Genomic DNA, 52,939 nt, shown 5'->3' on the forward strand with positions numbered 1-52,939 from the left:
ACTGCATTTACCTCATCAGCCAACATCATGGATGGCAATGCTATCTCACAGCACCAGGGTCCTGGGTTCGATTTCCCCCCTGTCTGCTTGGAGTTTGCACATTCTCACTGTGTCTGCTTGGGTTTCCTCTCACAATCCAAAGCTGTGCAGACCAGATGAATTGACCACGCTAAATTCCCCACAGTGTTCTGTGCCCTAGTCAGGGGTAAGAAAGGGTAGAGAGATGGGTTTCTCTTCGGAGGGGCGGTCTGGACTTGTTGGGCCAAAGGGCCTGCTTCCACATTGTAGAGAATCTAATCATCAGAATCCACACCCACTGTCAGGTAACTGATGATGTCTGAAGTGACATTAGCAAGTGACACAGTGGGTAATTAGGGAGAGGGTCCCATTGATGACTGAAAATGCAACATCTAAGTTTCATGATAGATTAAAAGAAAATATAAGCGCGACTAAACCTCACAACAACAATATCGATTAAATGAAATTGTTGTGGTAGTTCTTGATTTCACTTCAACTATTTTATATGGCTATTCTAAAACGCACGTTGAGCTATGTTGCATTGTTGAAAATTTTACCAATCTAAAGGGACAACAATATAAATCAATGTTCAAAGTGTATCCAATTGGACAGAAATGTTTCATTGCATGAACTTCCAGAATTCAAATATTCAGCTAAATTAAAATGTTGAATTATGTTTATCTTCCAGATATAAATAATATCTGTTGCAATTCATAGTCATGAAATTTGCCTTCACTTCCGCAAACTGTCAACGTTCTTCAAATAAAATTGGTTTGATTTGAAACTTATCATTTGAAACTTCGTTCATCTGGCTTTACTGTCATCAACTCTGCTTTGAAACCAGTGAAGTGTTTATGTAAATAAACACAGAAATAGAACTCTCAGAATAGATGACAGAACAACAAAACCCCAGGTTATATTTCCCCACAAGCACAGTACACAAATAATGGCAAATATGCAAATAAAACAACGGATTTTTAAATCTTATTTTTCATTTGTGGGACCTGGGCATCTCTTGGCTGGCTCGCATTGATCCCTATTTGCCCTCGAGAAGGTGATGGTCAGCTGTCTTCTTCAATCGCTGTTGTGGGTTGATCCATTATTCCGGTAAGGAGGGAATTTCCATAATAATTGTAGTTCGTCCCTTTAAATATAAAAGTTGTCTGATTCTAAAATCACAGTGATATCAATTTCCATGCTTAGTCCAAAAAAAACTTCAATTTTGAGATTGATTGGCACAGCTAACGTTTCTTTCTCTGTCTCTCTTTCGCTTTTCCACTCCAGCCTTCCCCCATTTTTTATATCTGATGCCGTGTTTTGCATTTCCACAATCAGACAATGTTTTCATAAATAACATAAAGTCAACGCCTCACCAACATATTGGCTCATAGTGTCATAGCGAAGTCCAGCGTGGAAACAGACCCTTTGGTCAGACATGTCCATGCAGAACAAATATCCCAACCCAATCTTATCCCACCTGCCAGCACCCGGCCCATATCCCTCCAAACCCTTCCTATTCATAAATCTCATTAGATGTCTTTTAAATGTTGCAATTGTACCAGCTTCCACACTTCCTGTGGCAACTCATTCCATACACGTACCACACATTAAGTGAAAAAATTGCCCCTTAGATCCCTTTTGCATCTTTCCCCTCTCACCCTAAACCTACGCCATCTAGTTCTGGACTCACCCATCCAGGGAAAAGACTTTTCCTATTTATCCTATCCATGCCCCTCATGATTTTATAAACTTTGATGAGGTCACCCCTCAGCCTCTGAAGCTCCAGGGAGAACAACCATAACCTATTCAATCTCTCCCTATAGCTCAAATCCTCCAAACCTGGCAACATCCTTATAAATCCTTTTTGAACCTTTTTTTAAGTTTCACAATATCCTTCCAAAAGGAAGGAGACCAGAATTGCATTAAATATTCCAACAGTGACCCTAATCAATGTCCTGTACAGCTGCAACTTGACCTTCCAACTCCTCTACTCAATACCCTAACCAATAAAGGAAAGTATACCAATCGCCTTCTTCACAATCCTGTCGACTTGCGGCTCTACTTTCAAGGCGCTATGAAACTACACTCAAAGGTCTCTTTGCTCAGCAGCGCTATCTAAGACCTTACCATCTTATGATCTGCTAAGATTTGCTTTCCCACAATGCAGCACCTCACATATATCTGAATTAAAATCCAACTGTCACTCCTCAGCCCACTGTCCCATCTGATCAAGATCCCATGGAAACCTGAGATAACATAGAACATAGAACATAGAAGGATACAGCGCAGTACAGGCCCTTCGGCCCTCGATGTTGCGCCGACCGAATCCTACCTAACCTATACTAGCCCAATAACTTCCAAATGCCTATCCAATGCCCGCTTAAATGACCATAAAGAAGGAGAGTTCACCACTGATACGGGCAGGGCATTCCATGAACTCACAACCCGCTGTGTGAAGAATCTACCCCTAACATCTGTCCTATACCTACCACCCCTTAATTTAAAGCTATGTCCCCTAGTAACACCTGACTCCATTAGCGGTAAAAGGTTCTTAGTATCTACCCTATCTAAACCCCTAATCATCTTATACACTTCTATCAGATCTCCCCTAAACCTTCTCTTCTCCAATGAGAACAGCCCCAAGTGCCTCAGCCTTTCCTCATAAGATTTTCCTACCATTCCAGGCAACATCCTGGTAAACCTCCTCTGCACTCGTTCTAAAGCTTCCACATCCTTCCTATAGTATGGCGACCAGAACTGCACACAATACTCCAGATGAGGCCGCACCAGAGTCTTATACAACTGCAACATGACCTCAGGACTCCGGAACTCAATTCCTCTGCCAATAAAGCCCAGTACACCATATGCCTTCCTCACAGCACTATTTACCTGGGTGGCAACTTTCAGAGATCTGTGTACATGGACACCAAGATCCCTCTGCTCATCCACACTACCAAGTAGCCTACCATTAGCCCAGTAATCCATCATCTTGTTATTCCTACCAAAGTGAACGACTTCGCACTTAGCTACATTGAATTCCATTTGCCACATTTCCGCCCAGCTCTGCAACTTATCTATATCCCGCTGTAACCTACCACTTCCTTCCTCACTATCCACAACTCCACCGACTTTTGTGTCATCCGCAAACTTGCTTACCCAGCTTTCAAGTCCTTCCTCTAGATCATTTATAAAGATAACAAAAAGCAATGGTCCCAAAACAGATCCTTGTGGTACACCGCTAGTAACTGCGCTCCAAGATGAACATAATCCATCAACTACTACCCTCTGTCTCCTTCCAGCCAGCCAATTCCTAATCCAAACCTCTAATGTATCCTCAATGCCATACCTCCGAAGTTTTAGCATTAGCCTACCATGGGGAACCTTATCGAACGCCTTACTAAAATCCATATACACAACATCTACTGCTTTACCCTCATCCACTTCCTTGGTCACCTTCTCAAAGAACTCAATAAGGTTTGTGAGGCACGACCTGCCCTTCACAAAACCATGCTGGCTATCCCTGATCACGTTATTCCTACCCAGATGTTCATAAATCTTATCCCTTACCATTCTCTCCAAGACTTTGCCCACCACTGAAGTCAGACTCACTGGCCTATAGTTGCTAGGGCTATCCCTACTCCCTTTCTTGAACAATGGGACCACATTGGCTATCCTCCAGTCCTCTGGTACTATTCCTGTTGACAACGATGACATAAAAATCCAGGCCAATGGCTCTGCTATCTCCTCCCTAGCTTCCCATAGGATCCTGGGGTAAATGCCATCAGGCCCAGGAGACTTATCTATATTCATCCTTTCCAATATTCCCAAAACCTCTTCCCTGCATATTTCCAGGGCATCCATTCTAATTATTTGTGATTCCATATTCACATCAGCAACAGTGTCCTGTTCCTGAGTGAATACTGATGAAAAGTACTGATTTAATGTCTCTCCAATCTCCTCCGCCTCCACACACAACTTCCCACTACTATCCTTGACTGGACCGATACCTACCCTAGTCATCCTTTTATTCTTGACATACCTATAGAAAGCCTTTGGGTTTTCCCTAATCCTACCAGCTAAAGACTTTTCATGTCCCCTTCTCGCTTTTCTTAACTCCCTCTTTAGCTCCTTCCTGGCTACCTTATAACTCTCAATCGCCCCTACTGAACCTTCACGCCTCATCTTTACATATGCCGCCTTCTTCCCTTTCACAAGGGACTCCAATTCCTTACTAAACCACGGCTGCCTCACAAGGCCCTTTACACCATGCCTGACTGGTACATACCTATCGAGGACACGCAGTAGCTGCTCCTTGAACACTCCCCACATCTCATTAGTGTTCTTCTCTTGAAGCCTGTTTTTCCAATCCACACATCCTAAGTCATGCCTCACTGCATCATAATTTCCCTGCCCCCAGCTATAGCTCTTGCCCTGCGGCACACGATTATCCCTCTCCATCACTAAAGTAAAAGTCACCGAGTTGTGGTCACTGTCCCCGAAGTGCTCACCTACCTCCAAGTCCAACACCTGGCCTGGTTCATTACCTAGAACCAAATCCAATATAGCCTCCCCTCTTGTTGGCCTGTCGACATATTGTGTCAGGAAACCCTCCTGCACACATTGTACAAACACCGACCCATCTAATGAACTCGAGCTATAGCTCTCCCAGTCAATATCTGGGAAGTTAAAGTCCCCCATAACAACCACCCTGCTACCTTCACTCTTTTCCTGAATCATCCTCGCAATATTATCCTCTACTTCTCTAGGACTATTAGGAGGCCTGTAGAAAACACCTAACAGGGTGACCTCACCTTTCCTATTTCTAACCTCAGCCCAAACTACCTCAGATGGCAAGTCCTCTTCCATCGTCCATTCCACTGCTGTGATACTGTCTTTGACAAGTAATGCCACGCCTCCCCCTTTTTTACCCCCATGTCTGATCCTACTAAAACATTTGAACCCTGGAACGTGCAACAGCCATTCTTGTCCCTGTTCTACCCACGTCTCTGTAATGGCCACAACATCGAAGTCCCAGGTACCAACCCACGCTGCAAGTTCACCTACCTTATTCCTTATACTTCTGGCATTGAAGTATACACACTTCAATCCACCTTTCTGGTTACAGTCACCCTCCTTAGAGATCGCTGCATTATTCCTAACCTCCCTACACTCAAGGTCCTGTACCCTAAAGCTACAGTCCTGGTTCCCATGCCCCCGCGGAGTTAGTTTAAACCCTCCCAAAGAGCACTAGCAAACCTCCCCCCAAGGATACTGGTGCCCCTCAGGTTCAAGTGTAGACCATCCTTTTTATAGAGGTCCCACCTTCCCCAGAAAGGACCCCAGTTATCCAGAAACCGGAATCCCTCCCTCCTGCACCATCCCTGTAGCCACGCATTTAACTGCTCTCTCTCCCTGTTCCTCGACTCTCTATCACGTGGCACGGGTAACAAACCAGAGACTACAACTCTGTTTGTTCTAACTCTGAGCTTCCAACCTAGCTCCCTGAAAGCCTGCCTTACATCCTCACCCTTCTTCCTACCTATATCGTTGGTGCCAACGTGGACCACGATCTGGGGCTGCTCCCCCTCCCCCTTAAGGACCCGGAAAACACGATCAGCGACATCACGTACCCTTGCACCTGGGAGGCAACATACCAAACGTGAGTCCCTGTCGCCCCCACAAAACCGTCTGTCTGTACCCCTCACTATCGAGTCCCCAAGAACAATCGCTCTACCTTTCTCCACCCTTCCCTTCTGAGCAACGGGGCCAGGCTCCGTGCCAGAGGCCTGAACCTCGTTGCTTGCCCCTGGTAAGTCATCCCCCCCACAAGTATCCAAAACGGTATACTTGTTCTTGAGGGGAATGACCGCAGGGGGTCCCTGCACTGGCTTCCTCCTCCCACTCCCCCTCACTGTCACCCATCTATCTTGAACTTTCGGAGTAACTACTTGCCTATAGCTCCGATCTATGACCTCCTCTGCCTCCCGAATGATCCGCAGTTCATCCAACTCCAGCTCCAGTTCCCTAACACGGGTTTGGAGGAGCTGGAGATGGGTGCACTTCTTGCAAGTGTACTCAGCAGGGACGCTGATGGCTTCCCTCACCTCATACATGTTGCAAGAGGAACATTGCCCTCTCTGCACTGCCATCCCTCTAAAAGTAAGCTTTCCTTAAAAAAAACAAAAACCAACTAAACCTAAAGAAACAAACAAGGAAAATGCAGCACTTACCCGCTAGTCACAATTGGTCTTATTATTAGGTTAGAGGAGGTGGAAGGGTGGGAGGCACTACTCGTGTAGTGCCTCGGGTGACTCGCCTACGCGTTTAAATAAGGGGAGAGAGAAAAAAAACCTTACCCAGGTAACCTAGCGCGCCTTCCGGGTCTGCTACCGCTTTTTTGAAGGAAAACTTTAAACTTTTAACTATTAAATAAACGACCAAACTTACCCACCAGCCGTCGCGAAGTCTTCCGAGAGACTGAGGCCTACAACTCGGAGCCCGCGTTTAAATAAGGGGAGAGAGAAAAAAAACCTTACCCAGGTAACCTAGCGCGCCTTCCGGGTCTGCTACCGCTTTTTTGAAGGAAAACTTTAAACTTTTAACTATTAAATAAACGACCAAACTTACCCACCAGCCGTCGCGAAGTCTTCCGAGAGACTGAGGCCTACAACTCGGAGCCCGCGTTTAAATAAGGGGAGAGAGAAAAAAAACCTTACCCAGGTAACCTAGCGCGCCTTCCGGGTCTGCTACCGCTTTTTTGAAGGAAAACTTTAAACTTTTAACTATTAAATAAACGACCAAACTTACCCACCAGCCGTCGCGAAGTCTTCCGAGAGACTGAGGCCTACAACTCGGAGCCCGCGTTTAAATAAGGGGAGAGAGAAAAAAAACCTTACCCAGGTAACCTAGCGCGCCTTCCGGGTCTGCTACCGCTTTTTTGAAGGAAAACTTTAAACTTTTAACTATTAAATAAACGACCAAACTTACCCACCAGCCGTCGCGAAGTCTTCCGAGAGACTGAGGCCTACAACTCGGAGCCCGCGTTTAAATAAGGGGAGAGAGAAAAAAAACCTTACCCAGGTAACCTAGCGCGCCTTCCGGGTCTGCTACCGCTTTTTTGAAGGAAAACTTTAAACTTTTAACTATTAAATAAACGACCAAACTTACCCACCAGCCGTCGCGAAGTCTTCCGAGAGACTGAGGCCTACAACTCGGAGCCCGCGTTTAAATAAGGGGAGAGAGAAAAAAAACCTTACCCAGGTAACCTAGCGCGCCTTCCGGGTCTGCTACCGCTTTTTTGAAGGAAAACTTTAAACTTTTAACTATTAAATAAACGACCAAACTTACCCACCAGCCGTCGCGAAGTCTTCCGAGAGACTGAGGCCTACAACTCGGAGCCCGCGTTTAAATAAGGGGAGAGAGAAAAAAAACCTTACCCAGGTAACCTAGCGCGCCTTCCGGGTCTGCTACCGCTTTTTTGAAGGAAAACTTTAAACTTTTAACTATTAAATAAACGACCAAACTTACCCACCAGCCGTCGCGAAGTCTTCCGAGAGACTGAGGCCTACAACTCGGAGCCCGCGTTTAAATAAGGGGAGAGAGAAAAAAAACCTTACCCAGGTAACCTAGCGCGCCTTCCGGGTCTGCTACCGCTTTTTTGAAGGAAAACTTTAAACTTTTAACTATTAAATAAACGACCAAACTTACCCACCAGCCGTCGCGAAGTCTTCCGAGAGACTGAGGCCTACAACTCGGAGCCCGCGTTTAAATAAGGGGAGAGAGAAAAAAAACCTTACCCAGGTAACCTAGCGCGCCTTCCGGGTCTGCTACCGCTTTTTTGAAGGAAAACTTTAAACTTTTAACTATTAAATAAACGACCAAACTTACCCACCAGCCGTCGCGAAGTCTTCCGAGAGACTGAGGCCTACAACTCGGAGCCCGCGTTTAAATAAGGGGAGAGAGAAAAAAAACCTTACCCAGGTAACCTAGCGCGCCTTCCGGGTCTGCTACCGCTTTTTTGAAGGAAAACTTTAAACTTTTAACTATTAAATAAACGACCAAACTTACCCACCAGCCGTCGCGAAGTCTTCCGAGAGACTGAGGCCTACAACTCGGAGCCCGCGTTTAAATAAGGGGAGAGAGAAAAAAAACCTTACCCAGGTAACCTAGCGCGCCTTCCGGGTCTGCTACCGCTTTTTTGAAGGAAAACTTTAAACTTTTAACTATTAAATAAACGACCAAACTTACCCACCAGCCGTCGCGAAGTCTTCCGAGAGACTGAGGCCTACAACTCGGAGCCCGCGTTTAAATAAGGGGAGAGAGAAAAAAAACCTTACCCAGGTAACCTAGCGCGCCTTCCGGGTCTGCTACCGCTTTTTTGAAGGAAAACTTTAAACTTTTAACTATTAAATAAACGACCAAACTTACCCACCAGCCGTCGCGAAGTCTTCCGAGAGACTGAGGCCTACAACTCGGAGCCCGCGTTTAAATAAGGGGAGAGAGAAAAAAAACCTTACCCAGGTAACCTAGCGCGCCTTCCGGGTCTGCTACCGCTTTTTTGAAGGAAAACTTTAAACTTTTAACTATTAAATAAACGACCAAACTTACCCACCAGCCGTCGCGAAGTCTTCCGAGAGACTGAGGCCTACAACTCGGAGCCCGCGTTTAAATAAGGGGAGAGAGAAAAAAAACCTTACCCAGGTAACCTAGCGCGCCTTCCGGGTCTGCTACCGCTTTTTTGAAGGAAAACTTTAAACTTTTAACTATTAAATAAACGACCAAACTTACCCACCAGCCGTCGCGAAGTCTTCCGAGAGACTGAGGCCTACAACTCGGAGCCCGCGTTTAAATAAGGGGAGAGAGAAAAAAAACCTTACCCAGGTAACCTAGCGCGCCTTCCGGGTCTGCTACCGCTTTTTTGAAGGAAAACTTTAAACTTTTAACTATTAAATAAACGACCAAACTTACCCACCAGCCGTCGCGAAGTCTTCCGAGAGACTGAGGCCTACAACTCGGAGCCCGCGTTTAAATAAGGGGAGAGAGAAAAAAAACCTTACCCAGGTAACCTAGCGCGCCTTCCGGGTCTGCTACCGCTTTTTTGAAGGAAAACTTTAAACTTTTAACTATTAAATAAACGACCAAACTTACCCACCAGCCGTCGCGAAGTCTTCCGAGAGACTGAGGCCTACAACTCGGAGCCCGCGTTTAAATAAGGGGAGAGAGAAAAAAAACCTTACCCAGGTAACCTAGCGCGCCTTCCGGGTCTGCTACCGCTTTTTTGAAGGAAAACTTTAAACTTTTAACTATTAAATAAACGACCAAACTTACCCACCAGCCGTCGCGAAGTCTTCCGAGAGACTGAGGCCTACAACTCGGAGCCCGCGTTTAAATAAGGGGAGAGAGAAAAAAAACCTTACCCAGGTAACCTAGCGCGCCTTCCGGGTCTGCTACCGCTTTTTTGAAGGAAAACTTTAAACTTTTAACTATTAAATAAACGACCAAACTTACCCACCAGCCGTCGCGAAGTCTTCCGAGAGACTGAGGCCTACAACTCGGAGCCCGCGTTTAAATAAGGGGAGAGAGAAAAAAAACCTTACCCAGGTAACCTAGCGCGCCTTCCGGGTCTGCTACCGCTTTTTTGAAGGAAAACTTTAAACTTTTAACTATTAAATAAACGACCAAACTTACCCACCAGCCGTCGCGAAGTCTTCCGAGAGACTGAGGCCTACAACTCGGAGCCCGCGTTTAAATAAGGGGAGAGAGAAAAAAAACCTTACCCAGGTAACCTAGCGCGCCTTCCGGGTCTGCTACCGCTTTTTTGAAGGAAAACTTTAAACTTTTAACTATTAAATAAACGACCAAACTTACCCACCAGCCGTCGCGAAGTCTTCCGAGAGACTGAGGCCTACAACTCGGAGCCCGCGTTTAAATAAGGGGAGAGAGAAAAAAACCTTACCCAGGTAACCTAGCGCGCCTTCCGGGTCTGCTACCGCTTTTTTGAAGGAAAACTTTAAACTTTTAACTATTAAATAAACGACCAAACTTACCCACCAGCCGTCGCGAAGTCTTCCGAGAGACTGAGGCCTACAACTCGGAGCCCGCGTTTAAATAAGGGGAGAGAGAAAAAAAACCTTACCCAGGTAACCTAGCGCGCCTTCCGGGTCTGCTACCGCTTTTTTGAAGGAAAACTTTAAACTTTTAACTATTAAATAAACGACCAAACTTACCCACCAGCCGTCGCGAAGTCTTCCGAGAGACTGAGGCCTACAGCTTCTTCATTGTCCACTACATATCCAATAATGGTGTCATTTGCAAACTTACTAACTATACCTCTTATGCTCGCATCCAAATCACTTATATCAATGATTAAAATTACTGGACCCAGCACCGATCCTTGTGGCACTCCACTGGTCACAGGCCTCCAGTCTGAAAAACATCCCTCCACCACCATCATCTGTCTTCTACCTTTGAGCCAGTTCTGTATCCACATGGTTAGTTCTGCCTCTATTCTGTGAGATCTCACCTTGCTAACCAATCTCCCTTGGGGAACCTTGTTGAACGACTTACTGAATTCCATATAGATCACATCCACTGCTCTCGTCTCCAAAATCCTCTTGGTAACTTCTTCAAAAAACTCAATCAAGTTTGTGAGACATGATTTCCCACGCTTAAAGCCATGTTGAAGATCCCGAGTCAGTCCTTACCTTTCCAAGTGCATGTACATCCTGTAACTCATAATTCCCTCCAAAGTCCTTCCCACCACCAACGTCACGCTCACTGTTCTATAGTTCCCTGACTTGTCCTTACCATTTCATAAACAGTGGATCCACGTCAGACAACCTCCAATCTTCCAGCACCTCACCTGTGACTATTAATTACACAAATTCCTCAGCAAGAGGACCAGCAATCACTTCACTAGGGTCCCACAGAGTTCGAACCTACACATGATCAGGTCCTGGGGATTTATCCACATTTATGTGTTTCAAGCTCAATTATAAAGAACGAGAAGCAGGCATTTTTGCGAATGGAGTTTTGTCTTCTATTCAATGACGTTGTGGTTGAACTGATAATCCTCACCTCTGCTATTCAGCCTTTTCCCAATCAGCACTGATTCCATTACCGATTCAAACTCTGCCAGTTACCCTTGAAAGTATGCAATGGCCCAACCTCGGTGCCCTGTGGTAAAGAATTCTACAGATTCACTTCATTTTGGGAGAAGAATTTCTCTTCTGCCTCAAACCTGTGACCTCTAAGCCAGAGATTACACTCCCTGGTTCTAGACTCTTCCAAAAGTGGAAACAACATTTCTGCTATTAACGCGCTATGTTTCCTGAAATTTCAGAATGTCACCACTGAATAATCTATGTTGCAATTGGTACAAGCTCAAACTACTCAATCTCTATTCTCAAGACAGTCCCTCCATCCTCAAGATCAGTCTGCTGAACCTCATGTGGATTGTCGCAGATTCCAGAGTATCTTTCCTTTAATACGAGTCCCACAATAGTTGACAGTATTCAGCTGTGATATGACGAGAGCTTCTTTTAAGTTTTAACAAAACTTACAGTCATACAGTTATACAGCACAGAGGTAGATCCTTCGTTCCAACTCATCTGTGGTGAACTGAAATCCCAATTTGACCGAGTATCATATGGCAAACAGGTGACCCATATTTCTCTAAATGTTTCCTTCTCGTACACACATTCAGCTGCCTTTTAAATTTTAAAGTTATACTCGCCTCCACCACTTCATTTAGCAGATTTTTCTGTGTATATACCACCATCTATGTGAAAACGTTACCCTTCGGGACCTTTTCCAACATTTCTCCTCTCGCCATAATCCTCTGTCTTATAGTTTTGGACTCCCCAACACTCTGAAAAAGACCTTGGTTATTCATCATAACAATGCCCCTCATGATTTCCGGATCTTGTTCAGGCCAACCTTCAGCCCCCTTTCCTCGTGCTGCAGGGAAAAGAAACGCCCCAGCCTATTCAGGGTCACCTTATAGATTAAATGCTGAGAGTTTGTTTCTGGAAATGCACTGCGAGTCAGGCAGCATCCGAGGAGCAGGAAATTCGACGTTTCGGGCAAAAGCCCATCCTCAGGAATGGAGGCAGGGAGCCTCCAGGTGGGTAAGTGGTGCTCAGTCCATGGAATGATCATCCATGGTCTTGTTGAACAGCGGAGCAGGCTCGTAGGGTCAGATGGCTGAATACTTCTCACATTTCTTACGTTGTGGTATTGTTATGTTTTTACAGACCTCCAATCCAAAAGGCAACACTCCACGACCACTAAATAAAAATCAAAAGAACTGCAGATGTCGTGTATCTGAAACAAAAACCGGAAACTGTGGAAAAACTCAGAGGCTCTGGCAGTATCTGTGGAGAGAAAACTCAACTCTCCATGGTTTCCTGGTTTTCCTTTGGAGCCTTCTTAAGTAACGCCACCACATTAGCCCATCTCCGGTCTTCCAGCACCTCATCCATGATTATCAATGATACAAACACCTCAGCAAGGGGCTCCGGAATCTCCACCTAATCTTCCCACTAAGTTCTGGGAATCACCTGATCAGATCTCAGGGATTTCAGGGATTTATCTCTGTTTTTTGGCTTCGAGACATACAGCGCCTCCTCTACTCTGAGATGAACTCTTTTTAAGGCAATACTATGTATTTCCCAATTTCCTTAGTTTCCATGCACCTATTAATGCAAAATATTTGTTCAGTGTCTCATCCATCTCTTGTGGTCTCACACATAGGCAGCTATGGTGGTCTTTAAGCGGCTGTATTCTCTCCTTGATTATTTTCTACCCTTTCTGTATTAATGGAATCGTTTGGGATTTTCTTTAACATTATTTGTCAAAGTTACGTCATGCCCATTTTTTACCTTCACGATTTCCGACTGCCCTTTTTTCCTTTTCCGGATTCACTCGATCCCACCTGCCTACATCTGATATATCTCTCCTATTTCTTGACCAGTGTCTCAATTTCTCCTGTCATTCTGCTTTCCCTGCACCGACGAAGTTTACCCTTCACACAAACAGGAACATACCATCACTGAACTCTCATGATCTCATGCTTAAATGCTTCACATTTCCCAACCGTACCTTCTCCTGTGCATAGCCCGCCATCCCTAAATCAACCAGATTTTCAAAGTTCCTGTGAGATGCCATCAAACCTGGCCTCACTCCAATTTGGAACATTCATTTTTTTAATCAATTCTACTATTTTTCATAACGGCTTTCAAACTAATAGAATTATGATTACTTGCTCCGAAGTCTGCCCCCCAGGACATCTCAGTCACTTGCCCTGCTCAGTTTCGGAACAGAAGTTCAAGTATTGCACAGCCTCTAGTCGGTGCTTCCATATATTGAATACGAAATCTTCCTTGAATATACCTAACCAATTACGCCCCATCCAAGACCTTAACACTATGACAGTCCCAAAAATTGGAAAGTCAAAAATAACTGACCATAATCCGATTGTTCTTACATATAGCTGAGATCTCCTTACATATTCACTTGCGAAAGTCCAGTTGACTATTGGGAGGACTATATTACACTTCCAGTAAGGTGATCACCCCATTTCTCAAAATTAGGTTCCATCTATGTAACGTCACTGGGCAGTCTCCCAGAATTTCCTCGCAGCATCCAGCCAAACTGTGCTTCTGAAGCAGTACCACTCCTCCTCCACTCTTGTTTTCCCCCTCACCCTGTCTATCCTTTATATAGCATCTACACTCCTGAAGATTAAGCGGCCAGTCCTGTTCATCCCTGAGCCACATTTCTGTAATGGTTAAGATACCCCCATCCCAAATTCCCATCCATGCCCTATGTTCACCTGCCCCGTCTGTCAGGCCTCTTGCACTCAAGTAAATGCTGCTTTGCAGTCTTACCTCATTTATGCCAAACTGTTGCCTGTCTTGACTCTTCGAATGGTTCACCGTGTCTATTTTACCATCCTCAACCTTTTCCTTTTTCTCACTATTGCATTGAGTCTCACCATCTCCCTTACCAGCTTGAAGCCTTCAGGGTATCACGAGAAAGTTTTCCCGTAACAGTGTTGGTCCCTTTCCAATTCAAGTGAAACCTGTCCCTCTTAAAGATGTCATTTCTGTTGATGAAGAGATCTCAATGATCGGGAAATGTGAATCCTAGCCCTTGCAACAGCTCCTCAGCCGCGCATTTATCTGCTCGTTTTTTTTATTATTCCAACTCTCAATATTCCATTAGTTTTTAAACAAAGCCCAACATTATGTTTGCCTTTGTTGCAGTTAAAATTAAAAGCTGGCATTTCGTCATTCTGTGATGAGGATTCCCAAATCTGTTCGTAGATTTCAGAATTCAATCTTTATGTAAATAATATTCAGTTGCTCTACCTTTCCTGCTAAAATTCATAACTTCATTTTTATGTCATTTCTGATTTATTTCACCCCATTATATTAATATGCAAAGTTTCTTGTTCCCTCTCATTTCCAATCTATCACCCTCTGCAAACTGTTTTGCTTCATACCCACCACTTACCTCCTCTACAATTTTCGTGTCATTTGCCAACTTGTCTGCAGTACATTCACTTCCCTCATCTAAGTCGTTAAAATACTTTGTTAATATTTGTGTCCCCTGAAACGGATTTATGTGGTATCCACCAGCTACAGATTGACATCCTGTAATGTTAAATGTGGAATCAAACACTCTTACGCTTGTGATTTCCACAATCTTCTCCCCGTGGCAACACAATACCTCAGAAACCACAGGCTGTTATCTTGTTAAATAAGCTTACGTGTGGTACCTTATTAAATGTCTTCAGAAAACAAAAAAAATCACAAATTCCTCCTTATTCTCAAAGAATTCTAACACATTTATCAAGCAAGATTTCCCTTTTGTAAATCCATTCTCAGTCCTCTTGATCATGTCATGTACTTTTAAATGCTCTGGTGTGACGTGCTTTATTATAGACGACATAATTTTTCCAATAAATGATGTTAATTATCCAATAATGGCCTCAGTCAGACTTTTTTGTGTCCTTACTTTTTTTGAGTGAAGATGTTACCTTGTCACTTTGCCAATGTCGTCATACTTTCCTGAAACCTAATGATTATTGGAAAGTTACAACTAGTGCATCCAACACATTTTTTTTCTTACTTATTTTTCTATCTTGGATTGCACCTCATTAGTTCCAATGCTTTTTGCGGTAAATACTCCTGTAAATTTCTCTGACGTTTTCTTTGTAGTGAAAGTCATTGTATTGCATTGCTCACCGTTTCTTTTGCCATTCATTATTTCTTAATTATAGAATGTTCATTGCTTGCTACTTTCACGGCAGATGCTGACTATTTATTCATCTTTTCTGTCATTGCGTGGTTCCCAGTCAGGAATTCCCAGCTTCATTCAATATGGGCCTATATTCACGTTGGTTTTTCTCTTCAGTTCTTTCTATTTAAGAATACTCTTGCCGTCCACTTTAATATCAGCCGTGGTTTCACTTTCGATGTTTACCTTCTCCCGCCTTATTAATCTTTACATAGAACATAGAACATTACAGCGCAGTACAGGCCCTTCGGCCCTACATGTTGCGCCGCCCTGTCATACTAATCTGAAGCCCATCCCACCTACACTATTCCATGCGCGTCCATTTGCCTGTCCAATTTGCAGGCTTATTGATATTTCTATAAACATTCCGAATGTCCTGCTCACCGAAAATATTTCCCACTTTTTATGTTTTCCTTTTAATTCAATTTGTTGCTATTTGCAACTCTTCTACATAAACATAATGCACTCGTCCCCTTCCTAGATTTCTTCCTTCTCACTTGAATTATATCATTACTGTGAGCGTTGAACTGTTTCTCTGAATGGATTGCCATTGTTCTTCACATTGTTCCCGTTTCCTGGTCCATCCCAGCAAACTCTGCCCTCATCCGTTTACAATTACACTTATATAAGCTGAGCACATTTGTTTCGGATGTAAGATTCTCCCTCTCCAAATGAATGCTCAAACCTTGCTGTTCCGAGGCAATCTTTCAGTCTGTCACCATTCATAAAATCTGACTCATTGCACATTACCAGATTCAGTACATCAAGATTTCAGGTTGAACCACGATATACTGTTTCAGGGATCTGTATGAATTCTTCTTTGTGACTACCTTTGTTGATAGAGTCATAGAAATGTATAGCACAGAAACAGACACTTCGGTCCAACTCGCCCATGCCAATCAGATACCCCAACCTAATCTCGTCCCACCTGCCAGTACCTGGCCCATCCCCCTCCAAACTCTTCCTATTCATATGCCTATCCAGGTGTCCTTAAAATATTGCAATTGTAACCAGCCGACACCACTTCCTCTGGCAGCTCATTCCATGCACGTATCACCCTCTGCATGAAAACAGTTCCCCCTTAGGTCTCCTTTATAACTTTCCCCTCTCACCATAAACTTATGCCTTCTAGTTCTGGACTCCCCCACTCCGGAGAAAAGACTTTATTTATCCTATCCATACCCCTCATGATTTTAGAAACCTCGATAAGGTCACCCCTCAGCCTCCGATGCTCCAAGGGAAACAGCCCCAGCCTATTCAACCTCTCAAATCCTCCAACCCTGGCAGCATCCTTATAAAACTTTCCTTACCCCTTTCAAGTTTCACATCATCATTCTGATAGAAAGGAGACCAGAGTTGCACGCAATATTCCAAACGTGGCCTAACCAATTTTCTGTACAGCCGCAATATGACCTGCCAATTCCTGTACTCAAAACTCTGACCAATAAAGGAAAGCATACCAAGCGCCTTCTTCGCTCTCCTGTTTTCCTGCGACTCCACCTTCAAAAGGAGCTATGAACCTGCACTCCAAGGTCTCCTTGTTCAGCAACACTCACTATGACCTTACCATTAAGTGTAAAAGTCTTTTTGTCTGTCTGTCAATTGATGTGAAGATTAATTTGCCAGTGATTAATACAATGCCTTTCTTTTCATGCTTCATCATCTTCTGATCTCTGTCATGCTTTCTTATAATTTCGTGATTCTAGAATTTATTCCAGCAACGTTGTCTTTCCCATGGTATTTCTGACCTTCACCTGCGTGGATTCTATATCGACTAATGACAAAGCCTATGGCTCAGTAATACTTAAACATGCCTGGTTTACGTCATGTCTTTCAAAAACATTTAATACCACTTTGTGCAATGGTTGTGACGTGACTAAGAAAACCAGCAATTAATCTCAATTGTACCAGCAGTGTATCACAACAGACCTGAATGTGTTGATCGGAGAAGCGACTCTCAGTCTGCACTTCCATCTGCTGGAGAAGCACTGACATTACACTGATGGTGAAAATGTCAACAATACGTGTCTGATATCAATCTATTGAGAAAGCAATTGCACGCTTATTCCAGCTCATCACCTTAAGCTGGCAGCTGTAGCATTATGCAACAACTCATTGAAAGTGGATAAGACAAATTAGCATCAAATCATGGTCAAATTTTGAGAGAAATGTCTCCATTCCTTGACGTGTAGGTTTGTTCTTCTCTCTTAACGATACCAACTCTGACAATTTGGCGTCTTTATGGGCCGAGTGAAAAAAAAACAAGGGTAAAAAGAACATAAGTGGGTGTCACATGCACACCTCCAAACCGCAGAAGTGATGTTGGGAATGGCAGTAAACAGGAAATCTGAGGTGCATGTGATGAGGGAATTTTGGTGATCATGCATGATATTAACTGCACATCGACTGGACTAACCAATTAAGTAACAATGGTGGAGAGGATGAATTTCTGGATTGTATGTGGGATGGTTTCCTTGACCAATATGTGCAGAAACCAACTAGAAAGCAGGCCATCTTACGCTGGATGCTGTGTAATGAGAAGTTCATCATTGCTAATCTAACTGTAGCAGATCCCTTGGGTACAAGCAACCATGACACGCTAGAACATTTTAATCGAAATGGAGAGTGAGACCGTTGATATGGAGACTCGGGTGCTGAATCTTTAATTTTTCAGTTAAAGGGTTGGCGATTTACGGGGTATCTTATAGAAATGTAAACGACCATGACAGGCATGAACTCAGTAGGTTCCCAGCGTTGGGTAATCCATAAGACTATCAGACCATAAGACATAGGAGTGGAAGTAAGGCCATTCGGCCCATCGAGTCCACTCGGCCATTCAATCATGGCTGATGGGCATTTCAACTCCACTTACCAGCATTCTCCCCGTAGCCCTTAATTCCTTGTGACATCAAGAATTTATCAATCTCTGCCTTGAAGACATTTAGCGTCCCGGCCTCCACGGCACTCCGTGGCAATGAATTCCACAGGCCCACCACTCTCTAGCTGAAGAAATGTCTCCGCATTTCTGTTCTGAATTGACCCCCTCTAATTCTAAAGCTGTGTCCACGGGTCCTAGTCTCAGGTAAGGATGGAAATAATATAAGGGAACCTGAGGGCCAACAGTTACACACTAAGACTGTTCAGCAAATGGAATGAGCTGCCAGTGGGATTGGTGAGGAGAAACATTAACAATATTTAAAAGGTATTTGGACAAATACATGCACAGGAATGATTCAGAAAGATAATGGGCCAAGTGCAGGGAAATAAGATTATCGTGGAAGGATAATTTGGTTGGCATGGATCAGTTTAGGCCGAAGCCCTGTCTCTGTGATGTGCAACTCTCACACTCTCGGACACAAATCAGATACCAGAAATGTTGGAGAATGCAAATTTTACTGAGTGGGGGAACTGAGGCTGATCAACATTAGTAAAGAAATGTTGCTTTGATAATTGCAGGGATGGACGGTGGATCAACCCCCAGGGCCTAATAATCTACATCCAAGCGTACTTCACAAAGTGGTTCCAGCAATAGAGAATACATTCACTGTCAGGATTGTATACGTTCCGATACAGACCCTGCAGACTGGAGAGCAGCTGATATCACTCGAATATTCAAAAATGGAGACATTATCTTTGTTTTCCCTATAATCCTGTAATATCCCGCCGTAGTTCCTGAGCCTCTCTTCGGACGGAGTGTGTCCCCATGATGCATCGTACAATAAACTGATTAATACTCAAGGTCTGCCTGCAGTGATTTTCTACAGCAGCGCGTGTGTTTAATTTTGTAACAGCACATACATTTCTGTGTCTATTGCTATGAAAGCACATCATATTGCCTTGAAACCACTTTGGTTGTCAGACGTCACCAACATGCTCTCGTCGTTGGAAGATGCTCAATGTATTTCAGATAATGTGCTTTCATTCAATGAAGCTTTCCAGCTTGATGAAGAGATGGTATACTAGCCTTCATTGTGAGAGGTTGAGTCCAGGAGCAGGGATGTGTTGTCGCCTTGGTGAGGCCACACCTCCAATATTGTATGCCGTTTTGGTCTCCTTTTCTGAGGAATGTATTATCTATCCTGTCTAGACCTGTTAAGATTTTATAAGTCTCTATGAGATTCCTTCCTCATCCGTCTGAACTCGGGAGGAAACAATCCTAACGCAGTTAATCTCTCCTCATACGTCAGCCCCACCATCCCCGGAACCAGCCTGGTAACCCTTCACTGCACTCCCTCAAGAGCAAGACCATATTATTCTTCATCATTCTTGAAGCAGATCCTTTGCCTGACTGTAGAAAATCTCACCATGCAGAAAGTAAATTCACAAGTCACATGCATCCATTCCGCACTCATGCCCGGGCACACTTGTTTGATAATTTAGGGACTCTGCATTTGAGAGGACGCAGAATGTGCGAATTTGTAACGTCACCTCCAAATCTCAGCATAGCAACTGGGATACTCTCGTCCACATCTCAATTACACCCAACATGTCTTTCACTCCTCCCTCTTCATCTTCCAGGGCTGTATAATTCCTTGCAAGCGCATCTGTGCCTCTCGGTTGTCCAGACTGAAATAAAGAGTATTGTTGTGACAAGATCTGCTGTTGGAATTGCTGAGGGAACTCAGCAGGAGCGGCAGTGCCTGAGGGAGGAAACGGAATTCTCATAAAGTTCCGTAGAAATTCTGAAACGGAGTCTCTGATTCTCTCTCCACAGATGCGGCCAGACCGGATGATTTTTTGTTTTCCTGCAGTTTCTGCTTTTGCTTTTAGCTGAATGTCTATTCCATTGACCGGAATGATACACCCAGACACACCATGTACCGATATTTATATCTTTCAAAAACTGAGGCAATTGAATTCAAACAAATGCAGAACGATGCTCTTCCCTCAGCTCCACAGACAGACGAACACGGGAAAGCAGCGGCGTGACATGGTTCTTTCGGTATAGCTGAGTGATTGCACTTATAAACAGGCAATCCCGTTTCTTATTGCGGTGTCGAATCCTGCTGCCGGTGGCTGAAAGCACAGCAAGATGGAGTTTGTTTCGCATCTCTGTGTTTGGGATTCCAATCCCGGCGGGAAAACACTTCTTCCAGGTCAGAAGTGGCGTCAATCTCCCATGCACTCCCTGAACAGCTCGGATTCACCCGTGCACCCTGATGAAGGGCTTATGCCCGAAACGTCGAATTTCCTATTCCTTGGATGCTGCCTGACCTGCTGTGCTTTAACCAGCAACACATTTTCAGCTGTGATCTCCAGCATCTGCAGACCTCATTTTTCACCCGTGCATTGCCAGTTTTGTGCGAATTGGTGTGTTTCCAGATTCCTGACTAGAGTTTTCTCGCTGAATTTGGTCAAAGCTTTGACTGGAATAGACCATGATTCAATGTATGAAAGTACATTTCACTGGGGTGGAACCTAAACCCGCAAAGTGACTGTGAATAAAACAATGGAAACTCTCAACACAGGAATAAGAGACACTGAAGCAGACACATGAGGACAAATATCTTTTCTCTGTCAGTGAAAGGCGCTGCTTCACAAAGGGGAGACTTCGAGGTGAAGCAGTGACGGTGATAATTTCTGCTGATTATTCACCCGATGAAGGCCGTTTCTGACCGAAGTCCGTGTTTAAATTACATACTGACAACCTGTCAGCGCTACCCCAGCGATTGGGGCCAGTAGCGTAATGGATAACGCGTCTGACTTCGGATCAGAAGATTGTCGGTTCGAGTCCTACCTGGCTCGGGTCCGTGACGCTCTTTATTGCACATGCTTCCTGTTGCATTGCCATTTCTGAGTTGTTTGGAGATGCTGGGTTTGGATTCGTGCGTTTGTGAATTTGAAAGTTGCATTTCAGCCCGTTGCAGCTCATTCTCACACCGGTGTATGTCAGCTCCTGATTTGACACTATGTGAGCAGCTGCTGGGATGAGAACCGCGTGTTCCATAGCCCTTAATTCCTTCTGACATCAAGAATTTATCAATCTCTGCCTTGAAGACATTTAGCGTCCCGGCCTCCGCTGCACTCTGTGACAATGAATTCCACAGGCCCACCACTCTCTGGCTGAAGAAATGTCGCCGCATTTCTATTCTGAATTGACCCTCTCTAATTCTAAGGCTGCGTCCACAGGTCCTAGTCTCAGGACTACAAGGAGTCAGTCTCATGTTTGGATGGAAATGATATAAGGAAATGGAGTACTGGGCTAATGGTCGGATACTTGGTAGTGTGGATGAGCAGTGGGATCTTGGTGTCCATGTACACAGATCTCTGAAAATTGCCACCCAGGTAAATAGTGCTGTGAAGAGGCATATGGTGTACTGGCTTTTATTGGTAGAGGAATTGAGTTCCGGAGTCCTGAGGTCATGTTGCAGTTGTATAAGACTCTGGTGCAGCCGCATCTGGAGTATTGTGTGCAGTTTTGGTCGCCGTACTATAGGAAGGATGTGAAGGCACTGGAACGGGTGCAGAAGAGGTTTACCAGGATGTTGCCTGGTATGGTAGCAAGATCGTATGAGGAAAGATTGAGGCACTTGGGGATGATTTCATTGGAGAAAAGAAGGTTTAGGGGTGACTTGATAGAGGTGTGCAAGATGATTAGGGGTTTAGATAGGGTTGACCATAAGAACCTTTTTCCACGTATGGAGTCAGATATTACGAGGGGGCATAGATTTAAATTAATGGTGGTAACTATAGGACTGATGTTAGGAGTAGATTCTTTACTCAGCGAGTCATGAGTTGATGGAATGCCCTGCCAGTAGCAGTGGTGGTCTCTCCCACTTTATGGGCATTTAAACGGGCATTGGATAAGCATATGGAGGATAGTGGGCTAGTGTAGGTTAGGTGGGCTTGGATCGGCGCAACACCGAGGGCCGAAGGGCCTTTACTGTGCTGTATTTTTCTATGTTCTACGTTCTATGAAACCTGAGGACCAACTTTTATACACTAAGACCGATAAGCATATAGAATGAGCTGCCAGCGGAAGTGGTTGAGGGAGAAACATTAACAATATTTAAAAGGTATTTGGACAAATACATGCACAGGAATTGTTCAGAAGGATAATGGGCCAAGTGCAGGGAAATAAGATTATCGTGGAAGGATAATTTGGTTGGTATGGATCAGTTTGAGCCAAAGCCCTGTCTCTGTGATGTGCAACTCTCACACTCTCGGACACAAATCAGATACCAGAAATGTTGGAGAATGCAAATTTTACTGAGTGGGGGAACTGAGGCTGATCAATATTAGTGAAGAAATGTTGCTTTGATAATTGCGGGGATGGACGGTGGATCAACCCACAGGGCCTGATAATCTACATCCAAGCGTACTTCACAAAGTGGTTCCAGCAATAGATAATGCATTCACTGCCAGGATTGTCTACATTCCGATACAGTCCCTGCAGACTGGAGAGCAGCTGATATCACTCGAATATTAAAAAATGGAGACATTGACTTTGTTTTCTCTATAATCCTGAAATTTCCTTCGGTAGTACCGAGTTCTACTGAGACTCTCTTCGGGCGGAGTGTGTCCCCATGATGCATCGTACAATAAACTGATTAATACTCAAGGTCTGCCTGCAGTGATTTTCTACAGCAGCGCGGGTGTTTAATTATGTAACTGCATATACATTTCTGTGTCTATTGCCATGTAAGCACATCATATTGCCATGAAACCACTTTGGGTGTCAGAGATCACCGGCATGCTCTCGTCGTTGGAAGATGCTCACGTGTATTTCAGATAATGTGCTTTCCATGCAATGCAGCTTTTCTGCTTGATGAAGAGATGGTATACTAGCCTTCATTGTGAGAGGTTGAGTGCAGGAGCAGGGATGTGTTGTCGCCTTGGTGAGGCCACACCTCCAATATCGTATGCCGTTTTGGTCTCCTTTTCTGAGGAATGTATTATCTATCCTGTCTAGACCTGTTAAGATTTTATAAGTCTCTATGAGATTCCTTCCTCGTCCGCCTGAACTCGGGAGGAAACAATCCTAACGCAGTTAATCTCTCCTCATACGTCAGCCCCACCATCCCCGGAACCAGCCTGGTAACCCTTCACTGCACTCCCTCAAGAGCAAGACCATATTATTCTTCATCATTCTTGAAGCAGATCCTTTGCCTGACTGTAGAAAATCTCAACATGCAGAAAGTAAATTCACAAGTCACATGCATCCATTCCGCACTCATGCCCAGGCACACTTGTTTGATAATTTAGGGACTCTGCATTTGAGAGGACGCAGAATGTGCGAATTTGTAACGTCACCTCCAAATCTCAGCATAGCAACTGGGATACTCTCGTCCACATCTCAATTACACCCAACATGTCTTTCACTCCTCCCTCTTCATCTTCCAGGGCTGTATAATTCCTTGCAAGCACATCTGTGCCTCTCGGTTGTCCAGACTGAAATAAAGAGTATTGTTGTGACAAGATCTGCTGTTGGAATTGCTGAGGGAACTCAGCAGGAGCGGCAGTGCCAGAGGGAGGAAACGGAATTCTCATAAAGTTCCGTAGAAATTCTGAAACGGAGTCTCTGATTCTCTCTCCACAGATGCTGCCAGACCGGATGATTTTTTGTTTTCCTGCAGTTTCTGCTTTTGCTTTTAGCTGAATGTCTGTTCAATTGACCGGAATGATACACCCAGACACACCATGTACCGATATTTATATCTTTCAAAAACTGAGGCAATTGAATTCAAACAAATGCAGAACGATGCTCTTCCCTCAGCTCCACAGACAGAGGAACTCGGGAAAGCAGCGGCGTGACATGGTTCTTTCGGTATAGCTGAGTGATTGCACTATAAACAGGAAATCCCGTTCCTTATTGCGGTGTCGAATCCTGCTGCCGGTGGCTGAAGGCACAGCAAGATGGAGTTTGTTTCGCATCTCTGTGTTTGGGATTCCAATCCCGGCGGGAAAACACTTCTTCCAGGTCAGAAGTGGCGTCAATCTCCAATGCACTCCCTGAACAGCTCGGATTCACCCGTGCACCCTGATGAAGGGCTTATGCCCGAAACGTCGAATTTCCTATTCCTTGGATGCTGCCTGACCTGCTGTGCTTTAACCAGCAACACAATTTCAGCTGTGATCTCCAGCATCTGCAGACCTCATTTTTCACCCGTGCATTGCCAGCTTTGTTCGAATTGGTGTGTTTCCTGATTCCTGACTAGAGTTTTCTCGCTGAATTTGGTCAAAGCTTTGACTGGAATAGACCATGATTCAATGTATGAAAGTACATTTCACTGGGGTGGAACCTGAACCCGCATAGTGACTGTGAATAAAACAATGGAAACTCTCAGCACAGGAATAAGAGACACTGAAGCAGACACATGAGGACAAATATCTTTTCTCTGTCAGTGAAAGGCGCTGCTTCACAAAGGGGAGACTTCGAGGTGAAGCAGTGACGGTGATAATTTCTGCTGATTATTCACCCGATGAAGGCCGTTTCTGACCGAAGTCCGTGTTTACATTACATACTGACAACCTGTCAGTGTCGCCCCCGCGATTGGGGCCAGTAGCGTAATGGATAACGCGTCTGACTTCGGATCAGAAGATTGTCGGTTCGAGTCCTACCTGGCTCGGGGCCGTGGCGCCCTTTATTGCGCTTGCTTCCTGTTGCATTGCCATTTCTGAGTTGTTTGGAGATGCTGGGATTGGATTCGTGCGTTTGTGAATTTGAAAGTTGCATTTCAGCCCGTTGCAGCTCATTCTCACACCGGTGTATGTCAGGTCCTGATTTGACACTATGTGAGCAGCTGCTGGGATGAGAACCGCGTGTTCCATAGCCCTTAATTCCTTCTGACATCAAGAATTTATCAATCTCTGCCTTGAAGACATTTAGCGTCCCAGCCTCCACTGCACTCTGTGACAATGAATTCCACAGGCCTACCACTCTCTGGATGAAGAAATGTCTCCGCATTTCTATTCTGAATTGACCCTCTCTAATTCTAAGGCTGCGTCCACAGGTCCTAGTCTCAGGACTACAAGGAGTCAGTCTCATGTTTGGATGGAAATGATATAAGGAAATGGAGTACTGGGCTAATGGTCGGATACTTGGTAGTGTGGATGAGCAGTGGGATCTTGGTGTCCATGTACACAGATCTCTGAAAATTGCCACCCAGGTAAATAGTGCTGTGAAGAGACATATGGTGTACTGGCTTTTATTGGTAGAGGAATTGAGTTCCGGAGTCCTGAGGTCATGTTGCAGTTGTATAAGACTCTGGTGCAGCCGCATCTGGAGTATTGTGTGCAGTTTTGGTCGCCATACTATAGGAAGGATGTGAAGGCACTGGAACGGGTGCAGAAGAGGTTTACCAGGATGTTGCCTGGTATGGTAGGAAGATCGTATTAGGAAAGATTGAGGCACTTGGGGGTGATTTCATTGGAGAAAAGAAGGTTTAGGGGTGACTTGATAGAGGTGTGCAAGATGATTAGGGGTTTAGATAGGGTTGACCATAAGAACCTTTTTCCACGTATGGAGTCAGATATTACGAGGGGGCATAGCTTGAAATTAATGGTGGTAACTATAGGACTGATGTTAGGAGTAGATTCTTTACACAGCGGGTTGTGAGTTCATGGAATGCCCTGCCAGTAACAGTGGTGGACTCTCCCTCTTTATGGGCATTTAAACGGGCATTGGATAAGCATATGGAGGATAGTGGGCTAGTGTAGGTTAGGTGGGCTTGGATCGGCGCAACACCGAGGGCCCAAGGGCCTGTACTGTGCTGTATGTTTCTATGGTCTATGTTCTATGTTCTATGAAACCTGAGGGCCAACTTTTATACACTAAGACCGATAAGCGTATAGGATGAGCTGCTAGTGGAAGTAACATTAACAATATTTAAAAGGTATTTGGACAAATACATGCACAGGAATTGTTCAGAAGGATAAAGGGACAAGTGCAGGGTAATAAGATTATCGTGGAAGGATAATTTGGTTGGCATGGATCAGTTTGAGCCAAAGCCCTGTCTCTGTGATGTGCAACTCTCACACTCTCGGACACAAATCAGATACCAGAAATGTTGGAGAATGCAAATTTTACTGAGTGGGGGAACTGAGGCTGATCAATATTAGTGAAGAAATGTTGCTTTGATAATTGCGGGGATGGACGGTGGATCAACCCACAGGGCCTGATAATCTACGTCCAAGCGTACTTCACAAAGTGTTTCCAGCAATAGATAATGCATTCACTGCCAGGATTGTCTGCATTCCGATACAGTCCCTGCAGACTGGAGAGCAGCTGATATCACTCGAATATTAAAAAATTGAGACATTGTCTTTGTTTTCTCTATAATCCTGTAATTTCCTGCGGTAGTACCGAATTCTACTGAGACTCTCTTCGGGCGGAGTGTGTCCCCATGATGCATGGTACAATAAACTGATTAATACTCAAGGTCTGCCTGCAGTGATTTTCTACAGCAGCGCGTGTGTTTAATTATGTAACTGCATATACATTTCTGTGTCTATTGCCATGTAAGCACATCATATTGCCATGAAACCACTTTGGGTGTCAGAGGTCACCGGCATGCTCTCGTCGTTGGAAGATGCTCACGTGTATTTCAGATAATGTGCTTTCATGCAATGCAGCTTTCCTGCTTGATGAAGAGATGGTATACTAGCCTTCATTGTGAGAGGTTGAGTCCAGGAGCAGGGATGTGTTGTCGGCTTGGTGAGGCCACACCTCCAATATCGTATGCCGTTTTGGTCTCCTTTTCTGAGGAATGTATTATCTATCCTGTCTAGTCCTGTTAAGATTTTATAAGTCTCTATGAGGTTCCTTCCTCATCCGTCTGAACTCGGGAGGAAACAATCCTAACGCAGTTAATCTCTCCTCATACGTCAGCCCCACCATCCCCTCAACCAGCCTGGTAACCCTTCACTGCACTCCCTCAAGAGCAAGACCATATTATTCTTCATCATTCTTGAAGCAGATCCTTTGCCTGACTGTAGAAAATCTCACCATGCAGAAAGTAAATTCACAAGTCACATGCATCCATTCCGCACTCATGCCCGGGCACACTTGTTTGATAATTTAGGGACTCTGCATTTGAGAGGACGCAGAATGTGCGAATTTGTAACGTCACCTCCAAATCTCAGCATAGCAACTGGGATACTCTCGTCCACATCTCAATTACACCCAACATGTCTTTCACTCCTCCCTCTTCATCTTCCAGGGCTGTATAATTCCTTGCAAGCGCATCTGTGCCTCTCGGTTGTCCAGACTGAAATAAAGAGTATTGTTGTGACAAGATCTGCTGTTGGAATTGCTGAGGGAACTCAGCAGGAGCGGCAGTGCCTGAGGGAGGAAACGGAATTCTCATAAAGTTCCGTAGAAATTCTGAAACGGAGTCTCTGATTCTCTCTCCACAGATGCGGCCAGACCGGATGATTTTTTGTTTTCCTGCAGTTTCTGCTTTTGCTTTTAGCTGAATGTCTATTCCATTGACCGGAATGATACACCCAGACACACCATGTACCGATATTTATATCTTTCAAAAACTGAGGCAATTGAATTCAAACAAATGCAGAACGATGCTCTTCCCTCAGCTCCACAGACAGACGAACACGGGAAAGCAGCGGCGTGACATGGTTCTTTCGGTATAGCTGAGTGATTGCACTTATAAACAGGCAATCCCGTTTCTTATTGCGGTGTCGAATCCTGCTGCCGGTGGCTGAAAGCACAGCAAGATGGAGTTTGTTTCGCATCTCTGTGTTTGGGATTCCAATCCCGGCGGGAAAACACTTCTTCCAGGTCAGAAGTGGCGTCAATCTCCCATGCACTCCCTGAACAGCTCGGATTCACCCGTGCACCCTGATGAAGGGCTTATGCCCGAAACGTCGAATTTCCTATTCCTTGGATGCTGCCTGACCTGCTGTGCTTTAACCAGCAACACATTTTCAGCTGTGATCTCCAGCATCTGCAGACCTCATTTTTCACCCGTGCATTGCCAGTTTTGTGCGAATTGGTGTGTTTCCAGATTCCTGACTAGAGTTTTCTCGCTGAATTTGGTCAAAGCTTTGACTGGAATAGACCATGATTCAATGTATGAAAGTACATTTCACTGGGGTGGAACCTAAACCCGCAAAGTGACTGTGAATAAAACAATGGAAACTCTCAGCACAGGAACAAGAGACACTGAAGCAGACACATGAGGACAAATATCTTTTCTCTGTCAGTGAAAGGCGCTGCTTCACAAAGGGGAGACTTCGAGGTGAAGCAGTGACGGTGATAATTTCTGCTGATTATTCACCCGATGAAGGCCGTTTCTGACCGAGGTCCGTGTTTACATTTACATAAAAGCAACCTGTCAGGGCAATGCTATGCTTCGGGCCAGTAGTGTAATGGATAACGCGTCTGACTTCGTGTCAGAAGGTTGTAGGTTTGTGTCCTACCTGGCTTTGTTCCGCATGTTTCCTGTTGCATTTCCGTTTCTTGCGTTTTGGATTTGCAAGTTGCATTTCAGCCCGTTGCAGCTCATTCTCACACCGGTGTATATCAGCTTCTGAGGAGCTGTGGGGATTTGATCAGTTCTCTGTCGAATTTGAAAACAGTATTTAGGTCCATTACAATCTGTTGTCAGACCGATGTATGGTAGGTCCTGATTTGTCACGATGCTGGGATGAGAACCGTGTGTTTTTGCAATTGGAAATTGCATTCCTGTCCATTGTAGCTCATTCTCAGACTGGTGTATGACAGCTCCTGTTATGTCAGGGTCTGTGCAGCTGCAGGGATTGGATCAGTACGTTTTTAAATTTAAAAGCTGCAATCGGGTCTGTTGACCGTTTTAAATTCCAGCTCACCGCAGCATCTCTCATTGTCTGTCCAACTGGCTTGAGTTACACCTAAAGCTGCCTTTTGCTGGAGAAGCAGGTATGCGAGGTCGGAGGGCAAAAGTGAAGCACAAGGGGCGGGTATAATGCTGAGAGTTTTGCCCCTCACAGGGTATGAGTCTGTGTGTCTCTCTCTGTGGGTGAAAATAAGGATGTGTTCGTCAAGGGTGGGCACAAAACAGTGTGATCATTTCAAACTTCAGTCCCATTGCTGTGTCATTTAAGATCACTGGGAGAATCTCTTTGACATGTTCACTGCAAACATCCGAACATACAATGTTATGGGTCAAGACCTGGAATCTGGGACTAGAAAAGCTGGATGTCTTTGAGCCGCACTGCACGATGGGCTGAATGGTCGTTTCTCATTCTGCAAAACTTCAAAGACAAATTGAAATTAATGGGCAGATAAAAAATAATCAGAAAGAAAAAGACAAAAGCGGTATCACTGAGAATAAATGCGAATGCTTCTCTCACCTTCTCATGTTACCTCCTGGTTCAGATTCGGTTCTCTCACCGCCGCGGCACTGGTTCTATTCCCGGTCAGGGAATGGGTGTTGTGTTCTGTAAACATATCGTGGTAACCGTATTCCTGACCAATTTTCCTCAAACCAGCAAGTTCATTGGATTTGTCCCAATCGTTAATAAGATTAACATAAAACAGAGAGCTGCAGATGCTGGAAATCCGACACCAAAAACAAGAATTGATGGAGAAACTCAGCAGGCCCAGCAACATGTGTGGAGAGAAGCAGGGTTAGTGTTTCAGAGAGACAGAACCAGGTTAGTTTTGCATTTCTATGTAATAGGGCCGAGAAAATGATCAGATTTATCTGTCAGAATGTTTATCAAAATCTCTCATTAGCTTACAACGTTACAAATTCAAAAGGACTCTATCGGCTGTAATGCTGTTTTATTGCCCGGAGCTGCTGAAAGATTGTGCTTAAATGATTATTTCTTTTTCGATTCGTTTGTGTCAGTTCACAGCCATGTCGAAAGGAGAATTGGTCCTTTCAGTGTTTATATCAACATGTGTCTCCATTTGTGTCTCTTTCTCTGTGTATCCACCTGACCCTCTTCCACATTCTCCGACTCTCTCTCTGTCCATATCCCTTATTCCCCATCTCTGTTCTTCAGAAAGTCTGACATTAGGAGACAGTTTGAGAGTGGAGCTGCTGAAAGGCTCTCTCCGCCCTGGCTGGACTGTGTAGAACTGGGCTCATATTCTCCAATTAATGTGTCCGTCCCTTCGTCCTGATTTCAGGAGACATTTCTTCCTCAATATATTATCACACTTACAAATTCAAAATACAATACCTAATCCAACAGGAAAAAAACACAATTACACTACAGCTATAGGTGCACAATAATGTATTTACTGTTGGTGTGAAATGAATGAACGGTGACAGCAGAGAATCAGGGGGGATCAGATCGTGTTGTCTGTGTCATTACCAGATCATTCCCCAGCAGGTCTGCAGTGTCTCCTGCCTCACCTCGTTATTTCCACCAAACTGGGAATAAAGAGGGGATGGGGATAAAAGAGCAGGAGACTCTCCTGCTCCTCGGTTGCTGACTGACCTTGCTGTGCTTTCCCAGCACCACACACTGAAGATACTGAAAGGCTGGAAGATAGACAGTCCAGGTTGGAGGAGAGCTGCTTCCCAGTAACATGTGTCTGTCTGCAGAGGGTGGGATCGGACTGTTGCCATATCTCCACCATGAATGCCTGAGGCTTTATTTTGTAAAAGTGAAATTGATAGAGGATAATTGTCATGTCGGGAGGGATTGGAGGAAGCTTGAATTCTCTAACAGCCAGCTTTAGGATCATGCAAGCTTCTACTGTCCAATTTGTCAGTGCACTTGGCTATTAGTTAAAAGATTGGCTGCTCATATTCCTCAGGGGCGAGGCTGTCACTGTCCTCACTTCAACTGCTCACTTTCCTGCACAGCTCCGGGTTTTTAATGGGGCCAGAAAAATGACCCCAAAACAGATCTCGTCTTCAGAGTTGCAGAGGGGTTTCTGTATTGTTTTTATAGCTAACGCAAATGACCGTGGATGTTGGGAATGTGAAACAATAACAGGAAATGCTGAGGAAACTCAGCAGGTGTGGCAGAAACTGTGGGAGAAAACGGAATTCTCACAAAGTTCTGGCGAAATTCTGAACCGGTGTCTCTGGTTCTCTCTGTGCAGATGCTGCCAGACCTGCGGAATGTTTCCTGCTATTTATGATTTGGTTTTTATCTGACTGTATATTCCATCTATCACGATGATACGTCCAGACACACCACGTATCGATATTTAAACCTTTCGAAAGTCAGGTCATTGAATTCAAACACATGCAACAATGATTCACTGTCTCTCAGCTCCACAGACAGAGAGACCCGGAAAGGCAACCGCGTGAGGTGGTACGATAGTCGTCTCTGAGTGATGACATCGATGAACTTGACATCCTGTGGCGTTTATATTTGGGGTGCCGAATCCTGCTGACTACAGCTAATGGCAGAGTATGAAGGAGGTTATTTCACATCTTTCTGTTTGGGATTCCGATCACGGCAGGAGAAATACCTATTTCAGGTCAGGAATGACGCCAATCTCCAATGCACACACTGAACAGCTCAGATTCACACGGGCATTGCAAACTGTGTTTGAACTCGTCTGTTTCTAAATCCCGGGCTCGAAATGGCAAGAGCTTTCTCACTGAATTTGGTTTTGGCCTCGACTGGAATAGACCATGATTCAATGTATGAAAGTACATTTCACTGGGGTGGAACCTAAACCCGCATAGTGACTGTGAATAAAACAATGGAAACTCTCAACACAGGAACAAGAGACACTGAAGCAGACACATGAGGACAAATATCTTTTCTCTGTCAGTGAAAGGCGCTGCTTCACAAAGGGGAGACTTCGAGGTGAAGCAGTGACGGTGATAATTTCTGCTGATTATTCACCCGATGAAGGCCGTTTCTGACCGAAGTCCGTGTTTACATTACATACTGACAACCTGTCAGCCGAACTTGTGCGATTGGGGCCAGTAGCGTAATGGATAACGTGTCTGACTTCGGATCAGAAGATTGTCGGTTTGAGTCCTACCTGGCTCGGGGCCGTGGCGCTCTTCATTGCGCTTGCTTCCTGTTGCATTGCCATTTCTGAGTTGTTTGGAGATGCTGGGATTGGATTCGTGCGTTTGTGAATTTGAAAGTTGCATTTCAGCCCGTTGCAGCTCATTCTCACACCGGTGTGTGTCAGGTCCTGATTTGACACTATGTGAGCAGCTGCTGGGATGAGAACCGCGTGTTCCGTAGCCCTTAATTCCTTCTGACATCAAGAATTTATCAATCTCTGCCTTGAAGACATTTAGCGTCCCGGCCTCCACTGCAATCTGTGACAATGAATTCCACAGGCCCACCACTCTCTGGATGAAGAAATGTCTCCGCATTTCTATTCTGAATTGACCCTCTCTAATTCTAAGGCTGCGTCCACAGGTCCTAGTCTCAGGACTACAAGAAGTCAGTCTCATGTTTGGATGGAAATGATATAAGGAAATGGAGTACTGGGCTAATGGTCGGATACCTGGTAGTGTGGATGAGCAGTGGGATCTTGGTGTCCAAGTAGACAGATCTCTGAAAATTGCCACCCAGGTAAATAGTGCTGTGAAGAGGCATATGGTGTACTGGCTTTTATTGGTAGAGGAATTGAGTTCCGGAGTCCTGAGGTCATGTTGCAGTTGTATAAGACTCTGGTGCAGCCGCATCTGGAGTATTGTGTGCAGTTTTGGTCGCCATACTATAGGAAGGATGTGAAGGCACTGGAACGTGTGCAGAAGAGGTTTACCAGGATGTTGCCTGGTATGGTAGGAAGATCGTATGAGGAATGATTGAGGCGCTTGGGGATGATTTCATTGGAGAAAAGAAGGTTTAGGGGTGACTTGATAGAGGTGTGCAAGATGATTAGGGGTTTAGATAGGGTTGACCATAAGAACCTTTTTCCACGTATGGAGTCAGATATTACGAGGGGGCATAGCTTTAAATTAATGGTGGTAACTATAGGACTGATGTTAGGAGTAGATTCTTTACTCAGCGAGTCATGAGTTCATGGAATGCCCTGCCAGTAGCAGTGGTGGACTCTCCCACTTTATGGGCATTTAAACGGGCATTGGATAAGCATATGGAGGATAGTGGGCTCGTGTAGGTTAGGTGGGCTTGGATCGGCGCAACACCGAGGGCCGAAGGGCCTGTACTGTGCTGTATTTTTCTATGTTATATGTTCTATGAAACCTGAGGGCCAACTTTTATACACTAAGACAGATAAGCATATAGAATGAGCTGCCAGTGGAAGTGGTTGAGGGAGAAACATTAACAATATTTAAAAGGTATTTGGACAAATACATGCACAGGAATTGTTCAGAAGGATAAAGGGCCAAGTGCAGGGAAATAAGATTATCGTGGAAGGATAATTTGGTTGGCATGGATCAGTTTGAGCCAAAGCCCTGTCTCTGTGATGTGCAACTCTCACACTCTCGGACACAAATCAGATACCAGAAATGTTGGAGAATGCAAATTTTACTGAGTGGGGGAACTGAGGCTGATCAATATTAGTGAAGAAATGTTGCCTTGATAATTGCGGGGATGGACGGTGGATCAACCCACAGGGCCTGATAATCTACATCCAAGCGTACTTCACAAAGTGGTTCCAGCAATAGATAATGCATTCACTGCCAGGATTGTCTACATTCCGATACAGTCCCTGCAGACTGGAGAGCAGCTGATATCACTCGAATATTAAAAAATGGAGACATTGTCTTTGTTATCTCTATAATCCTGTATTTTCCTGCGGTAGTACCGAGTTCTACTGAGACTCTCTTCAGGCGGAGTGTGTCCCCATGATGCATGATACAATAAACTGATTAATACTCAAGGTCTGCCTGCAGTGATTTTCTACAGCAGCGCGGGTGTTTAATTATGTGACTGCATATACATTTCTGTGTCTATTGCCATGTAAGCACATCATATTGCCATGAAACCACTTTGGGTGTCAGAGATCACCGGCATGCTCTCGTCGTTGGAAGATGCTCACGTGTATTTCAGATAATGTGCTTTCCATGCAATGCAGCTTTCCTGCTTGATGAAGCGATGGTATACTAGCCTTCATTGTGAGAGGTTGAGTGCAGGAGCAGGGATGTGTTGTCACCTTGGTGAGGCCACACCTCCAATATCGTATGCCGTTTTGGTCTCCTTTTCTGAGGAATGCATTATCTATCCTGTCTAGACCTGTTAAGATTTTATAAGTCTCTATGAGATTCCTTCCTCATCCGTCTGAACTCTGGAGGAAACAATCCTAACGCAGTTAATCTCTCCTCATACGTCAGCCCCACCATCCCCGGAACCAGCCTGGTAACCCTTCACTGCACTCCCTCAAGAGCAAGACCATATTATTCTTCATCATTCTTGAAGCAGATCCTTTGCCTGACTGTAGAAAATCTCAACATGCAGAAAGTAAATTCACAAGTCACATGCATCCATTCCGCACTCATGCCCGGGCACACTTGTTTGATAATTTAGGGACTCTGCATTTGAGAGGACGCAGAATGTGCGAATTTGTAACGTCACCTCCAAATCTCAGCCTAGCAACTGGGATACTCTCGTCCACATCCCAATTACACCCAACATGTCTTTCACTCCTCCCTCTTCATCTTCCAGGGCTGTATAATTCCTTGCAAGCACATCTGTGCACCTCGGTTGTCCAGACTGAAATAAAGAGTATTGTTGTGACAAGATCTGCTGTTGGAATTGCTGAGGGAACCCAGCAGGAGCGGCAGTGCCTGGGGGAGGAAACGGAATTCTCATAAAGTTCCGTAGAAATTCTGAAACGGAGTCTCTGATTCTCTCTCCACAGATGCGGCCAGACCGGATGATTTTTTTGTTATCCTGCAGTTTCTGCTTTTGCTTTTAGCTGAATGTCTATTCCATTGACCGGAATGATACACCCAGACACACCATGTACCGATATTTATATCTTTCAAAAACTGAGGCAATTGAATTCAAACAAATGCAGAACGATGCTCTTCCCTCAGCTCCACAGACAGAGGAACTCGGGAAAGCAGCGGCGTGACATGGTTCTATAGGTATAGCTGAGTGATTGCACTTATAAACAGGAAATCCCGTTCCTTATTGCGGTGTGGAATCCTGCTGCCGGTGGCTGAAGGCAGAGCAAGCGGGAGTTTGTTTCGCATCTCTGTGTTTGGGATTCCAATCCCGGCGGGAAAACACTTCTTCCAGGTCAGAAGTGGCGTCAATCTCCAATGCACTCCCTGAACAGCTCGGATTCACCCGTGCACCCTGATGAAGGGCTTATGCCCGAAACGTCGAATTTCCTATTCCTTGGATGCTGCCTGACCTGCTGTGCTTTAACCAGCAACACATTTTCAGCTGTGATCCCCAACATCTGCAGACCTCATTTTTCACCCGTGCATTGCCAGCTTTGTTCGAATTGGTGTGTTTCCAGATTCCTGACTAGAGTTTTCTCGCTGAATTTGGTCAAGGCATTGACTGGAATAGACCATGATTCAATGTATGAAAGTACATTTCACTGGGGTGGAACCTAAACCCGCATAGTGACTGTGAATAAAACAATGGAAACTCTCAGCACAGGAACAAGAGACACTGAAGCAGACACATGAGGACAAATATCTTTTCTCTGTCAGTGAAAGGCGCTGCTTCACAAAGGGGAGACTTCGAGGTGAAGCAGTGACGGTGATAATTACTGCTGATTATTCACCCGATGACTACCGTTTCTGACCGAAGTCTGTGTTTACATTACATACTGACAACCTGTCAGCCCTAGTCCGGCGATTGGGGCCAGTAGCGTAATGGATAACGCGTCTGACTTCGGATCAGAAGATTGTCGGTTCGAGTCGTACCTGGCTCGGGTCCGTGACGCTCTTTATTGCACATGCTTCCTGTTGCATTGCCATTTCTGACTTGTTTGGAGATGCTGGGATTGGATTCGTGCGTTTGTGAATTTGAAAGTTGCATTTCAGCCCCTTGCAGCTCATTCTCACACCGGTGTATGGCAGGTCCTGATTTGACACTATGTGAGCAGCTGCTGGGATGAGAACCGCGTGTTCCGTAGCCCTTAATTCCTTCTGACATCAAGAATTTATCAATCTCTGCCTTGAAGACATTTAGCGTCCCGGCCTCCACTGCACTCTGTGACAATGAATTCCACAGGCCCACCACTCTCTGGATGAAGAAATGTCTCCGCATTTCTATTCTGAATTGACCCTCTCTAATTCTAAGGCTGCGTCCACGGGTCCTAGTCTCAGGACTACAAGGAGTCAGTCTCATGTTTGGATGGAAATGATATAAGGAAATGGAGTACTGGGCTAATGGTCGGATACTTGGTAGTGTGGATGAGCAGTGGGATCTTGGTGTCCATGTAGACAGATCTCTGAAAATTGCCACCCAGGTAAATAGTGCTGTGAAGAGGCATATGGTGTACTGGCTTTTATTGGTAGAGGAATTGAGTTCCGGAGTCCTGAGGTCATGTTGCAGTTGTATAAGACTCTGGTGCAGCCGCATCTGGAGTATTGTGTGCAGTTTTGGTCGCCATACTATAGGAAGGATGTGAAGGCACTGGAACGGGTGCAGAAGAGGTTTACCAGGATGTTGCCTGGTATGGTAGGAAGATCGTATGAGGAAAGATTGAGGCACTTGGGGTGATTTCATTGGAGAAAAGAAGGTTTAGGGTGACTTGATAGAGGTGTGCAAGATGATTAGTGGTTTAGATAGGGTTGACCATAAGAACCTTTTTCCACGTATGGATTCAGATATTACGAGGGGGCATAGCTTTAAATTAATGGTGGTAACTATAGGACTGATGTTAGGAGTAGATTCTTTACTCAGCGAGTCATGAGTTCATGGAATGTCCTGCCAGAAACAGTGGTGGACTCTCCCTCTTTATGGCATTTAAACGGGCATTGGAAAGGCATATGGAGGATAGTGGGCTAGTGTAGGTTAGGTGGGCTTGGATCGGCGCAACACCGAGGGCCGAAGGGCCTGTACTGTGCTGTATTTTACTATGTTCTATGTTCTATGAAACCTGAGGGCCAACTTTTATACACTAAGACCGATAAGCATAAAGAATGTGCTGCCAGCGGAAGTGGTTGAGGGAGAAACATTAACAATATTTAAAAGGTATTTGGACAAATACATGCACAGGAATTGTTCAGAAGGATAAAGGGCCAAGTGCAGGGAAATAAGATTATCGTGGAAGGATAATTTGGTTGGCATGGATCAGTTTGAGCCAAAGCCCTGTCTCTGTGATGTGCAACTCTCACACTCTCGGACACAAATCAGATACCAGAAATGTTGGAGAATGCAAATTTTACTGAGTGGGGGAACTGAGGCTGATCAATATTAGTGAAGAAATGTTGCTTTGATAATTGCGGGGATGGATGGTGGATCAACCCACAGGGCCTGATAATCTACATCCAAGCGTACTTCACAAAGTGGTTCCAGCAATAGATAATGCATTCACTGCCAGGATTGTCTACATTCCGATACAGTCCCTGCAGACTGGAGAGCAGCTGATATCACTCGAATATTAAAAAATGGAGACATTGTCTTTGTTTTCTCTATATTCCTGAAATTTCCTGCGGTAGTACCGAGTTCTACTGAGACTCTCTTCGGGCGGAGTGTGTCCCCATGATGCATCGTACAATAAACTGATTAATACTCAAGGTCTGCCTGCAGTGATTTTCTACAGCAGCGCGGGTGTTTAATTATGTAACTGCATATACATTTCTGTGTCTATTGCCATGTAAGCACATCATATTGCCATGAAACCACTTTGGGTGTCAGAGGTCATCGGCATGCTCTCGTCGTTGGAAGATGCTCACGTGTATTTCAGATAATGTGCTTTCCATGCAATGCAGCTTTCCTGCTTGATGAAGAGATGGTATACTAGCCTTCATTGTGAGAGATTGAGTGCAGGAGCAGGGATGTGTTGTCGCCTTGGTGAGGCCACACCTCCAATATCGTATGCCGTTTTGGTCTCCTTTTCTGAGGAATGTATTATCTATCCTGTCTAGACCTGTTAAGATTTTATAAGTCTCTATGAGATTCCTTCCTCATCCGTCTGAACTCGGGAGGAAACAATCCTAACGCAGTTAATCTCTCCTCATACGTCAGCCCCACCATCCCCGGAACCAGCCTGGTAACCCTTGACTGCACTCCCTCAAGAGCAAGACCATATTATTCTTCATCATTCTTGAAGCAGATCCTTTGCCTGACTGTAGAAAATCTCAACATGCAGAAAGTAAATTCACAAGTCACATGCATCCATTCCGCACTCATGCCCAGGCACACTTGTTTGCTCATTTAGGGACTCTGCATTTGAGAGGACGCAGAATGTGCGAATTTGTAACGTCACCTCCAAATCTCAGCCTAGCAACTGGGATTCTCTCGTCCACATCCCAATTACACCCAACATGTCTTTCACTCCTCCCTCTTCATCTTCCAGGGCTGTATAATTCCTTGCAAGCGCATCTGTGCACCTCGGTTGTCCAGACTGAAATAAAGAGTATTGTTGTGACAAGATCTGCTGTTGGAATTGCTGAGGGAACTCAGCAGGAGCGGCAGTGCCTGAGGGAGGAAACGGAATTCTCATAAAGTTCCGTAGAAATTCTGAAACGGAGTCTCTGATTCTCTCTCCACAGATGCGGCCAGACCGGATGATTTTTTGTTTTCCTGCAGTTTCTGTTTTGGCTTTTAGCTGAATGTCTATTCCATTGACCGGAATGATACACCCAGACACACCATGTACCGATATTTATATCTTTCAAAAACTGAGGCAATTGAATTCAAACAAATGCAGAACGATGCTCTTCCCTCAGCTCCACAGACAGAGGAACTCGGGAAAGCAGCGGCGTGACATGGTTCTATAGGTATAGCTGAGTGACTGCACTTATAAACAGGCAATCCCGCTTCTTATTGCGGTGTCGAATCCTGCTGCCGGTGGCTGAAAGCAGAGCAAGAGGGAGTTTGTTTCGCATCTCTGTGTTTGGGATTCCAATCCCGGCGGGAAAACACTTCTTCCAGGTCAGAAGTGGCGTCAATCTCCCATGCACTCCCTGAACAGCTCGGATTCACCCGTGCACCCTGATGAAGGGCTTATCCCCGAAACGTCGAATTTCCTGTTCCTTGGATGCTGCCTGGCCTGCTGTGCTTTAACCAGCAACACATTTTCAGCTGTGATCTCCAGCATCTGCAGACCTCATTTTTCACCCGTGCATTGCCAGCTTTGTTCGAATTGGTGTGTTTCCAGATTCCTGACTAGAGTTTTCTCGCTGAATTTGGTCAAGGCATTGACTGGAATAGACCATGATTCAATGTATGAAAGTACATTTCACTGGGGTGGAACCTAAATCCGCAAAGTGACTGTGAATAAAACAATGGAAACTCTCAGCACAGGAACAAGAGACACTGAAGCAGACACATGAGGACAAATATCTTTTCTCTGTCAGTGAAAGGCGCTGCTTCACAAAGGGGAGACTTCGAGGTGAAGCAGTGACGGTGATAATTTCTGCTGATTATTCACCCGATGAAGGCCGTTTCTGACCGAAGTCCGTGTTTACATTACATACTGACAACCTGTCAGTGTCGCCCCCGCGATTGGGGCCAGTAGCGTAATGGATGACGTGTCTGACTTCGGATCAGAAAATTGTAGGTTCGAGTCCTACCTGGCTCGGGGCCGTGGCGCTCATTGTTGAGCATGCTTCTTGTTGCATTGCCATTTCTGAGTTGTTTGGAGATGCTGGGATTGGATTCGTGCGTTTGTGAATTTGAAAGTTGCATTGCAGCTCATTCTCAGACCGGTGAATGTCAGCTTCTGAGGAGCTGTGTGGTTCTGATCAGTGCTCTGTCGAATTTGAAATAGGGCCGAGAAAATGATCTGATTTATCTGTCAGAATGTTTATCAAAATCTCTCATTAGCTTGCAGCGTTACAAATTCAAAAGGACTCCATCGGCTGTAATGCTGTTTCTATTACCCTCAGCTCCTGAAAGATTGTGCTCGAATGACTTTTTTTTTTGTCGTTTCGTTTGTGTCAGTTCACAGCCATGTCGAAAGGAGAATTGGTCCTTTCAGTGTTTACATCAACATGTGTCTCCATTTGTATCTCTTTCTCTGTGTATCCACCTGACCCTCTTCCACATTCTTCGACTCTCTGTCTGTCCATATCCCTCATTCCCCATCTCTGTTCTTCACAAAGCCTGACATTAGGAGACAGTTTGAGAGTGGAGCTGCTGAAAGGCTCTCTCCACCCTGGCTGGACTGTGTAGAACTGGGCTCACATTCTCCAATTAATGTGTCTGTCCCTTCGACCTGAGATCATGAGACATTTCTTCCTCAATATATTATCACACTTACAAATTCAAAATACAATACCTAATCCAACAGGACAAAAACACAATTATAATACAACTACAGGAGCACAATAATGTATTTACTGTCGGTGTGAAATGAATGAACGGCGACAGCAGAGAATCAGGGCGATCAGATCGTGTTGTTTGTGTCGTTACCAGATCATTCCCCAGCAGGTCTGCAGTGTCTCCTGCCTCACCTCGTTATTTCCACCAAACTGGGAAAGAAGCGTGGCTGGGGGTGGGCTGGAGTAACAGAGGAGCGGAAGCAGAAATGTTTGTGAAATAATTGAAATAAACTCCAGGTTCAATTAATAGTTAAAGAGAAATAAAAACTCACTCGTGGACTTAAACCAGGAATCATCAGCCGGATCACCGACTCAAACAGCATGCTGAATTGTTTGGTCGGAGATCATACACTTGCAACAAGTTGTCACAGTCACACATCAATACAATCAGCGATCACCGTTCAGATTTGAACGGAATAACCCCCATCTACTTTGCAAGTGCATTAACCAACTAAACCACATCACCAGGACATGAGCAGCTTCACTTACCGATATGTGCAGTCCGGTAACCACCTGGTCACTAACTCCGAAATGTGTTTTCGGTATCACTGTTGCTCAGTGAGAATTGCAATCAACCTAAACTTTTGCCAAAACAGTTCACAGCCGAACATTCTTCACTGGAAATGGACAGAAATAAAACACAATCTCCTTTTGCCTTGGCTTCAACATGATTCTTTCCATCCCTCTGAACTGACAGGGTAAAGAGGATGTGTTCAACCTCTTGGCGTCCCTTCATCATATTAATGCACACTCTCAGGGAACCTCACACCAATAGGAACAGGGTCATTGAGGTGAATTGGCCAGCTGTGGTGTTTGAGTCAGTGTAAACAGTGAAGGATGACCCGTGAACACCGACACTGACACCATCAGCTCCACCTCACATCCTGCCCCATGCCTCCCACTCATCTTTGCTGTTGTCATAAACCTGGTCCCTTTTTTTTCCAAACGTTGTTCCTTCTCTCAGGCATATTCTGTCCTTGATTATTTTTCAGATGGATAATAAAGCAGGCCAGGCTTACGATGAGACCGGTTTGGTACAGAGATGAAAAGGGTATGGAGAAGCCTTTTATTTAGATATAAACAGATGAGACTTCAGGCCAAAGTGGTCATCTTTTAGAAGTCACGTAAAAACAATGACTGCAGATGCTGGAAACCAGGTTCTGGATCAGTGGTGCTGGAAGAGCACAGCAGTTCAGGCAGCATCCAAAGTGCAGAGAAATCGACGTTTCAGGCAAAAGCCCTTCATCAGGAATAAAGGCAGAGAGCCTGAAGGGTGGAGAGATAAGCTAGAGGAGGGTGGGGGTGGGGAGAGAGTAGCATAGAGTGCAATGGGTGAGTGGGGGAGGGGATGGAGGTGATAGGTCAGGGAGGAGAGGGTGGAGTGGATAGGTGGAAAAGGAGCTAGGCAGGTAGGGCAAGTCCGGACAAGTCATGGGGAGAGTGCTGAGCTGGAAGTTTGGAACTAGGGTGAGGTGGGGGAAGGGGAAATGAGGAAACAGGTGAAGTCCACATTGATGCCCTGGGGTTGAAGTGTTCCGAGGCGGAAGATGAGGCGTTCTTCCTCCAGGCGTCTGGTGGTGAGGGAGCGGTGGTGAAGGAGGCCCAGGACCTCCATGTCCTCGGCAGAGTGGGAGGGGGAGGTGAAATGTTGGGCCACGGGGCGGTGTGGTTGATTGGTGGCCTGTGCAATGAAAGGAGAGTGGTCAGCTCCCTAGCTGAGCAGTTCAGTTCAGTCCAGAACTGGTTGGAAGTTTAACAGTGAGCTGTGTGGAAACTCCCTGTTCTGCGCTTCTCACCTCAACCTGGAAGCATTTGACCTGTTTTTGTCCTCTGTTTTAAAAGGGGGGTTGCTTATTGGGACTGTTGTGTATATTCGGAACAGCAAGCTTAGGTCAAGTTTGGATAGACTGAGTTCTGTAGGGATTCCTAATTCTGTCGCTCGTGTTTCATGGTGTAATTTTGTGAATGATTTTATTCTCTGATTTAAACCTGGTAGTCAACTTCGCTAACTGAATCTGGGTAATTGTAACTGTACACTTACCGATACAAATTCGAAAGCTATGGGCTGGGCTGCCTGCTCACGAATGTTTTGAGCGGTCTGTCCTAGTCCATAACACAGTTCACTTTTATTTCACTTCCCTGCTCCACGTTTCAACTTAAACCCGGCTGTTTGCAGATGTCCGAATAGACCCTATCACTGTTAGAAACGCATTCCTGGGATATCGCTGTCACTCAGTGGGATAGGACTCACTGCCCATCCCTAATTACTCCAGAGATGCAGGGAATACCTTAATGTCCCGGACACTTGAATCCCTCAGCGCGGTTGTACAGCCATGATACCGCTGGGAAGGGAGGTCCAGGATTTAGACCCAGCGACACTGAAGGGACAGCGGTACATTTCCAACTCAGAACGGTGAGGTGATTGGAGGGGGATTTCCGGTGGTCGGTTCCCCGTGTATCTGCTGCCAGTGTCCTTCGAGATGGATGCAAACAATCACTGGGCTGGTTCTGGCAGAAACCACGTGTGTCTTCTGTGTGCAACGAGGAACGGATTCTCATTCAGGCAATTCACACCAAGACAAATAAATCTTCATTCCCTGACTGGGAATCGTATCCAAGACTGGGCGATACAAATTCGGACTCTTCAGCAGGGACTCCCTCCCGTGCTGCTGATTGTAACCTTTGTGACCTGACTGACACACAGTCTTTTTGTTTAGATTAGATTCTCTACCGTGTGGATTATCTCTGCTGGTTGTTCTCCTTGTGAATGCTTTCTGTCCCTCGTGTCCATGTTCACATTCCATATTGACAAGCTAAGCTCCTAAGACAGTAGTGGGTTAGTGGCGTGATGGATTACGCGTCTGATTTCGGATCAGTAGGTTATAGGGTCGAGTCCAATTTAGCTCGGGTTCAAGCCGGACAAATTTGAGGAGATGCATTTTGGAAGATCCAATTCAAGAGCAAACTATACAGTAAGTGGAAAAGTCCTGGGGAAAATAGATGTACAGAGAGACCTGGGTGTTCAGGTCCATTGTTCCCTGAAGGTGGCGACACAGGTCAATAGAGAGGTCAAGAAGGCATACGGCCTTCATCGGACGGGGTATTGAGTACAAGAGTTGGCAGGTCATGTTACAGTTGTATGAGACTTTAGTTCGGCCAGATTTGGAATACTGCGTACAGTTCAGGTCGCCACATTACCAAAAGGATGTGGATGTTTTGGAGTGGGTGCGGAGGAGGTTGTCCAGTACATTGCCTGGTATGGAGGGTGCTAGCTATGAGGAAAGGTTGAGTAGGTTGGGATTATTTTCATTGGAAAGAAGGAGGTTGTGGGGGTGGGTGGAGCTGATTGAGGCCAACAAAACCATGAGAGGTATAGACAGGGTGGATAGCAAGAAACTTTTTCCCATAGTGGGGAACTCAATTACTCGGGGTCACGAGTTCAAAGTGACAGGGGAAATGGTTGGGGGAGAAATGTGTGGAAGGTTCTATGTGCAGAGGGTGGTGGGCATGTTGCCAGATCATGTTGCTAGCGGAGGTAGTCGGGGTGGGAACAATAGCATAAAACAAGATGTATCTAGACAGATACATGGATGGACAGGGAGCAAAGGGATACAGACCCTTAGAAAATAGGCAGCAGGTTTAGATAGAGGATCTGGATCGACACAGGTTTGGAGGGCCGAAGGGCCTGTTCCTGCGCTGTAATGTTCCTTGTCCTTTGTATGACTGCTCAGTTTGGAAAATCATTAAACAATACAAGGCAGCTGATGAATTTTCCGCCTCTCCCCCCAATGATTGGTTCTGCAAACCATTCCTTCTTTCTCTTATTCAGTCAGAGTTTTGTGAAAATCAAGGTGGGAGTAAGTAGGCCTCCTAGAGGAGGGAGGGTCTCTTAACACTGAAGGGACTTTCGTTCTCCCTGTGTCTGTGTGGGTTTCCTCCGGGTGCTCCGGTTTCCTCCCACAGTCCAAAGATGTGCAGGTCAGGGTGAATTGGCCATGCTAAATTGCCCGTAGTGTTAGGTAAGGGGTAAATGTAGGGGTATGGGTGGGTTGCGCTTCCGCGGGTCGGTGTGGACTTGTTGGGCTGAAGGGCCGGTTTCCACACTGTAAATAATCTAATCTAATCTAATCTAAAAAGATTGCACATATACAGGACAATGGGGGGGAGTGGTCATATTATCCACAGTGCTGAGGAGTGACAGATGGAGTTTCATTTCGAGAAATGAAAGATCATTTTTAGAGCTGGATAGAGTTCATTGATGAAGTGACCAGGAAGGTTGATGAGGGCAGAGCTGTCGATGTAGTCTATATGGATTTCAGTAAGGCCTTTGGTAAGGTTCCACCTCATAGATTGAGAAGATTTGTTGCTCAGTTTTTGAGGTTCTAGATGTAGGTTTGCTCACTGAGCTGGAAGGTTGGTCTTCCGACGTTTCGTCACCCTACTAAGTAACATCTTCAGTGAGCCTCCGGATGAAGCACTGGTGGTATGGCCCACTTTCTATTTATGTGCTTAGGTTCCATAGGTCGGTGACATCATTTCCTGCAGTGACGTCAATTCCTGTTATTTTTCTCAGTGGGTGGTAAATGGAATCCAAGTCAATGAGTTTGTTGAATTAGTTGCAGTTTGGGTGCCATTCCTCAAGGATCTTGGATGATACATCTGAAAATTAACCTTCCAGACAGATACATACACATTGAGGAAGAGAGAGAGAGAGACATGCAGAGAGAAAGATCCTAGATCTCCCTCCCAATTGCCCCCTTCTGTGTTTAAAGCGATACAATGCCACATGCACTCACACACACAGGCACACACGCAGGCATGCACAGACACACGCACACAAACACACATGTGCACATACACACACTCTCACTCATACACACACTTATACACACACTTTCACTCACTCTCTCTCACAGACACACACGCTCATTCACGCGCACACTCACTCAGACACTCACTCACATCCACACTAACTCTCTCACACATACTTTCATTCACATACACACAAACTCTCACTCACTCACACACACAAACTCTCACTCACTCACTCACGCATGCACATTCACTCACTCACACACATACACTCTCACTCACACACACAACCACACTCTCACTCATACTCTCTCTATCACACACTTACACACACTTTCACTCACTCTCTCTCACAGACACAATCGCACTCACACTCACTCACACACACAAGCACTCTTTAACATGCGCTCTCATTCACTCACGCAAGCACGCACACACACACTCACATGCACAAACACTCACACATATATACACACACACACACACATACACACACAAACACTCTCACTGACTCACACATACAAACACAGTCACAAAGCACAGTCGCTCACACATACACACACACACTCCCACTCTCACACACACACACACTCACACTCACACACACACAGTCTCACATACACACACACAGTCACTCACACATATACACACACACACACACACACACACACGGTCACACACATACACACACACATATGCTGGTTTGGAGAGGATTGTAATTGTACTGAGGCTCCTCAGAGTGAAACATGTGTCTCCAAAGACAATGTTTTGAAGACAGAAACAATTATGCAGCCTGAGAGATTCGCAATCTTTGTAGCTTCCTCCAAGAAATAAAATCTGTCGCTTCTGCAATGACATGGGGAGGTCACCAGAGGGTGGCATTGTATCACTTTAAACTTGAGTGAAAGCGAGGGATAGAATCACAGAGATGTACAGCACAGAAACAGACCCTTTGGCCCGACCGCCCATGCTGACCCAGATATCCCTAACCTAACCCACTCCCCATTCCCCCAGCACTTGACCCAGCTCCCTCTAAACCCTTCCTGTTCCTGTCCCCCATCCACCTTTTAAATGCTGTCATTGTACCAGCCCCCACCCACTTCCTCTGGCAGCTCCTCCCACACACGCACCACCCTCTGGGGGAAAAAGTTGCCGCTCGGGTCCCTTTCCCCCCTCTCACCTTAAACCTAACCCCCTCTAGTTCTGGATTCCCCCACCCCAGGGGGGAAAAGACCTTGTCTATTTACCCCACCCCTCGTGATGTTATAAACCTCTACAAGGTCACCCCTCAGCCTCCGACGGTCCAGGGAAAACAGCCCCAGCCTGTCCAGCCTCTCCCTGTAGCTCAAACCCTCCAACATCCTTGTCAATCTTTTCCGAACCCTCCCACAACATCCTTCCTGTAGCAGGGAGACCGGGATTGAACACAATATTCCAACAGGGGCCCCTAACCAATGTCCTGTACAGCCGCAACGTGACCCCCCCAACTCCTGTACTCAATACTCTGACCAATAAAGGGAAGCATACCAAACCTCTCCTTCACTATCCTATCCACCTGTGACTCCACTTTCAAGGAGCTATGACCCTGCACTCCAAGGTCTCTGTGTTCACCAACACTCCCCCAGGACCTTACCATTAAGTGGATAAGTCCTGCTAAGATTTGCTTTCCCAAAATGCAGCCCCTCACATTTATCTGAATTAAACTCCATCTGCCACTTCTCAGACCATTGACTCATCTGATGCAGATCCTGTTGTAGCCTGAGGTAACCCTCTTCGCTGTCCATCATACCTCCAATTCTGGGGTCATCTGCAAACTTACTCACTGTACCTCTTATGTTCAGATCCAAATCATTTATGTAAATGATGAAAAGTAATGGACCCCGCACCGGTTCAGCACTGGTCATATTATCTGGGCCGACATAACACCAATTGTTAAAGTTCACCTGAGAATGTAACTTTTAAAGAAAGTTCTGAATTTTACACATGAAAGATCTGAAACCAACATGGTCATTCTAAAAGATGAGAAACTTAACCAACAGTCCAGGTCTTTTTCAATATATAATTTCAGGTACATCACATTGCAAACTTTTGCTATAAGTTCTGTGTCTTATGGTCTGATGCACCATAACCACCTGATGAAAGAGCAGTGCTCCGAAAGCTAGTGCTTCCAAATAAATCTGTTGGACTATAACCTGGTGTCGTGATTTTTAATCCAATAGAAAACTTGTTGCTGATGTAGTGGCGTGGAGAGACCACCGGATGGTGGCATTGTATCACAAGAGGGACACACATAGAGAGAGAGGGAGAGAGACTGATTTATCCCTTTTTAATTCATTCATTCATTCAAACTTCCCTTCAGTGAGTCCCACTGCAGCCAGAGATAGACCCAGAGACACAAATAGACAGAGACACACATGTGGAGACACCCACCAACATGCCTGACCTTATCTATTCACCTTATCGATGCCCCTCGTGATTTTATAAATCTCTATGCGGGCACAATGGGTGGTTCGATTCCAGTCTGGGACGACTGTCTGTGTGGAGTTTGCACGTTCTCCCCGTGTCTGTGTGGGTTCCCTCCGGGTGCTCCGGTTTCCTCCCACAGTCCAAACGATGTGCAGGTTAGGGTGAATTGGCCATGCTAAATTGCCCCATAGTGTCACTGAATCAGTTAGGGGTAAGTATAGGGAAATGAGTTACTCTTCAGAGGGCCGGTATGGACTTGCTGGGCTGAAGGGCCTGTTTCCACACTGTAGGGAATCTAATCCTATCATAAGGTCACCCCTCAGCCTCCGACGCTCCAGGGAAAACAGCCCCAGCCTGTCCAGCCTCTCCCTGTAGCTCAAACCCTCCAACATCCTTGCCAATCTTTTCCGAACCCTTTCACAACATCCTTCCTGTAGCAGGGAGACCGGGATTGAACACAGTATTCCAAAAGTGGCCTAACCGCGCGCGCGCACACACACACACACACACACACACACACACACACACACACACACACACACACACACACACACACACACACACACACCCCTCTCCCTCTAACACACACACGCACTCCCTTTCTTACACACACACACTCTCTCTCACACACACACCCGCCCTCTCTCATACATACACACTCCCTCTCTTACACACATACACAATCACACACACACACTGTCTCTAACACACACATTCCCTCTCCCTCTCTCTCTCACACACACACACACACACACTCCCTCTCTCGCACACACTTCCTCCCTTTCTCTATCACACACACACATACCCTCTCCATCTCTTTCACTCACACACACACACACACACACACACACACACTCCCTCTCTCACACACACACACACTCCCTCTCTCACAAACACACACCATTTCTCTCTTTCTCACACACACACACACACACACACACACACACACACACACACACACACATCTATGGGGTGAATCATTCCACCCAGGAGGTCTGATTGACTGCTGGTTTATTTTATTATTTTTGGACATCACACACCTTGAGACCGCAGTGGGACAGAGTGACAGGTTGTACATTCCCATTCCTGGGATACTGCAAACCGGACTCCAGGTTACATTTCTGAGACAGATCCTGAACGAAGCTCCCACCTCCCCATCAGGAGCTGATGAAATGACCCCTTTTGTATATTCCTGTTGCTCTGCCTGTTTGACTTCTGGGATGTTCGAAACAGGTGGGGATGTTTAATTAGCTCAGGGCAGCAACTATAAACGGGTTCTGGAATTTGCATCTTAAACAGTTGGAAATTGCCGATCATATCGAACAGAGTTCTCAGTAAGTCGGCTTCTGCAGAGCAAGCCAACATCCCTAAACTTCAGCAAAGTATCAATGACAACAGCTTCAAGCTTTTGCGAAGATTTGTAGCTCAGGTTGTGGATCAGGTGGTTGAGTTGCTCTTTTTTGACTGGAAAATTTGTTCACAAACATTTTGTTACTGTTCTAGGTAACATTGTCAGTGGGCCTCTGGCAATGCATGGTGTTCTGTTCTGCTTTGCTATTTATGTGTCCCACTTGCTATTTATTGTGGTTCTGTTCGCCGAGCTGGAAGTTTTTTGTTGCAAACGTTTCGTCCCCTGGCTAGGAGACATCACGAGAGAAGAAGAAAAGGATAGCCAACTCCCATTCCTAGACGTGATAGTACAGAGAACACCGAACGGAGAATTCACCACAAGGGTACACAGGAAAACAACACACACAGACCAAGTCCTAAACTATGAAAGTAACCACCCCAACACACACAAACGAAGCTGCATCAGGACACTATTCAAAAGGGCCACAACACACTGCTGTACACCAGAACTGCGAAAAGAGGAAGAGGAACACCTATACAAGGTATTCGCCAAAAACGGATACCCGTGCAACTTTATCAACAGATGCCTAAGAGATAGACCACGGAACGAGGACATGCCACAACCAAAAGGACTAGCCACACTACCATACATCAGGAGCGTTTCAGAACTGACAGCCAGACTACTGCGACCCTTAGGACTCATAACGGCACACAAACCAACAGCCACGCTCAGACAACAACTTACTAGAACAAAGGAGACAATACCCAACATGAGCAAAACTAATGTAGTTTACAAAATACCATGCAAGGACTGCACAAAACACTATATAGGACAAACAGGAAGACAGCTAACAATCCGCATACATGAACATCAACTACCCACGAAACGACACGACCAGCTATCCCTAGTAGCCACACACTCAGACAACAAGCAACATGAATGCGACTGGGAAAACACTACTATCACAGGGCAAGCCAGACAGAGAACAGCCAGGGAATTCCTAGAGGCATGGCATTCATCCACAAATTCCATCAACAAACACATCGACCTGGACCCAATATACCAACCACTACAGCGGACAGCTGAAACTGACACCCGGAAGCGGCAAGGACAGACCACTACAAATACCGGAAGAAACATCAAAGAAGCGCTTCGCAGGAGGCTCCACAGCACTGATGATGTCTCCTAGCCAGGGGACGAAACATTTGCAACAAAAACTTCCAGCTCGGCGAACAGAACCACAACAACGAGCACCCGAGCTACAAATCTTCGCACAAACCTTGAACTTGCGATTTATGTGTCCCACTTGCGATTTATGTGTCCCACTTGCTATTTATGTTCCCCACTTGCTATTTATGCGTCCCACTTGCTATTTATGTGTCCCACTTGCTATTTATGTTTCCCACTTGCTATTTATGTGTCCCACTTGCTATTTATGTTTCCCACTTGCTATTTATGTGTCCCACTTGCTATTTGGTTTGATTTGGAGATGCCGGTGCTGGACTGGGGTGTACAAAGTTAAAAATCACACAACACCAGGTTATCGCCAACCAGGTTTATTTGGAGGCACTCGCCTTTGGAGCGCTGCTCCTTCATCAGGTGGCTGTGGAGAATAAGATCGTAAGACACTGAATTTATTGCAAAAGTTTACAGTGTGATGTAACTGGAATTATATATTGAAAAAGACCCGGTTTGTTAAGTTTCTCATCTTTTAGTCCATGTTCGTTTCAGTTCTTTCATGTGTAAATTGCAAAACCTTTTTTTTTAAAAGTTACATTCTCAGGTGAACTTTAACAATTGGTGTCATGTCGGCCCAGATAATGTATTGAAGGTGTGAGCCTCCCTGTGTGAGGCTGTCTGTGCCCCAATGGTCAGACTGATTCTAATCTAAAAAAAGGTTTACACAATCTGACATGGATTCATGCTGTTTCTCAGCAAAGTAAAACGTAAATCTGCAATTACAAACCTCCCCCTGTAAGCTTATATGTGTAAGAGTGTGTGGGGGAGTGTGTGGGGTGGAGGAGGGGGTTATGATTGTCTGTGAGACAGTGTGTATATGTGTGTGAGTATGAGTGTAAAGGGGTATCAGTCTGTGAGAGGATGTGTGTGAGAGACTAAGAGATTGTGTGACTGAGTGTGAGAATGTGTGTGTGTGTGTGTGAGAGTGAATGAATGTGAGTGAGATATTGTGAGAATGAGTGAGTGAGACATTGTGAGTGATTGTGAGAGTGAGTGAGATATTGTGAGTGAGTGACTAAGTGAGAGTGAGAGATTGTGTGAGTTAGTGATTAAGAGGGTGAGTGAGTGTGTGTGGGTGTGACTGAGAGAGAGAGAGAGAGAATGAGTGGGTGTCTCTATGTTTCTGTGTGTCTGTGTGTATCTGCGTGTGTGTCTATCTCTGTCAGACTGTCTCTGCGTGTTTGTAACTGCGTCTGTGTGCTGATGTATGTGAGTGTACGCGATAGTGTGTATATCTGTGTGTATCTGTATAGATGTGTGTGTGTGCATGTATGTGCGTGTGTGTATCTCTGTTTGTTTGTAACTGCCTCTGTGTGCTGATGTATGTGAGTGTACGCGCTGGTGTTAATGTCTCTATGTTTGTGTGTCTCTCTATGCTGTGGGGTCTCTCTCTCTTCGGTTGAAATGGGTTTAACCCCCTTTCTCTCTCCCTCTCTTGCGTTTAACATGATACAACATGAATGTTCGTGTTGGTGTGTGTTTGTGTATCCCTTGTGTATTTGTGTCTGTGAGTCTGTCTAGGGGTGAAATGGGACGCACCACAGGGACATTTGAATGAATGAATGAATGAATGAAGTGATATTTCACACTCTCTCTCTCTCTCTCTCTCTCTCTTCCTCTCTCGTGTTTAACGTGATATGATGCCACTCTGCTGGCCATCACCTGTCACTGCATAAGCAGCAGATTCTGTTTTCCTGGGAAAAGCTGGTTAGAACATTCCTTAGGAACGTGGGAGTCAAGTCAAACGCGCTCTGCCTCCCCCCCATCCCCCCCACCCCCTCTCCATGCGCTGGGAGACAGACTCCAGGAGATGTCTTTGGGACAGACACACACGATGATCCTCGGTTTCCTGGCCCTGACATTCCCCAGGTGGAGCGAAGGTAAACCAGGAATTCCGTGCGGATCTGGAAGGTCGGGAATCTCACCGAGAGGAGCCAGAGGGGGGGAGGGAGGAAGCTGCAAGTGCCTGTGTGTGTGAGTGAGTGAGAGTGTGTGTGAGAGTGTGTGTGTGTGAGTGAGAGTGTGTGTGAGAAAGTGAGAGTGTGTGTGAGAAAGTGAGAGTGTGTGTGAGTGAGAGAGAGAATGAGTGTGTGTATGTGTGTGTGTGAGTGAGAGTGTGTGTGTGTGTGTGTGTGAGTGAGAGTGTGTGAGTGTGTGTGTGTGTGTGTGAGTGAGAGTGTGTGTGAGAGAGTGCGTGAGAGAGAGTGAGAGTGTGTGTGAGTGAGTGAGAGAGATTGAGTGTGTGTGTGAGAGTGAGAGTGTGTGAGAGAGTGTGTGTGTGTGAGAGTGAGAGTGTGTGAGAGAGAGTGAGAGTGTGTGTGAGTGAGTGAGAGAGATTGAGTGTGTGTGTGAGAGTGAGAGTGTGTGAGAGAGTGTGTGTGTGAGTGAGTGAGAGTGTGTGAGAGAGTGTGTGCGTGTGAGAGAGTGAATGTGTGAGTGAGTGTGTGTG

The 52,939-nt window shown here is 45.4% G+C and overlaps 2 non-coding genes across 2 annotated transcripts; both read left to right on the top strand.

Annotated features, from left to right (window-relative positions):
• Nucleotides 1-20,993: 20,993 nt before the first annotated feature.
• Nucleotides 20,994-21,066, top strand: trnar-ucg (transfer RNA arginine (anticodon UCG)). Its single transcript has one exon. It is a non-coding gene; the product is annotated as a tRNA-Arg (tRNA).
• Nucleotides 21,067-24,817: 3,751 nt separating this feature from the next.
• trnar-ucg (transfer RNA arginine (anticodon UCG)) lies at nt 24,818-24,890 on the top strand. The gene has a single exon. It is a non-coding gene; the product is annotated as a tRNA-Arg (tRNA).
• The last annotated feature ends 28,049 nt before the right edge of the window (nt 24,891-52,939 follow it).

This window comes from Hemiscyllium ocellatum (assembly GCF_020745735.1).
Source record: "Hemiscyllium ocellatum isolate sHemOce1 chromosome X unlocalized genomic scaffold, sHemOce1.pat.X.cur. SUPER_X_unloc_2, whole genome shotgun sequence".
Lineage (NCBI taxonomy): Eukaryota > Metazoa > Chordata > Chondrichthyes > Orectolobiformes > Hemiscylliidae > Hemiscyllium > Hemiscyllium ocellatum.